Raw genomic sequence first — 72,089 nt, forward strand, 5'->3', positions numbered from 1 at the left:
GATGGGGGCTAGGGAGGTTGTTGCCAGAGAGCCCTCCTCATTCATCCTCTCACCAGTCACTGGCAGCTGTTTGAGGGCACATTTTGACTGATGATATGGCCACTTCTCTGAACTCAAGCTGCTAGAAGATCATACAACCTAAATAAGATGTTGTCTTTTTAGTTATTTATGGAAAAGGGTGGTGTGAAAGGCATTCTTTTTTATTTTCTCTCTCTCTCTCCATATATATATGTATATATATTTTCATATTTTACTTTTCTCTGATTAGCTCTGTGGCTGAAACCAATATGAATTCATCATTTTACTTGGTAAGCCTATTGGTCTATCAAGCTATAAAAAAAACTTTTCATATCTGATGTGTGTTAAAGTGTCTGTTTTAATTTAATTATGGGGCATTTGCTAGCCTACGGATGTTATTTTATTCTTCATCTCCTCGTGAATTTGAACCACGGCTGACCTTACAGCGTTCTCTTCTGCCTCCGTCTGATATGAGATGATGGGACCACGTGTTCGTGCGTGTTTTATCTCCCCTTACAGTTCAGACAGTGGCGGGACGTGAACGCTTTTGAGAAAACGTCTGGAAAACAGATGTTCGTAGGCAAAAAAATAAAAAATCTCATAAAAGGCCAGCTGGGTTGCTTTTGAGTTTGCCGTGACAGATGGAGATGTATCTGATATCTATTAGCACTCACGCCTCGCTTCTAAAAGGCCATAATTGATGTTGCGAGTTTCCTGAGGATGTGGCACACGTGCGTCGCGTGCTCACAGTCAACTGGTGCGTTGATGACGATAGCTGGTGCTCACTGCAGCTAAGGAAAAGAGAGGATGTTGTGATTGACCCTTTCGCCCAGGAAATGTATCATCCCACGTAATTAACCGATTAATGCCATGTAATGCCACAGACTGGAATATATTCTGGGATTCATCTGATAACATCAAGGAGTTCACCACATCAGTCACCGGCTCCATTAATAAGTGCATCTACGTTGTCATCCCACAGTGACCGTACATACATACCCCAACCAGAAGCTATGGATTACAGGCAACATCCACACTGAGCTAAAAGATAGAGCTGCCGCTTTCAAGGAGCGGGACACTATTCCAGATGCTTATAAGAAATCCAGCTATGACCTCCTGACGAGCCATCAAACAGGCAAAGCATCAATTACAGAACTAAGATCCAATCCTACTATGCTGACCTCTGACGCTCAACGAATGTGGTAGGGCTTGCACACTATCACGGAGTACAAAGGGAAACGCAGCCGCAAGATTCCCAGCAAGGCCGCAGGGCTAGACAGAATACCAGGACGCGTACATAGAGCATGCGTTGACCAGCTGACAAGTGTCTTCATTGACATTTTCAGTATATCCCTGACCTGGTCTGTAATACCAACTTGTTTCAAGCAGACCACCATAGTCCCCGTGCCCAAGAATGCCAAGCTAACCTGCCTAAATGACTACCGCCCAGTAACACTCTATAGCCATGAAATGCTTTGAAGGCTTGTCACGGCTCACATCACCCTGGACCCACTCCAATTCGCATACCACCCCAACAGATCCACAGGTGACCAGCCTTTCAAAGCATTTCATGGCTATACTAGATGTGAGTGCTACGGGTCGATAGTCATTTAGGCAGGTTAGTCCCCTCCAAGCTCATCACCAAGCTCAGGACTCTGGGACTGAACATCTCCCACTGCAACAGGATCGTTATCTTCCTGACGGGCCGCCCCCAGACGGTGAGGGTAAGCAACAGCACATCCGCCACGCTGACCATCAACTGGGGGCCCCTCAGGGGTGTGCGCTGCTTAGTCCCCTCCTGTAATACCTGTTCAGCCATGACTCCATGGCCGCGCACGACTCCAACACCATCATCAAGTTTGCTGACGACACGACGGTGGTAGGACTGATCACCAACGACGATGAGGCAGAGCTTCAAGTTCCTCGGTGTCCACATCACTAAGGAATTAACATGGTGCACACACACCCACACAGTCGTGAAGAGGGCACGACAGCGCCTCTCCCCCCTCTGAAAATATTTAGCATGGGCCCTCAGATCCTCAAAAAGTTTTACAGCTGCACCATTGAGAGTCTTGACTGGCTGCATCACCGCTTGGTACGGCAACTGCAAAGCACCCGACCACAAGGCTCTAAAAAGGATGGTGAGTACGACTTAGTACATCACTGTGGCCGAGCTCCCTGCCATCCAGGACCACTATACCAGGCGGTCAAAGACTCTAGCCATCCAAGCCATAGACTGTTCTCTCTGCTACCGCACAGCAAGCAATACCAGTGCACCAAGTCTGGAACCAACAGGACCCTGAACAGCTTCTACCGCCAAGCCATAAGACTACTAAACAAAATGCTAAATAGCTAACGAAATTGCTACCCGGACTACCTGCATTGACCCTTTTTTGCACTAACTCTCTTGCACTGACTCTACGCACACACACGGGACTCTACCCACGCATACTTAAACTGACACCCCAACACACACATAACATACACACACATAACATACACGCACATGCATACTGACGACACACACGCTGCAAGTAGTCTATTATCTATCCTGTTGCCAAGTCACTTTACTCTTACCTATATGTACATAGCTACCTCAATTACCTCGTACCCCTGCACATCGGCTCTGTACTGGTACTCCCTGTATATAGCCATGTGATTTTGACTCTTTAAAATGATTTGTTACTCACTGTGTATTTATTCCCGTGTCAATATTTGTATATTATTTTCAATTTTTTTTTGTATCTTTATCTTAAATTGTTTTGAGAAAGGACCTGTAGGTAAGCATTTCACTGTTAGTCTACATCTGTTGTTTACGAAGCACGTGACAAATAACATTTGATTTGATTCGAAATAAAAGCTTTGGCTACGGTACAGAGGAAAAGTGAACGATGCTATAAAAATGACGTTTCAATCTTTGTAGATAAATACAGATTACAATACGCCTATTATTGGACTATAAAAGGTTCTGAAATAACCTAGGCCTATATGGTTTTTCAATTATTATTAGCCTATGTTTATGGAAATTGTAACAAGCCTAATGGTAATGAACAAAACGTGATAGGCTATAAGTATAAGCCAACCTTACTACAAGGCACTAGTACTAGGCGATACACGACGAGATGGAAATATTCTGGTAATATTCCCAACTATTTGATTGGGTTTGGTTATGAGATTAAATGTCATGGTAGATTGTCAATCCCAATATTATGTGAATGATATCCCTATCAGTGACTTTTCAGTGGGGAGAGAGGAAATTACTCCACATGAAATGCTGCAAGGCTGTGATACGCCACTAGATGGGAGCAATGCCAAGGTTGGGGAAACTAATCCTTGGTGGGCAGTGTACGTAGACAGGTTTTATCATCAGGCCGATTATAATTATGAGCTGGCAATTTCATGCGTTCAATAAAGATTCATTCGTTTTTGTTGTCGTTAAAACTAATGAATGGACCACTGTAGCCTAACACAATTTATAGCTTACAGACCCTGTGAAGTGAACATGTTGCATTTGTCTTCACTATTACACATTTATATTCATATAGATACATTTTAAAACGCCAGACTGACAAGCGTTTTGAAGCGTATGTAGCCTATAATACCATTTTATATTTATAATGCAATTGTGCATATTATTTTAAAACGAAAATAGGCTAAACACGAAGGGCAGTAAAATTGCATTTAACATCGTAAACTAAAGATTTAGAGGGTTAATTCGATTTTTAGATGTGTAGGCTAAATAAATATAATCCGTTTCCTTTTCCTCCATCCTTATATGAAAGTTGCAGGTGCTCCTTGTACATTTGGACCAAGTGTTCATTTTAAGAGACCTATATGCCCTCTTGCCATCAAATTCGTTAAACATTATCATTTCAGAATCGAAATAATTCTTAAACCTATAATAATAATGTTTTCCAATTATATAATAGCGAACTAGTTCTACAAATTCTTAAATATAAAGCATCGCAATGTAAAATTGGCCTACAAGCAGCTTTGCATGCTATTCAATATCTTTACATATACTATAACATTCACCACAGACACATCTTCATTGTCTACGCTAAATTTCCATAATTACAGCCTACATTGAACAATTAAAACGATATTTAACACAGAATGATATGGAATACAGAAAGCTCCACCCTGCACCAGACACATCCAATCACATTTTGAGATGTAATATCTGAAACGCTTCATTGGCTCTTGATATGAAGGCGGGGATGTTGACGTCAGACACTGACGTCCAATCAAAACAGACACCACATCCCATGTCTCATGAATATTAACAACTAAGATTACCATTCAAAATATTCATTTCAAAAGACACTCGGGGCTACAGCCTTCACTGCTCACAGGAAGCCTTTTCGAGGAAACAAGAAAAAACATTGTGTCAAATTAGATATGATAAATATGGAACAAGAGACATTTTGACAACACAAAATACAAAAAAATATTGTTTAATTAGCTTGACAACAGGCAGACTCAAATTAGAAAACAGATGGCAATATAAATCAACAAAACAAACAATTATTAGCCTATCTTCCTATTTGGCGTTAAAATTAGGAAATATTCAAATAGTTTATTTGTCCATCACAGGCCAGTAACAAAATATATTTTATTCTTATGGTCTTAATGGTGTTCTCAGTGCTTTAGAAAAAAAACATACGCCTACCTAGCTATGCCAACTTCGTTTTATTATCAACACACAATCATTCTAAAATGAACATGGGGTAAACTGACTTTCAACTAGAAACTGAACTACTGTAACAATACACAGGCTATTGCCTTTTTTCTGTTAAACTTACAAAGCTTTAAAATGTAGTATAACACTAACATAACTCCCTAATCATTGAAGCCTAAGCAACAGTTTCCCTAGTTGTGTAGGCCTGCGCATATTAAAACAAAATTCTCTTGGTTTGGTTAAAACATTCTTTACAGAGTATTTTGTGTGGGTTAAGGGAAATTAACAAAATCATATGCTATAATCTAGCATAATTCTTCAGATTTTTATTGTAAATAAAATAAATTAAAACAGATTATTTCCAATATAATAAATACAAATGTCATCTTGCCGTAATAGGAAAAACGCTGTATTTGCCACTAATTACTAGAAATATAGCCTATTTAAGCATAAACGTTAAATACACCCCTTAATATTTACACTTAAATTCGTAGTGTCCATTACTGTAAGACATTTGACCTTCGGACAGGCAGTGTAGATCATTTGAGTATTGACCACTTTATTTGTTCTTTGGCAGACTGCATTATCTGGAGAGAAAAAAAAACAGAAAACACCTTTTCAGATTGAGTGTGGAGAAACAACATTATCACAGACCAATAATAGTAGCCTATTATAGTATACTGTAGTAGTTAGTGTTATATTTATTGCGACACAAGTCAACCAATAGGTGTCACTATTGTATTCATGTGAATGGAACTCCTCACACGTTCATATTTTACATGAAATATGAGCTCCATAAACTTCGTAAGTGTAACATCAAACTTGTGTATTTCGTGTAGTAGACACACAAAAAAGTGAGTCAGCTTCTCTGGGCAGACTTAAATGCATTTTCATTTAGCTTAGAAACACAATTAAATTATATTCAAGATCCGTAACGACCTGATCGGTAACGGCCTCGGTGATTTATAATCGTCACTCTCCCTGCTAAAATGAAATTCCACAAGAAAAAACGATTTTTTGGGGGCTGTTGAAACAGAGATACATAGCATAAAACTATGCACCAGGGGGCGCAAGGAACCCAGGTAAAATTATGAACTTGTGTCTAGTGTTTAGTGTCTACTTCTAGTAGTTTACTGTTAAGTTCAGTGTTTTAGGTTTATTGTCTAGGTCTAGTTTTTTTTTTTTATAGGCACCATGACAATTCCATGTCTCAGAGGCTTTTCAAGGTATTGTCATTTAAAGTTTGGTTCCAACTTGGGAGAGAAACTGTCACAAGGCAAATAGTTAATTAATAGCTTTGGATATGAACCCTTCCTTGCAACCAGGGTCTGACTCAGCAATACAGGGCAGTCTGAAAGTCACACAGAGATGACCAGTATAGAACAGTCATGATGTGTCCATTCTATATACTTCATCTCCATCTATCTATCAGGGGCGGCAGCGTTGGGCCAGTAACTAAAAGGTTGCTGGATCGAATCCCCGAGCTGACAAGGTAAAAATCTGTCATTCTGCCCCTGAACAAGGCAGTTAACCCACTGTTCCTAGGCCGTCATTGTAAATAAGAATTTGTTCTTAACCGACTTGCCCTAGTCAAATAAACGTTACATTTAAAAATATATATTATTATATCTGCAACATTCTGGTCTTCTGAACAAGCCCCAGGAGACTCAAAATGTCCCACGTCGGAGGGTGAGGAGTGAGAGGACTTACATTGGAGGTCATAGCCAATTTGTCCGTAATGTGCTGTGAGGGTTAAACCAAAGGGTTAGGAGAAGAAGGAAAGAGGAAGTAACAGGCAGAACATTGCATGAAGGTAAGAGCAATTCAGCAGCCATGCTGATCCTGCAATGTGAGCCATTCCATCATTGACTATGCAGGTGTGAGCATGGCATCAAATTCAGATGCAGGTTAGTACACGCTGGCAAAGCTGGTAATTCTCCTAAATGATATTGAACGCATTCTGTATGAATGCAGTGTGTTTGGCACTCATAAAGAATACATGATTCAAATGGATGAATCTATGACTAAATGCAGTGACTTTAGTCAAACGTAAATCCTATTGTAGTATTGATGACATGTCATGTAACTGGGCCCTATCATTTAAATCAACCAGGTATTATGAGTAGTAATATTTGATCATTTTAAAATTGAACAACACTGGGAGACAATTATCCATATATGGTTTACTGTGGCTTTATTCTAAATAGCATTTAGTATAGAAATTACGAAAATGGGTAGCTGGAAAGATAAGAATCAGGGTTGGGGCCAATTACATTTAAATCCCAGTCAATTCAAAAAGTTAACCAAATTCCATTTCAAAGCATTGAAGATAATTGGAATTTGAATTTTGGTGTACTTCCTGAATTGACTAGAATTCAAACAGAACTGACCCCAACCCTGATAAGAATCATGTTATAGTTCATATGCAATTAATATACTATATATGACAGTAGAACAGAAGGTTATGTCATCAGGTGTGAGCTGAAATTAAAACGGCTAAAGTTCTATCAATAGAAAAGATGATCATACTATACATGCAGGGTGACATTGCTTTGTGTGTGGGTGCACGTGTATGACCTCACCTGAGCCACGCTCTGCTCTGACAGTGGGTTCTCATCCGCCTGGAATAGATACAGTAAAAGAGGGGCCATGACGTCATAGCAATCAAGCACACACACACACCATTAGGGGCTGTGTGTGTGTACAGAGTCAAACACATAAAGCAAGCAACAACTGTTTAAGATAGCATAATGCCCTTAAAACAGCAATTTGATGCCTTGCATTGCGAATGTAAATTCACTCGGACACTGGTAAATATGTCAGTGACCACAATCCAATCAAAATGGCTGCCTCACACAAGGCATGCATTGTGCAAGGGAGTACAACAAATGGCCCTGCTGCTCTTAGTGTACCAACACCTATGGTATTTCCTAGAACCCCATACGGACTCCTTGAAACACTCTGGGCAACCTCAGGCTAACCACTGACAAACCACAGCAAGACACAGACTTAGTGAACAGTTGTTCCAACGTTGTGAGGTGGTTATCTGGAGGTTATCAGAACCTAAAGTGATATGCTCTCTCACCACGCAGTTACCTGCACTGGATATCCCTCACCCGCTATCCCTCACCCACTATCCCTCACCCACTATCCCTCACCCGTCATCTCTGGTTGTAGGGGCAGTCTGTTGCTATGCACACTGGCTTCTGTCCGTCTGTCCATCAATGTTACCAACGATGTAATCAAAGAGGTCGAAGCCGTAGGCTTGCTCTGAACCATCCAGCTGACAATGTGAGGGTGGGGTCGGGGGAGAGAGGACACATGAAAGAGGAAGATAGACTTGGGTGTTGAGGGGATGGTGGGGGGGGCTGAAGACTGGCATTTGGTGTTGTGACATCAAATAAGTTCATTAAATTTTCCTCAAACATACAGGTTATCAGATTCAACAACAATCCACTAGACACAATCCCTACATCTGTCGGTCTGAAAAGAATCACCATTTCCTATAGTCATCTGTGTCTTCGAGTATTGTCCCCATATCAGAATCCATGTAGTAATCCATACAGTAGACACAGTCAGTGACTGTAGCCATCTTACCCTGTAATTGACCTTCTGGATGACCTGTTGGGGGTCGCTTTCCAAGATCACCCTGGTAACACAACGGTAAGGTCAGTCATGAAGAGAACACAAGATGGTGTACCAGTAACTCCCATCTCCATCCCTCGAATGATACCTCAAATCAAAGTTTATTGGTCGCATACACAATTTAGCAGACGTTATAGCGGGTGCAGTGTTACTCTAGCTCCTAACAATGCAGTAAAATGTCAAACAAGGACACAAATAACCCGTTTTTTTTTTTTCAAAACAAGAAATCAAGAAATGTCGGAACGAATCCAATTATCAACCCAAACAGCAATGTAACAGTAATCCAAATGCAATCTATACGTTACCCCCCGTCAATAATTTCGTCCACTACTAAGAAGACTCCGTCCATGTTGTCCAATAGACACCTTCTCTCCACATTTTTCCTGTGAGTAAGAAAACTTCATTGACCGACTTGAATTGTAGTTAGTATGTGTGAGCCAATAGGGAATGAAGCCTGTGATTGGGTCTCATATGATTGCCTTGTGGACCAGAAATGTAGGGCTCATAACACCTCAGGCTATTCTGTACATTTCAAACACTGACTTAAATTAACTTCCTGTAGCACCAGTTGTCAAGGTTTGAAATGATACCGAACAGTTGGCATTTGAAAAAAAAACCAGGAGAAAACTGCATGAAAAGGAGTGGAGAGAGGAAGCAAATAGATTCACTCACTCCCTCTCCCTCTCTGCATTGCTACTGCATTGGTTACTATGGTAACGGCACCAGCCCCTGTCAAGCCGTTCCCCTTCACTGAGAGGCTAAGGGTGTGTCCCTGTCATCCCATCATATATATAAACCCAAGATAAACGATCACTAACTTAGTGCGGCCTTCAACTGATACGGTTCCCCATATTTTGAATGCATGAAGGAAACAATTACACCAGAGCTACTCAAATCAGAAATTAACTTCTTTCTAATTTTGCTGACCTGTCCCCATATTTGGGGCGGCAGGTAGCCTAGTGGCTAGAGCAGTAACCAAAAGGTTGCTAGAACGAATCCCCGAGCTGGTAAGGTAAGAATCTGTCATTCTGTCCCTGAACAAGGCAGTTAACCCACTGTTCCTAGGTCGTCATTGTAAATAAGAATTTGTTCTTAACTGACTTGCCTAGTTAAATAAAGGTTAACATGTTTTTTTATATTTACAAGAGATGTTCTCTAATAATTAACAAAACAATTTTGAATAATTGTTTCTTGCATTGCTGTTGACTTTGTTACATTTTTCTCCTCAATGTTTCTACAATCGTTAGCCCCTAAAGGTGACCGACATCCTCACACTTAAAAGGGAGGTTACTTCAACATAGACAAGACTTACCTTAGGATTTGACTGAGGGACTCAAACAGACAGTTCAGTACAGCCATGAGCATGAGCTATAGGAAGAGAGAGCAGGGCAGTGGATGAGGGGAGGATGAAAGGAAAACAAGAGAATTGAGAAGTATAGATTGAAGCCAGGCGAAGTAAACAGAGAAAGGTTGTGGGAAAGGGACAGAGAGAGGGAGAGAGAGTGAAAAGTCAGGTGTGGTTGAATCACACTGCTTGTAGAATATAAATGCCAATTTGCCATAAAGGGACTGGTCTTTCGCTAGCAACGTACATAGCAACAAGAAGTGCTGAAGAAAATCTAATTACCAGTCATTTATTCTCATGGGCATTTGCAATATATAGGGTCTCTAATGATGACGTCATGCCGACAAATGACCAGTGGCGTGTATTCATGGATGCCAAAGGAAGCCAGCCCCCCCCCCCCCCTCTTTTTTTTTTTTACATACAATAATTTATCTTTCGTCTCTCTGTGTTTCATAATTTTCCTTCAATTTGCAAAAGAGGCTGAATGTCTCTCACCGGAGAAGGCATCCGAGCGAGCAAAACAGCACCCCTCTGTTCCTCTACGTGTAGGCCATCTATCTGATACTGTCTGGTCCAAACGAGTATGACATTGTTGTTGCCCGTAGCACTGAATGCAAGTGAAGCCAACGAGCATTTGGCCTCCCTCAATTAAAAAAAGTATACAAAATTTGCCAATCAGCGTCAAAATTTGCCAGAGCTCAACTGTGAATGATCCTGGCGCACCAAAAAAAGTGTCAAAGGAAGCCAGTTTGGATTTTGGTATCACTCCTATCAAATTGCAATAAAAGCATATGTCATTGACAGAAACATCTCATTGTATTGTTGTCTTCCAGTGGTTAGCTGGCTAGCTCAAATTGGCACATCCTTAAATTAGCTGTGGATGGAAATAGGGATTTGGACTTGTGGTTGTAATTTATTTTCTGTACTGGCCATGGCGATTCTGATCCAACCATTAATTTATATATTGTTGTGCCCTTGGCCTGAGAGGATGGAAGTTCAAAATACGCTACAGGTCAAAAGTTTTAGAACACCTACTCATTCAAAGGTTTTTCTTTATTTTTACTATTTTCTACATTCTAGAAAAATAGTGAAGACATCAAAACTATGAAATAACACATGGAATCATGTAGTAACCCAAAGAGTGTTCAACAAATGAAAATGTTATATTTGAGATTGTTAAAATAGCCCCCCTTTGCCTTGATGACAGCTTTGCACACTCTTGGCATTCTCTCAACCACCTTCATGAGGTAGTCACCTGGAATGCATTTCAATTAACAGGTATGCCTTCTTAAAACTTAATTTGTGGAATGTATTTCCTTAATGCCTTTGAGCCAATCAGTTGTGTTGTGACAAGGTACGGGGGTATACAGAAGATAGCCCTATTTGGTAAAAGACCAAGTCCATATTATGGCAAGAACAGCTCAAATAAGCAAAGAGAAACAACAGTCCATAATTACTTTAAAACATGAAGGTCAGTCAATAAGGAACATTTCAAGAACTTTGAAAGTTTCTTCAAGTGCAGTCACAAAAACCATTAAGCGCTATGATGAAACCGGCTCTTATGAGGACCGCCACAGGAACAGAAGACCCAGAGTTAGCTCTGCTACATAGGATAAGTTCATCAGAGCTACCAGCCTCAGAAATTGCAGCCCAAATAAATGCTTCACAGAGTTCAAGTAACAGACACGTCTCAACATCAACTGTTCAGAGGAGACTGTATGAATCTGGCCTTCATGGTCAAATTGCTGCAAAGAAACCACTACTAAAGGACACCAATAAGAAGAAGAGAATTGCTTGGGTCAAGAAACACAAGCAATGGACATTAGAACAGTGGAAATTTGTCCTTTGGTCTGGAGTACAAATTGAAGATTTTTGGTTCCAACCGCCGTTTCTTTGTGAGACGTGGTGTGGTTGAACAGATGATCTCAGCATGTGTGGTTCCCACCGTAAAGCATGGAGGAGGAGGTGTAATGGTGTGGGGGTGCTTTGCTGGTGACACTGTCTGTGATTTATTTAAAATTCAAGCCAATCTTTTCCAGCATGGCTACCACAGCATTTTGCAGTGATACGCCATCCCATCTGGTTTGGGCTTAGTAGGACTACCATTTGTTTTTCAACAGGACAATGACCCAACACACCTCCAGGCTGTGTAAAGGCAATTTTACCAAGAAGGAGAGTGATGGAGTGCTGCATCAGATGATCTGGCCTCCACAATCCCCCAACCTCAACCAAATTGAGATGGTTTGGGATGAGGTGGACCGCAGAGTGAAGGAAAAGCAGCCAACAACTGCTTAGCATATGTGGGAACTCCTTTAAGACTGTCAGAAAAGCATTCCAGGTGAAGCTGGTTGAGAGAATGGCAAGAGTGTGCAAAGCTGTCATCAAAAATATCAAATATAAAACATATTTTGATTAGTTTAATTAATACTTTTCTGGTTACTGCATGATTCCCATATGTGTTATTTCATAGTTTTGATGTCTTCACTATTAAATAGTCAAAATAAAGAAAAACCCTTGAATGAGTAGGTGTTCTAAAACCTTTGACCGGTAGTGTATAGCTAGATGTACAAAGCTAATGTTAAATTGCTAACCTTGCCCATGAAAGGAAGTTAGGCTAGCTAGCAATCATTTTAGCAAGGTAGTCTGGGACAACAAAAGATAAAAGCGTGTACTGTATGACAGAGCGATTGACCATTTCGTCAACATGAGAGAGGAGGATGGTATTGGCGTTTCACTACAAGTAGGGTGAGTCAACATGATTTCCAACTTGCACGAATGCGTATGCACGCACGCACACACGCACACACAGAAATCAGACCATGGACAGGCACAACTTATTTAGCTTACGTTGACTGGATTCAATTGTTTTTGGTATCTTTTAGTTGTCACCGTATTAGACAAATCAGAGGAGATTTGATGATGATGAAATGTTGAAGTTGAAATGGTGCTGGAATAGTGAAAGCAGCGCTTTGTGGGCTTCACGGGACAGAGGTCGCTCTCCGGTTGTGTGATAAAACAAAAGGTGTGGTTGAATTTATTCTGCCACTGTGTCTTCTTATATCATGGTCGCAAGGCATATTAATTAACAGGTTAAAGGCGAAACAACGCAATTTTCACAACACATAGGTTGTAATGGGGGGGGGGGGGGGGCTTGGCTTCCCCAGTGAATTTACCCATGCACCGCTACTACAAATTACATGTTGCTTTCTGAGATCCGAATTCTAAATTGATATGTGAGCGCTTAACTCAGACTGTGTGAGTTATGCATTGATGTCAATGGAAGATTTGTGCAAAAAAAGGATCCAGGCCATAACGTATAGTCTTTGAAGCACCAGTCTAGCCTTGTACTCCCTCTGCATCACATTACCTACCTCATTCTCCTGTGCACTGCCCACCACGTAGAAGAATAGGTCGATGCTGCACTTATACACGATCGTCATCCCCTCCACGAAGGCAATCTCATCTGCTTGGGGGGGGAGGAGAGAAGAGAGAGAAAGAGAGATCAAGCCACCAAGTAAACATTAAAGCAAATCCACACCTTATTCACATTTACAGATATACCCAAGTGAGAGGTTTTATGGTTGTCTTCCAATTTAAATGTGAGTTTTGTCATATAAAAACGCTCAACTCCTGTGTGTGTGGGGAAGAAGGGATTGAGAGGAAGGAGGGATTTAGAGATAGAGAGTGGGCATCCTCCTTAGGGGCAGGTGGACCCCGGGGTCTCGGATGACTGCTGTGAATTTCATTGGAACAAAAGAGTGAGAGAGCTGTCTGTCGCTGAACTGGTTCCCTCCCCTTTTGTTCGATGTAACGTGAGCTTGGGAGGACTGAAGAACCCAGAGGAACCAATACTGTTTCTCATGTTTAGATAAACTGACCAATGAGGGTTGAGCCGCAGGCTAATGCTATACAGCTAACACTGTCTCTTGTTTTTCTATGGTGGAGGGTACACAAAAGGCGTGTGAACAACAGGTCCTGACTAAATCATTATTTACACAGTTTTCTATTAACGTGAAGCCAAAGAAGACTGGTACACATATGCATTGATTTATATTATGATACGGTTGATACTGATTTCACTGACGGTGCACATCTTCTCACCACATTGTTAGAAGCTTTATTTATTTTTTTTATCTTATTGGTTCATTAGAACTATAACATGGAATAGAATATCAGGCCTCAAGCTCAACCATCTACTTCAATAGTCTCCTGGGCAAAACTTACTGTCAGCTTTGTGTGTCTTGTTGAAAACGTTATTTTCAAAGTTCTTCTGCTCCTTCATGGAGGGGTAGAGCTCTGTGTCGTAGTACTAAAACGCATCAAAGACAAATGCATTAGTTATGGTAAATACGCCATCTACCACAGTGCTCATTTGGGGCAGATATTTGGGGAAGTTCTCACAATGTCTTGACTCCACAACAACAGCCAATGTGGGTCGCTATTTGGACAACTGTTATTAGCATACCTTTGATAGAAGTCTATGGCCATCGTTATCCAGAATGAAGACCGCTTTCACCGTGTACAGCGAGGGTTCCTGAAAGACAGTATGACCAACACGTTGACTAGAATAAAAGATAATTTGCATTTCCATAGGACCTAGGCATACTGAACACGTACCTAACAGTTATTAATAGAACAGTGATGATGAAGATGATGATATTGGTGGTGATAATAAAATCTAGTCCCGTTATTCAAAAACATGGAGGAATATGACAATATCAGAAAGAGATGCGAGTGTAGATGTCGATGGTTCCAGATCCTTCAGTACTTTCCATCCCACGGTGGCTTGGTTGAACCAGGCCAAAGTTCTGTTATGCACTGACTACCACAGACTCAGAGCCTAAGTGTATCACAGAACTTGGGCCAGGAACATCACATTCAGGACTTTAGACCTTGAATTGAGATGAACTGGAGGAAAGTGCAAATCAGTCATCCAGATGTCTGTGCCAATTAGAAACAGTCCATAAGTGGAACTAATTCCTTGAAAAGTTCAATGAGGTACAGGTGTCAGGTAACCAGCCCTATGGTCCTTTGTGCAACATTGTCTTATGCATTAAGCACAGTGAATATCAATATCAAGAGTGCATAACTTATGTCCACATCCTGACATTGTACTGTGCAGCCATGACTCTGCCTACTAACAGAAAACACTGCCAATTTACATTGAGCAATACATCAGATAAAATTATATCAGTAATTTTTATATATATTTATATTTATATATATATATATATATATATATATATATATATATATATATATATAGAGAGAGAGAGAGGTATTTTGAGGCCGAGGGTCAAGTACTACAGGTTGGTTAATCAACGAAAAGTAATTGCGGCCTTGTCCGGCGCTGCTTGATTTAGTCTAAATTTAAATTACAGTAAAAAAAAAACTAACACATAAACAATTTATCGTAGTGCAATGATCATCTGTCTAGAGTTTAGTTCAAAAGTGTAAAATTATTCTATGCATATTTAGTTGAAAAACCCACCTGTGGAATCAAGTTTTTGGTAAGCGTAAAATGCTGCGGAACGCAGCTCCTCCGGTTGAAACCAAATATCGTAGACGTGGCACACAATATATTCACTGTTCACCCTTCAATGCTTGGGCAGGCTGATGTCACAGTTATAATAAAAGTATAACGGATAGCCGACAACTCATGCCATTCATTTAAGTGTAAATCATAACAAATTAGGTTATAATCTCAGATATGTGACACGGGGTAGCTTTTTAGACAGTATGCCCCTCTCTCTGGGATAATTTGGCAACTGTTCGAGTTTGTACAACAGCAATTGCTCATTGACGAGGAAAAGTGCAACACATGTTGCAGCTGGTTGTGGAATTTCAGTACACTACACTCAAATAGCGCATAGACTACATTCAGATTACAACGATAGTCGCGCAGAATACAATACCTCCTAATGTCTGCTATCGTACCTGAAAATATTAGATCCAGCCAGTCAGAGACCTCAAAAAAATCACTTAGGCTGGGCATGATGCAAAAATACCGAATACAACATTTTACGCAGCAAATGGCTACAATGAACGCTATTCAAGCAATGGCCAACGAGGCCTAATCGTGCATTTGCAAGGTAATACTCGTTTAGAAATATATATAAAAGTTCCATATCCCTACCGATTGCTTACCAAAGACGCGATCTCCATAGTGGTTCTCTGGTGTTGACGTGGACAGGTTTGAGCTGTCATTCTAGTAGACCTCGCAAAATCCTCTGACTCATGGGTGGGCGGATCCTCTGCTGGCCTAGAGGCTCCGCAAAACCAAGCCCCTCAGTCGGCCATGTTGGCTCCCTCCAATTGGTGAATGATGTTAGGTCCTTGCTCTCTAGGAACCACAATGGCGTCAGTTTCTTATAGTGGTGTTTTTACGCGTTACTCCAAAATGAACACCGCTAAGGTTTCGATGACCACCCACTTCATATGGCCAAGTAGTGAATTATGGGACATTATGCATATACATCCTATCAGTAGTATCTTTAATCTAATGTGTATAGAATATGTCATAAATGAACTACTCTTGTTACAAGTGATAGCCTACTTTATTAAAAAATATATATGTGATTCAAACCATGTTGCGAGGCTCGTCTGGATTAGCCAGTGTGGATGTCTTTCTGTTCTAGTTCATTCTAGCACGGCAGATGGCAGCAATGCACATTGGGATGGACTGACAGACAGACAGTAGGATATTCTACTTTGGAGCCTGCGTGCGGTGTGGCTGTGTGTGTGCGTCTTCAGTTGATTTGGCAGGGTTGATATAGACTGGCGGTATAGCCTATAGGCGGGGTATGGTTTTTGACGCCGCGAAGTTATAGAAGAACAGAAAAGTGAAATGGTAGGCTTTACGTCATGTAGGGAGGGGACAGCGAACTGCTCCGTGAGCTGAGCAGGGTTTAAAATGCTTCCCTCTCTGATTTAGAGTCAGAATACAAAATCTTCCAAAAGGATTGGGCTTGCTGCGTTTCCACTGATGTGCCCATTTTTGACTTCTGTCTCCATAGTCCGGTAAGAGAGTCAAAACAGGAAACTAACATTATCGACACTTGTTTGTGTTATTTGGCAGTTATGTAGGCCTAATATGGGTGTTATTACTGTAAGTAAATATGGAAACAGGCTATACACATTGTATACCTTACATTGAGATGAAGTGGAGTTTATGGTACAGTTCATAACAGTTTTACATGGGATATTCAGTTGCTCGACCCATTTCTATTTGCCAATAAAAGTGGAACATTTCTGAAGAATGAGGGTGAACAATTACTGTCAACGGTTTTCAGATCCTTGACGTTCATACATAATTCCAGATATTTTCAAATGAACTTCTAATGATTTCGAGGGGTCGTTCAGTGCCCTTCGATGAAGAAGCCTACAGGTTAAATTATCAACGTTCTTCCTGTCAGACAGGTTCAAATTCAGTCATTTAAACCATCTTTGGTTGAACGGTCTCCTCACAAGACATGATGGTTCATGCAGGAACAACTGCAATAGACATGCCTATTAAAACCAGTTTATTTACATGGCGTAATACATTACAAACAGTTGCCTACAGTTACCGAAGTATTGCGTTGTCAAGTTATTCATTGATTGGCAGAATATGCTTGTTATTTCCCGGGTAACAGTGTGATTCACATAATGTGGTGTAACCTTCACCACTGTCTGTCTAGTACCCGCCCTGGCGCTAACTACTGTACCAAACAACTTCTAGAACGAATAGAAGGAAGTACGTGGAAGTGAAGTCACTGGTATCTGTTGATAACAAGAACACTCCCCTGTTTGTTATCTTTAGGATAAAAAAAAATAAAATCGCTTTGGGTCATACTCTTAAGTATACAATAATCATATATAGGGCACACTTAAGCCTTTTGGGGCCCCGAAGCAAGATTTGGTTGGGTGGCCCCCCACCTCACTCAAAACATTTTAGTGGCCCCCCTCTTGACAGTGGAGAGACATTTATTTGTTTTTAAGTTAATTTCCCGCAACTCTACACATTTTGCCATGGGGCATAGAAAAAAATCAGTTTTATAGCAAATTTCCTGCAATTCTACACATTTTGCCATGGGGTGGAGAGAAATTTCTGCAGTTTTAAAGCACATTCATGCAATTCTACACAGTTTGTAACGACTTAGGTATATTAATATAATTTCTGAGTGAGAATGACTAACAAAATCATTGTGGGCCCCATGGAGGTCAGGGCCCACGTGCCCAGTCAGTATTCGGCCATGATTACTACAAGTCTAGATAGCTGGCTAGACAAACTACCAATCAAAAAACATGTTATTTTTGGGTTATGGGCCCCCTAGCGGCCGTAGGCCCTAAGCGACCCTGATCTATGCCTGGAAGCGACCCTGATCTATTAGCATGGTGTTGAATTCAGCAGCCTTTTCCTCTGCTATTTCATCAATTACGTTGGATTCACTACTTTTTATTTTATGAATGGTCTTTTCAATGTGATATTCTTTTGAAATAACTAATCAATTAATTGTATTATCTAACTTTATTCTTTCATGTTGTGTTTGTCCGTATAGGATTTAACGATATTTGGAAGAGTGAAGAGGAGAGGATACATCACTTTTTTATCTCACCATAGTGTCTATTTTGGTGTATCCAAAATAGCTTTATTTTGCCTCTTTATTACATTGACTTGAAGCTATAGATAACCCATCAACAGTCTTCCGAGGCTTACACTTGGCATTTTTCCACCCACCACGTCTCCATTCCCTTTCCCTAATTTCTTGCACTCACCCTGTAAACTCTGAAGACAAGACATGGTGTGTCTGAAGAAATATTTCACAGAGGGCTTGATCCAAGTAGCCATCCTGCTCAGCCTGGTTGGCATCAGAGTAGATGTGGGCCCTTACTTTACCCCCTCGCACGAGATGATCCTGGGCCCCACCTGGGCCCTCACCCAGACCCAGTTCCACAACCAGCTGGACGGCCAGGACCTCCACCCCAAGAGTGTAGACCTGGACGGCTTCTTCACAGCCCGGAGGCTTCTAGGCTGGGTCCGCTCCCTGGACCGCCTCCGGGTGCCCAGCTCGGAGCTAGAAACCTGGCTGGTGCGGCGTGAACCTGATGCCCTGGTGGTGGGGGCTCCTGGCCAGCCAGCCCCCTTGGAGGGAGGTGCAGGTAGGTTGGAGGTTCATGCGGGTGACCAGGTGGGGTCGGTCATGAGGTCAAGCGTGGTGGCGGGGTCGCTGGAGTCGAATTACGGGCCAATCAGAGAGGACAATCTGGACACCATGGCGCCCCTTCTAAGAAGAAGCCATGAGGAGGAGGATAAGGATGAGGATCTCTATGAAGAGGTAAACTATGGTGAACTCTTCTACACTCTGTCAGTAAGACCAGTGGCAGCATAGAGTGGTGTTCAAGAGAATTGGCTGTGTCAGAGCTTATTCAATGTTCAAATACAATGCAGTGCCTTAAACAAATGAATACACAATAGTGAACTACATTACTGCAAATCAGTCCAAGACTCTGCCACTGGAGAAGTGTGTTCAATTAGGCAACTATCAAACTGTTGATTTACGGTAGGCAAGTGATACACCGGTCATATATCACTAGGGATCAAGGGCAGGATTTACCGGAGGCTGAGATCACTATAAAAGGAGGCTTAACTGGGAGAGAAGAACACCCTTGTATGAAAACAGCCTTTCAGTAAACAGAGTGGGGATTCCCACCCTCCTCGGATTCAAGCAAGCGAAAGCTTCCTGGTTGTATTTGCTGTGTCATGCTGTTCATTTCAAACCTGCATAACTAAGAGATTGCGATGCACACGAGGCAAGATATTTACTATTTATAACTCCCTTAATATACAGCATTAGGGAATGCATCTAAGATTGCAAGTCAAGAATGAAGTGTAGGTTACTTTTCAGAATAAGTGGCTGATAACTAATCCTCAAGGCCTGCAGACTGTACGATTTTAGCCGTCTTACGCCACAATTTTGCCGTCTCAGACAAAATGTTCACGTCGTGCGCAAATTCTTAGGTCGTCAACGATTGTCAGACGTCTTGGCTTATTCATTGTGACTAACATAACTTAGCAGGCGTAAAAGACATGCCTGAAATTAGATCCCCTACATACTGGTCTTGACGATAAGGGGGGGGAGATGTTGGGGGGAGGTTCCCTTCTGCACTGATCTAGTAAATGTGGAGGAGTTGTTAAGATGGAATGTAGCCTTGTTAACGTCTAAAAGAGGAAGTCTCGTCACAGGCTCTTTCCATTTCCCCTGAAAACCGGAACGTCCGGTTGTTGTCGCGACATGGTCTAGGTCTGCCGATGAAGTTCCACTATGTACGGTCGTAGGCTCTGACAAAGTGTCGAGCCTTTATCGTGTAGTGTGGCTGGTGTTACGAGCCAATCCCAGTGACTGACCAATAGGAACACAGCCGGCACGGAGTATACACACAATAATATGATTGAAGTGTCAGATGAATATAATAGTTTGATTTAAACGTTTACATGCTTTGCAAGAAGAACGATTTCTCTAATAATCTTTCATCTTTTACATGACATCAGAAAATCGGGCTACCTAATTGGATTTTGATAAATGCACAAAAATCGCAACTCAAAATAAATGTTTTACCACAGTGACCATGTTCTTTTTGGGACGCATATTTGATTCTGACAAAGTTTGTATGTGAAAACAATTAGTAGACACATACTTTCACTTCACTCGTGCAGAAGCGTAGAAAGAGGCTTGCACTGCTGGTGCCGGCACACGTGCTGATCAAATACACCGCTGCGGTTGGCCTAGCCTACGTTGGCTGACGTAAACCTCTCAAGCCAATCGCAGAAATGTGACGACAAAACTGAAGCAAATCATACAATCTGATTTGGTTAACTTCTCACAGTGTGACATGTAATAATCGTAAAAGACTGAATCCGACGTACAGGGTGGGAAGGCCTTAAAGTGACATTTCTTTCCTGTTCTAACATTTGTTTTATTATAGTAAAAAAGTTCCTAGGGATTGTATATTTGGCATGGTGTTTGGTGGGCTGCCCTCTTCAGATTTCAATAGCAGAATTATCATGACCAATATGACGAGGCAAACCATTTAGGTCATTAGTAGTCAATATTTCCTCTCTGAGGACTTGCTGAACTTGAAAACACGACATAAATCACTTTAAAGACAGGAAAAACATCAACAGTCTTGCTTTATCCAGTCTATTTTTGATAAGTGTGGATATACAACTGTATTGCAACAGTTACATTTCAGTAATTGTAAAAAAAAAAAAGACAATTAACCCAAGTCACAACCCCATCATTATGTTTTAGCATGTGCTCACTTTTGTTCGAGCCTGTGTTTTGGCACCCAAAACACTCATTGAGCAACAGTGTTGGGCATTGAATGACAGAATCACGGGGAGTTACTGCAGCAGCATGCCAAAAGCTTGGCTGGACATCCCCTTGTTTTTCCGACAGCTGAGGGAGAGCTGCTTGTTGACATGTTCCACTAACTGTGAGGGGCACGCTGGCCGGGGCCCGGCCACTCTGTCAGGGGAAAGTAGGCCAGAGACGGGTGTGTGACTAGAAATGTGTCCCACTTTAGCCACTGGCTGTTCAGTCTTGCCCCATACATACAGCTTTCCATGCCCATCACATCCCAGCAGATTTGGTGTAGGAATAAACTGTAAAAGTACACACATTCCATGTAGGGCAATTGTATTTGTACACCAATCATATTTAGAAGTGCAATCACAATAATACATTTATTTCCATAGTAAAATCAAGTATCTGAAGATACCTAAAATATTACAGTTAAAACATGTATTTATTCATTTACTCTCCATTTGTTGAATATTGCAAACACAGGGGACAGCTTTTTCTGCTCCAACCTAGACTTTGAAGGGGAATTCCCAAATCACTTTCATTTAGCACTGAGGTACAATATTAGTCACTTTGGGAGTGTAGGGAGTTTTCAGTCACTTCAGGGTCTAAACATATATCTGCTTGGCAACATGCCTGAGTATGCACCCTACACTAGACTCATCAACACTCCATAATGAGCTTGTTTTGGATTGGGAAATGTTTTGTTTTAGTCCTCTGTGTGTCATTGTCATCTCCTGGCTTTTGGTCTTTCGGGTTATTTGACTGCGTACCCAGTCTCAGCCACGATGACTGCAGACATCCACAGGCACTGGAGGCTTTAGTTTTAGACTCCCAAATCAGCTGCCACTCTCAGGGCAGAGAAAGTGGTGGCATTTGGCCTGTTCACTGTCACAGTTGACCAAGTACGCAGTTCAGACTGGACGTGTAGCCCGGGTTGGCTATTTCTGGACAGGTTGGCATGTTTTTTTGGCATTGCTAACTGGTACTCAGTTTAAAATGTACATGCCTCATGTTTTCCCACCAACCCCCCCCATGGATGCAGTCCTGTTGACAAATATTTTGTTTTGGAACATAGTTAAAAATATATATTCTTGAGGCTTTTCCTACCATAGATGGTTATGCTTTCTGGGTCAACCAAGATTCCAGTAAGTGATATTGAACTGAGCATCTGAGACCAAGTTAGGTGCTGCAATCGTGATGTAACGATTCACCCATACCGATACTCTTCGTTCCTTCCAAGGACCTAAGCGTCCCTGATAACGATCTTCACCCAGACTAACTCATCAGTGAAGCAGCAACCCTACCGAGACAGCTGGGCTGCATCATATTATGGCAGCAATATGTGGTACTGTCTGGGTCTGGGGCATGCCACCACATCTCCCCCTCTTATAGTTGTTGGTCTTGTTACAGGGCTAGGCTGGACATGTCTAACGTGCCAGACATCACCAGCCCTACAGTATTATGTGAGAGGAGAAAAGTCAACAACGCTTCCTCTGGGATAGTGCTCTGTGAACCCGTTGCCCTCCCCTCTCTCTGTGCATTCCTACAGAGGGGGGCCAAGGACCTCTCCTAAGGCCATGTGCTATAATTTGTCTTAACTTCCCAGACTTGTTATTCAGTTCTATTACAACTAATCTCTGCTCTATTACCTTGACTTGCTCAATGAAACACAAATGCTGCCAAGTTCATTTGACTGAGCATCTCAGGGCAGTAATATTGTGACATGTCAATATTGTGGAAGGTGGCAAACTGACAACATCAGTATTGACTCACCAGCTCTGCTGTAAACCACAGATGTTTGTCTTGGAAACTTGGACTCAGAGCTCAAATAGCACTCAGAGAGCTTTGTAGTTATGTTACAATCAGAACATGGCCCTGTGATCACAGCTTGTTTGTTTTGTAACACGAGTTGGCATCATTCCAGCATACAGTTATACCTTTGATTTCGCAACGCTTGTTTACCGACTTCGGCTAGTAGTATATGACCTCTTCAGACAGGTGCATGTATATGTATAGCCCTATACCCAGAGCCCTCTACACATAGCCCCATGGACCCAATCCACTGCCCAAATCTGTCCAGAGCTGCTGCCTTTGGCCTCACACCCCCCTTACCTAACACTTCTCATGTTGTGCTTATGCTTGAGGAAAACATGCTGTGCAATCCCTTCCAGTCACATTCAAGTACACATTGTCCCAAACCCAGAAGAGTGATGCCAGAGTAGCAGGACCACAGGCCTCAGGGAATGGTCAGAAGCAGGGATTGGAACCGGTTCAGGGAACAGAACAGAAAACCAGAGAAAAACATTTTGAGGAAGGGAAACAGAACCAGGAACCAAAGTGATCTCTATTCTTCAGGAACAGAACCGTTATTTTCTAACCTTGAGAACCAGTTAAAAATGTTATTTTCTGTTACCAAAATATTCCTAATGTGTAGTATATAATTTTGTTTCCAACCCCTGGTCAGACATCAAACATGTTGTCAAATACAGTTCAAGGGGTCACAAGATCAGAATGTTCCAAATCAGTCAAAGTGTCAAAGCCAAGGAGAGGCCAAAGACGGTTAGTCAGTTTCACTCAGGTCGCTGTACTGTAAGGTAGAATCGAGGCATCACAAAGGGCAACATCCCGAACTCCAGTTGTCCCTTTCAGTGGAGGGCGAGAGGACCAGCTGCAAATTTAGAACTGGTTTAGGGACATGACTGGAGCAGTTGGTATCACTAAGCTCCAACTTAAGGAAAAGGTTAAGTTTATTCATAGCCATCTCACTGTTTGTATGCAATGTCTACTAAATGTATGGGCCTTCATGGAAAAATTAAACTAAACTATAGTAGATAAAACGCAAGGTGGCTCCGATCCCCTCTTTTTGTCCCTGGCATGTGTCCCATCTAAAAATAGTACAGCGATAACTTAAATCAAACATACAAGGATACATAGGGCATTGTATGGATGATTGAATGTCAGTTATTATGCTTAATAAGGAGGTGCAGATAACAATGCTACGCCTAACATTTCAATTATTATTGTGTGTTCACAGGATACAGATACGCTTTGGCAGGATCACTCTGATCGTGGACGCCATCAGTGGCCTGAGGAGGGAGAGGAGGAGGAGCTGGTTGGGGACACCTGGAGCGAAATCTGGAGGGATGGTGGACGCTCTTACGACCGTGCGAATAGAGAACTTGCACAGGATTTATCTGATCAGGTGGGACTCAGTCCTGAGGCTTACAGTGGCAATAAAAAGTATGTGAACCCTTTGGAATTACCTGGATTTCTGCATAAATTGGTCATCAAATTTGATCTGATCTTCATCTAAGTCACAACAATAGACAAACAGTGTACCTAAACGAATAACACACAAATAATTGTATTTTTCTTGTCTATATTGAATACATCATTTAAAACATTCACAGTGTAGGTTGGAAAAAGTATGTGAACCTCTAGGCTAATGACTTCCCCAAAAGCTAATTGGAGTCAGGAGTCAGCTAACCTGGGGTCCAATCAATGAGACAAGATTGGAGATGTTGGCTAGAGCTGCCTTGCCCTATAAAAAACACTCACAAAATTTGAGTTCGCTATTCACAAGAAGCATTGCCTGATGTGAACCACGCCTCGAACAAAAGAGTTCTCAGAAGACCTAAGATTAGGAATGGTTGACTTGTATAAAGCTGGAAAGGTTTACAAAAGTATCTCTAAAAGCCTTGATGATCATCAGTCCACGGTAAGACAAATTGGTCTATAAATGGAGAAAGTTCAGCACTTTTGCTACTCTCCTTAGGGGTGGCCGTCCTGCAAAGATGACAGCAAGAGCACAGCGCAGAATGCTCAATGAGGTTAAGAAGAATCCTAGTGTCAGCTAGGGCAAGAAATCTCTGGAACATGCTAACATCTCTGTTGACAAGTCTACGATACGTAAAACACTAAACTAGAATGATGCTCATGGGAGGACACCAGGGAAGAAGCCACTGCTGTCCAAAAAAACCATTGCTGCACGTCTGAATTTTGCAAAAGTACACCTGGATGTTCCACAGCGCTACTGGCAAAAATATTCTGTGGACAGATGAAACTGCAGTTGAGTTGTTTGGAAGGAACAAACAACACTATGTGTGGAGAAAAAAAGGCACAGCACACCAATATCAAAACCTCATCACAACTGTAAAGCATGGTGGAGGGAGCATCATGGTTTGGGGCTGCTTTGCTGCCTCAGGGCCTGGACAGCTTGCTATCATCAACGGAAAAATGAATTCCCAAGTTTATTAAGACATTTTGCTGAAGAATGTTAGGCTATCTGTCCACCAATTGAAGCTCAACAGAAGTTGGGTGATGCAACAGGACAACGACCCAAAACACATAAGTAAATCAACAACAGAATGGCTTCAACAGAAGAAAATACACCTTCTGGAGTGGCCCAGTCAGAGTCCTGACCTCAGCCCGATTGAGATGCTGTGGCATGACTTCAAGAGAGCAGTTCACACCAGACATCCCAAGAATATTGCTGAACTGAAGCAGTTTTGTAAAGAGGAATGGTCCAAAATTCCTCCTGATCGTTGTGCAGGTCTGATACGCAACTACAGAAAACATTTGGTTGAGGTTAATTGCTACCAAAGGAGGGTCAACCAGTTATTAAATCCAAGGGTTCACATACTTTTTTCCCCACCCTGCACTGAAAACCTATAATTGTGTGGTTGTTATTAGTTTAAGCAGACTGTGTTTGTCTATTGTTGTGACCTAGATGAAGATCAGATCAAATTGTATGACGAATTTATGCAGAAATCCAGGTATTTCCAAAGGGTTCAAACTTTTTCTTGCCACTATAAAATGTCCATATGGCATATATACCTGTACACTTGGACATCCTGGTTCAATTATGTTATAAACGCACATGCTGAAATGTTAGACATGGCAAGACTGGCATTCAAGATGGAATAGGAGCCGCTTTCCCCAAACACTGGAAACTTTCCGCCTCAACTCACAGACCGAGTGAGAGGCCCTGACAGGTGCACTTTGAGAAAGCGTAACACTCTGGTTGCTTGAAACAAAATATGGGTTTTCTATCCTGGCTGTGCGTCGTGAAGCAGGATAGGGTGTTTGGGGTAGATGAGGTGGAGATAGGAAACAGTCTTCCCAAGTATGTAAAATAAGAACATAACCCAGAAACCTTCCCTTTTATAGGGCAGTTTCTAACCCCAATCTCTTGTACTCCTATGGGTTAGAAGAGACCTGAAACCCTTGCTAATCCGCTATACCTAATTTTGGGAACAGGGGCAGCCACATATAATTACAAAGGCATTTGCACTCCTCAGTGGTGTATAGCTGGAGCATGAGATTGCTTGACCTAAGGAGAAATACAGTATAGTGAAATGAAATTGACATTCGATACCACACTACAAAATTATTCAGATAAAGCCACGCTGTTCTGTTTAGTTTACCCTCTTGCCATAACATGTTTTGTAAAAGCCTAATCATCTCCACCATCTGGGTCAGTTCAGCCCAGAAGAAAGGAACCATTGTCACCATCCAGAACATCCAGGTAGCTCTCTGCTTACTCCTGTTCTCTTCTCCATCAGTTTGCCAGCTTGGAAGCTCAGTCCTCAATGTCCTTCCAGGAATGTCTACGGCTCTTGGAAGACACCTTCCCTTTTGAAGAGGAGATAGAGGTACAGTACAGTTGTTTTATTTGATGGTACTAGGGTAAGAGATGACCATTGATAGGTTTGTTGACCATTAGATGACCATTGTGATGTTTCTGTTTTTAGCCATCAGACCCAGTTGGCATAGATCTGAGGGAAGCCAGCGGAGAGGACCCAACCCCCGTCCGAGAGCTTCTTCTGTCCCCCCTGTCATCCCATGAGGATCCCTCTCTGGACTTGGAGCAGCAGTGGCATGATATTCTCGCCATAATGGAGCCAGAAGTAAGTCCTAAGTGGTTTCTGATTTTATCCCCGTCATCATTTATTTAAAATGTTGAAAAGTGTATAAACTTTGAAATACCCTTGCCCTGAAAGTAATTCAAAAGAAAATCTAATCTAACTTCTTGTACTATTTTGGAAGGATATGGACCTTGGCAGAGATGTAATGCAATCTGGATCTATTCAGAGTTCCAGCTTGATGGACCCCATTCACCAGGATGTCAGCCTTCAGCAGGCAATCCTGCCCAGAAGCAGCCAGGATAGTTACCCCTTCAACCCCAGCTTCGGGGGCAGTGTTCCCCTGGACGCCCCACTCCAGCTAGCCCTGCTCAGTCAGTCCTCCAGCGGACCTGACATTGACCTTAACTTGACCTTTGGCCCATCTGACCTGACAGATAGTGCCCTTCCATTGGCACTCAATGGCACAGTTGGCAACCCCATGCCTTCCATTCAGTCAAGTGTCTTTCTGGAGGAACCTGTCCTGCCTAGACCACTCAGCTCCCTCTTGGATGATGCCTTGCTGGATGAGCTTAGCTTCCTGGACCTGGCTCTGGAGGAAGGCTTCAACCCAACACAGGCCTCCCAACTTGAGGAGGAGCTAGACTCTGACTCTGGACTTTCTCTGAACTTCAGCCACAGCCCTGCATCCCCTAGCGGCTCGGAGGCATCCTATTCCTCTTCTTCGTCCTCTTCATCGTCTGACTCTTCTGTGTTTTCTGAAGAAGGGGCTGTGGGCTTCAGCTCTGACATGGAGGTTATTGTGGAGCGAGAGGAGGGTGCTGTGGGAGGCTACTCCCCAGAAGTCAGCAAGATGTGCAGCACAAGCTACCAGAAGCCTGGACGTTTCAACAACCTCCCTTGGCTGGAACAAGTGGGCCACGACCATACCTACAACCAGCCTAGGGCCACCTCTCCCAGGCAGGGAAAATCCCTCAAGCTACCAAAGTCGCGTTACAGCAAACCCTATGAGCATGACATTTCCGATAATCTTTGGGGCCGTGATGAGCGCCGGGCTCGCACCATGAAGATCCCCTTCTCCAACGATCTCATCGTCAACCTGCCCGTGGAAGAGTTCAACGAACTTCTGACCAAGCATTGTCTCAGTGAGGCCCAGCTCAACCTGATCCGAGACATTCGCAGGCGGGGCAAAAACAAGATGGCCGCTCAGAACTGCCGCCGGCGCAAGCTTGATGTCCTGTTTGGGCTTGAAGAGGGGGTAGAAGGATTATGCCGCCACAAGGCCCGCCTGTTGAAGGAAAAGGCAGAGAACCTTCGCTCCGTCCGGGAAATGAAGCAGCGGCTCAGTGGTCTGTACCAGGAGGTTTTTTCCCGTCTGCGGGATGAGCAAGGAAGACCCTTGCCTGCCACTGACTACACCCTCCAATTTGGCAATGATGGACAGGTCCTGCTTGCTACACGGAACGGTTCAGCCAGTGAGCATAACCGCAAGCCCCACAAGAAACAGAAGGACAGACAAAAGTAAAAAATTAGTTGGGTGTGTAGTTTGGAGTTGATTGACAAGGGGATGGCTGTAAAGTTTCAAGAATTTCTCACAATAAAGAGGGAACTGAAAAGATGCAAGAGGATGCTCTTCCTAAATCGGTTTAATCTGCTCTGATAGTTTATTTGCTGGAAAGGACATGTAGCACAAATATGATCATGCAAGAATCTTGTGAGCATCATGGAAAAACAAAGGGAAAACCGGTCTCAGGAGGAAAATAACTGTTGGGAGGACCCTGTCAGCCTTCCAAAGAAATACAGTACATAAAACACTAAAGGTGACAAGGCAGAAGGGCTAGCCTAAGGCCTTCAGCCAAAAGACACAAGACCGGGCCCTTACCGCAATGAGGGCACATTGCCGTTCCGGTTTTCCAGTGCCTATATGTTGAGAGGTTGGGCCTAGGTTCCTTGTAGTCATCACTCACTGGACAGTTTATTAGGTATACATCTAATACCGGCTCAGACCCCCCTTTGCCTCCAGAACAACACAAACTCTTCTGGGCATGGATTCTACAAGGTGTCGGAAACTTTTGTTGCTCAATTGGTATCAAGGGACCTAACGTGTGCCAGGAAAAACATTCCCCAGACCAGTACACAAACTAAAACCGCCTGTACCAGGCAGGATGGGTCCATGGATGCCAAGTCCTGACTCTGACATGAGCATGACGCAACAGGAACTGGGATTCAGCAGATCAGGCAATGTTTTTCCAGTCCTCAATTGTCCAGTGTTGGTGATGACATGCCCACTGGAGTGACTTGTTTTTAGCTAATACGAGTGGAACCCGGTATGTTGTCTGCTGCAATAGCCCATTCGTGACAAGGATAAAGAAGTTGTGCGTTCCGAGATGCCGTTCTGCACACCACTGTTGTACTGCAGCGTTACTTGTCTGTTTGTGGCCCAACTGTTAGCTTGCACGATTCATGCAAATCTCCTTTGACCTCTCTCATCAACAAGCTGTTTTTGCCCACAGGACTGCCACTGACTGGATGTTTTTTTTATTTGTCGCACCGTTCTCGGTAAACCCTAGACCCCGTTGTGTGTGAAAAGCTCAGGAGGGCGGACGTTTGAGATACAGGATCCGGCGAGCCTGGCACCGACGATCATGCCACGCTCAAAGTCACTTAGGACACTCGTTGCCCATTCTAACGTTCAAACAAAGAGTAACTGAATGCCTCGATGCCCGTCTGCCTGCTTTATATAGCAAGCCTCGGCCACAAGACTCACTGTCTGTAGGAGTGATCCATTTTAATGAAAGGGGTGGTGTACCTTAAATTGACCGGTGAGTGTATACCCAAGTAAAAAGGGTAAGACAGGGGAGCCTGGTTGAGAACAAAAGGGAATCAAAAAGGTTTGCTCCTGTCTAAAGCCTATCGAACACAAGTTGCCATTAACTGGCAGTGAAGGAGTTGAATAGTGCCTTTAGTAAAGCCTTAGTTACCCACACAGCTATCTGTGGTTCTCAGGGGATGTGACTGCATGACATGGTACAATGATATTCAGGAAATAGACTAGTTTAAAGTACCTGGAAATATTATCTACAATATTGTGTTAATGATACAGTTGTGGACTTTTATTTGTAACAAGTTGAAATTGAATGCCTCATCACCGGTATCATACTGGAAAACAACAACTGTTAAAGCTGCGTCAAATATCACAGCATTTTCATAAAATGTTAAAACGTTTTAAATGTATTAAATGCCACTACAAGTACTGTGATTGTGTCCTCACACTACTGTTATGCTTTGTCAAGCACTTTCCAAGTGTCCAATATCAGCAACAGAAAAGTATTTAACAAAAACACTGAATTAGAGGTGCTTTATTGTATTATTGGTTTGAAAAGAACAAGATTTTATTTTAGGAGGTGTTCTCACCACATTCTGTTTCATACTTTTGAATACTTGCTGGCAACCAAGGGATGTTACATTTGGGTGAATAAAACATTTTCAACCTACAGTTCTTTTTGATCCCTAATTCCTTGACGATATTTAGTGATATTACTAAGAATTCTAATACGTACTATAGAATTACAAGTTAACGTGTTTTGACAAATTATATGAAACACCATTGTTAACAAAAAAGATTTATTGTCCAAAAACGTTTAAACAAGTAAAAGTAACCACTGCAAATGGTGACTGATTGAAAGCAAGAAACATGCAACAAGAGATGTATCTTCAGTAGACACAAGAAAGAGCCAAAGACAAAATAACTAAAAGGTTACATATGAGCCACTTGACTAGGATATACTGTATATATAGAAATCTTCCGGTCTGGTATATTAGAAAAGATATGCAGCCCTCTTAGACTTGTCATGTTAAAATGAGCAGTAAAATACCAATTAAAAATCAATCCAAGGCAACAGGCTCTATACCAGGGCTGTAAAACCCCTGGTGTAATGGTGGTTGTTTTCAGTACCTAAAACATTTAAATGTTAAATCACCCTTAATCAGTTAAATCGATTAACAATTTTTCATACAAGCTATTGTTAGCTGTGATGAATCAATTAAATTCATTACTTAACAATTTAGGATTTAAAAGATGCCAGAAGAGGGATATTCAGACACAATAGAGCAGTGAACAATTCTTCAATTAATCCAGAGGTAGCAAAGCCCCACAAACCAAACTTGAGTATAACCCACCCACCTCTGTGAGGGTGTCAGTTCTTTAATTGGCAACTCATTTTAATCTAACAGATCCAGACACGGCGAGAATTAACATCAGAGCTCAAAGGTAAAGTCTGAAAGTAGAATTAACTTGGAGAGGTCGTCTTGATCTGGTCTTACAATTTCAGTTTGTCAGTTGTGTGAGATGAATAAGTTGCTAGATTGATCTATATTCCATGGCTGCCAACACCTTGGATAGATTTACTTTACACTATAAAACAGACCACCATAAAACCGTTGTATTTACTTTGAATCACAATATAGACTACCTAGGGACCCGTCGTCTGTATTTAAAACAGGGGTTTAGTAAAACAGAGGTGCATGTGCATAGACCAGGGCATTATAACCCTGTTCCTGGAAAGCTTCTGTCATGTACAGTTGAAGTGGGAAGTTTACATACACCTGAGCCAAATACATTTAAACTCCGTTTTTCACAAATTCTGACATTTAATCCCAGTAAATTCCCTGTTTAACGTCAGTTAGGATCACCACTTTATTTTATGAATGTGAAATGTCAGAATAATAGAAGAGAGAATGATTTATTTCAGCTTGTATTTCTTTCATCACATTCCCAGTGGGTCAGAAGTTTACATACACTCAATTAGTATTTGGTAGCATTGCCTTTACATTGTTTAACTTGGGTCAAACTTTTCAGGTAGCCTTCCACTAGCTTCCCACAATAAGTTGGGTGAATTTTGGCCCATTCCTCCTGACAGAGCTGGTGTAACTGAGTCAGGTTTGTAGGCCTCCTTGCTCACACAAATTTTCTATAGGATTGAGGTCAGGGCTTTGTGATGGCCACTCCAATACCTTGACTTGTTGTCCTTAAGCCATTTTGCCACAACTTTGGAAGTATGCTTGGGGTCATTGTCCATTTGGAAGACCCATTTGCACCCAAGCTTTAACTTCCTGACTGATGTCTTGAGATGTTGCTTCAATATATCCACATAATTTTCTTTCCTCATGATGCCATCTATTTTGTGAAGTGCACCAGTCCCTCCTGCAGCAAAGCACCCCCACAACATGATGCTGCCACCACCATGCTTCATGGTTGGGATGGTGTTCTTCGGCTTGCAAGCTTCCCTCTTATTCCTCCAAACATAACGATGGTCATTATGGCCAAAATTTTTTATTTTTGTTTCATCAGACCAGAGGACATTTCTCCAAAAAGTACAATCTTTGTCCCCATGTGCAGTTGCAAACCGTAGTCTGGCTTTTTTTTTTTTTTTAATGGAAGTTTTGGAGCAGTGGCTTCTTGCTGAGCGGCCTTTCATGTTATGTCGATATAGGACACTTTTTACTGTGGCTATACTTTTGTACCCGTTTCCTCCAGCATCTTTACAAGGTCCTTTGCTGTTATTCTGCGGATTTGCACTTTTTGCACCAAAGTACGTTCATCTCTAGGAGACATAACCCTTCTCCTTCCTGAGCAGTATGATGGCTGCGTGGTTCCATGGTGTTTATACTTGCGTACTATTGTTTGTACAGATGAACGTGGTACCTTCAGGCGTTTGGAAATTGCTCCCAAGGAGAGAACCAGACTTGTGGAGGTCTACAATTTTTTTTCTTAGGTCTTGGCTGATTTCTTTAGATTTTCCCATGATGTTAATCAAAGAGTCACTGAGTTTGCAGGTAAGCCTTGAAATACATCCACAGGTACACCTCCAATTGACTCAAATTATATCAAATAGCCGATCAGAAGCTTCTAAAGCCATGACATAATTTTCTGGAATTTCCCAAGCTGTTTAAAGGCACAGTCAACTTAGTGTATGTAAACTTCTGACCCACTGGAATTGTGATACAGTCAATTATAGGTGAAATAATCTGTCTGTAAACAATTGTTGGAAAAAATTACTTGTCTCATGCACAAAGTAGATGTCCAAACCGAGTTGCTAAAACTATAGCTTGTTAACAAGAAATTTGTGGAGTGGATGAAAAAATAGTTTTAATGACTCCAACTGTAGGTTCTCGTCAATCCCCGTTTTAAATTTACCTGATTCACTTTATCAACCAGATAATTATTAGAATCAGGTGCGCTAGATTAGGGTTGGAGCGAAAACCTAAAGGATGGTAGCTCTCCAGGAACAGGGTTGGAGAGCCCTGGCATAGACACTACATTTTCCACTGTGTATACCTCTTGGGATAGATTTGGTTGCATTGCAATAAAAATAAAAATGCCATTTGCTTTGTCCATCCCTCATCTTCGCAACCACATTAAAACCATGGGCCTTGACTGAGCATAACCCTTCCCACCATCTTAATCCAAATCCATGTATTTCCAGTGCAGTTTGACAACAATACCAAACCTCCTAAAATCACCTCAAGGAAGCCTGTGAATGGTGAGCATGTACTGCACATGGGAATAGCTCAACAAGAAATAAGGACAGAATATGTGGGTGTTATAGTAAATAAAGCTTTCCACCAAAGATTCATCTGAGTGAAAGCCTATCTTTCGCATCTTCATCTCTAGCTTCTTACTTGGTGCCTGTTTTCTGAGGGTGTGTTATCTGGCAGGAAAGTAGATCACACCAATCAAGTCGTTTTAGCCATGGGTACGAGACCACAAACAACTCAGGTTACATAGGTCATACTGGTGCTCCACAACAAAGTTAGTAGCTCCATACCAGGGTTTCTGTTAGCCGGTAATAGACGGTTTATGGCCGATAAAAAATTTGAAAAGCTGATAAATAAAATTGCCGCCAGCGAATTGTCTGGGAGAAAGAAAAAAAAATCCCATTGCAAAATAATGCTCTTTTGCATATTCATTGATGGAAATACCAGTCAATGCAAATACATTTGACCGGTCAAGCTTATCGGTCTATAGGTTAATTTGCATAATTTTGTGGAATTAAATTGCTGCATGTGTATTTCCGTTAGTCTTTATGCATCTTATTTATCACAGGCACACAGCATAGAGATGCAGAGGCTAATTTGAGCGGTACATTTTTTTTCATAAAAATCGGTCAGACAATGGGAGGAGCTGCTGGTAAAGCTTCTCAAACCGCCTGTTTGTTGCTGCTAGAGTGAAACGTGCTTTAATAAGACCAATCATTGCGCAACAATTGTAAACGCAATCGCTTGTTAAAAATGTTGATGGCCACCATTAAAATTAGCAACTATTTGTATTTCTTAACTGGTAATTGAAGCGTGCTTATTTTAAGTGCCTAGGCAACAGTATGCAGGCTTCAGTGCGCCACACACCACTTTGCAATTAAATGGAGGCAGTATGCATTTAGCAAACATTTGTAATTGTTTGAAACCTGAATGTTTTACTTCATATGAGACTTGCCTTCCCTTGCTTCAAAGTAGCCTAGCCAACATCCAACCATAGAAACGTAAAGGCAGTTTTAAAGTTCCATATGCCATTGAAACCAGTAGCCTATTTTTCTCATGTTCTATTGGTTTTCAAATCAACTCTTTCATTTTCCAGTAATCAAAGGCACAATCCTAGTCATATTAGCAACCCATGCTAGTTGTTGCATTTTTAGATTAAGAGGGGAGATCTAATGGACATTTTCATCTCATGAAACCGCTCGCATGTGCAGTGCGCATTTCACAAGTGTTTTCCTGCTAATTGCATTATGGAACGAACATTCACGCGGAGCTTACTGCCTTGTGTGCATTGCTGCACATACAGTGGCTTGCGAAAGTATTCACACCCCCATAGCATTTTTCCTATCTTGTTGCCTTACAACCAGTAATTAAAATAGATTTTTTGGGGTTTGTATCATTTGATTTACACAACATGCTTACCACCTCGAAGATCCAAAATATTATTTGGTGAAACAAACAAGAAATAAGACCAAAAACTGAAAATTTGAGCGTGCATAACTATTTAAAGTCAATACTTTGTAGAGCCACCTTTTGAAGCAATTACAGCTGCAAGTCTCTTGGGGTATGTCTCTATTAGCTTGCCACTGAGATTCTTGGCCATTCTTCAAGGCAAAACTGCTCTAGCTCCTTCAAGTTGGATGGGTTCCACTATGACTTACAGCAAACTTTAAGTCATACCACAGATTCTCAATTGGATTGAGGTCTGGGCTTTGACTAGGTCATTCCAAGACATTTAGATGTTTCCCCTTAATCCACTCGAGTGTTGCTTTAGCAGTATGCTTAGGGTCATTGTCCTGCTGGAAGGTGAACCTCCGTCCCAGTCTCAAATCTCTGGAAGACAAACAGGTTTCCCTCAAGAATTTCCCTGTATTAAGCGCCATCCATCATTCCTTCAATTCTCACCAGTTTCCCAGTCCCTGCCGATGAAAAACATCCCCACAGCATGTTGCTGCCACCATCATGCTTCACTGTGGGACTGGTCTTCTCAGGGTGATGGGAGGTGTTGGGTTTGCGCCAGACATAGCATTTTTCCTTGATGGCCAAAAAGCTCAATTTTAGTCTCATCTGACCAGAGAACCTTTTTCCGTATGTTTGGGGACTCTCCCACATGCCTTTTGGCGAACACCAAACATGTTTGCTTATTTTTTTCTTTAAGCAATGGCTTTTTTTCTGGCCACTCTTCCGTAAAGCCCAGCTCTGTGGAGTGTACGGCTTAAACTGGTCCTATGGACAGATGCTCCAATCTCCGCTGTGGAGCTTTGCAGCTCCTTCAGGGTTATCTTTGGTCTCTTTGTTGCCTCGGATTAATGCCCTCCTTGCCTGGTCCGTGAGTTTTGGTGGGTGGCCCTCTTGGCAGGTTTTTTTGTGGTGCTATATTCTTTCCATTGTTTTATAATGGATTTAATGGTGCTCTGTGGGATGTGTTTTATAACCCAACCCTGATCTGTACTTCTCCACAAATTTGTCCCTGATCTGTTTGGAGAGCGCCTTGGTCTTCATGGTGCCGTTTGCTTGGTGGTGCCCCTTGCTTAGTGGTGTTGCAGACTCTGGGGCCGTTAAGAACAGGTGTATATATACACACACTCAGATCATGTGACAGATCATGTGACAGATCATGTGACACTTAAAGTCCGCCTGTGTGCAATCTAACTAATTATGTGACTTCTGAAGGTAATTGGTTGCACCAGATCTTATTTAGGGGCTTCATAGCAAAGGGGGTGAATACATATGCACGCACAACCTTTCAGTTTTTTGTTGTTTGAATTTTTTGAAACAAGTAATTTTTTAAATTTCACTTCGCGAATTTGGACTATTTTGTGTATGTCCATTACATGAAATAATAAAAAAAAATATTTTAATTACAGGTTGCAATGCAACAAAATAGGAAAAACGGCAAGGGGGATTAGTACTTTTGCAAGGCACTGTATGTGAAGAAATAATAGTTTCATCAACATTATAAGCTAAATGTTCTGATCGGTTGCATCAGCTTCATTGCTTGAAGGTTATTTTTATAAAAAAAATTATGTAGCCTAGGCCTACTGGTTATATGCATTTGGGATGTTGTCCCAGAGTCTGTCTGGAGTAGGCCATTTCTTTCTCGCACAGAACGACAAGCTGACCAATAAATAGGTCAAATGTTCTACTATGGGGAAGAGTATATTGACATAGGCTAGGGATTTTTCTGTTCGTTACTCGTCTTGTTGGCTGAGGAAAAGTAAATGTGGACAGTTATTCTAACATCTTCAAAGTGCGCATCGGAATTCGGTAAGGATGCACGCTGTTGCATCCTGGATTTGCATGTTCTTTTAAAACGAATTACCATAATCTAAAATGTGATCTGTCATTCTGAGCACCGTGGCTGTACACCCTAATCAGGTTACGCACACAATGCATATGGGTCGGGAAAATGTCTCAAATGTCTGGTAAATTAAAATGCTGCCAGTCAAATATCCAGCACCACGTTTTCCTAATGGAAACCCTGCTCCATACCATTGTTCACAACTCTATACACCTATGCATAACACTTAAAGACCAGAATCTAGGTTAACTCTAGTCTGAACATCCAAAAAACTCAAATAAAATCCTTCTTAGATCGCTCTCATAACCAATTAAAACTAACCAAATATAACCACAACTATTTACACATTATATGATAATGATATGGCAAGGGAAGGCAGGTGCCAACACTTAAAACAGGTTTCTTAAAAAGTAGAAAGACTAACAAAAAGCACTGCAAGTTGCTCGATGAGGGATGTGTAGGTACAAGATAACGTTCTGACAAGAAATCAACTTCAACATTTCACGCAAGAAAACTGGAGATTAAGATTGGCTATTTCAATTGAATTAGCTGAGAACTTTTGCTGGATCATGTTTTGGAATCTGACCATTCCATTTTGTAAACTCAGCTGCTGTAGTGATACCTCGCCAACTCAAAAGTGTATCTTGACAAAAGCTTTTCTGAGGCGAAACTACAGTAAGAGGAGCTGATGATTTTGAAGCAATTCAGTGCTCAGGGACTGAAAACTACTTATCCCATGATTCTAGCTGATGAGACCCAAAAGTGAGGCCTGATAAAGTGATCTTGAGACTTAGGAGTTCTATTTACCCATGCGCCCCCCCCCCCCCAACCCACCTCCTTGACAAGTCTTATCATCCCTACCCATCTGTCAACCTCTGCTTTAGTTTTAACAGTCCGGGTTTGCAGAAAGGTTTTGAGACAAATCAGCTTCTCTGTCCCACACCCTCCCCCCCGCCCTCTGTACTCCCTTCCCCTTCATCCTGGACCTGTGGCTAGTTCTTATCATCCTTCTTCTCTTCCTCCTCGGTGGGGTAGGAGTGCCATGTCAGACGCTCCTCGTAGAAGGAGATGACCACCTGTGGACATTTAATGTTGGCCTCCTTGGCCGGCACCAGGTCAGCCTCATCACTATTCTTCCTGTGGAGAAATAATTTAAGGGTGAAGCCACTTCAATCAGTTATGTCCCACTTTTTTTGGAGGGGATAACTAGTATTTGACAAATCTTCCACTCTCCTAGTACCGTATAGCGAAAAGTGTCAAAATTTCCAATGCAGCCCAGAACTCACCACTTCATGAGGAACATCAGCTCTCCACTGGAGTCTGTGGCTCCAATGATCCGTTCGGGGTCAAGACCACGAGCAAAGCCTCTGGGCTTCTCTGCCTGAAAGAGTGATGGATAAGGAGAGAAGGTTCAGTACAGGGCTACATTCACGGTCTATAGTATCAGGCATGTTCTTTAATATTGAAACCAAGTACAGGCTCTCACCTCATCTTTCCTCTTCTTGGGCCTGCCTTCTTCACCCCCTGCCTCTGTGTCAGACTCGCCAGCTTTCCTCTTGCCACCAGACTCTTTCTTGAAACTTTCTTTTTTGTTATGATGATTCTGCATGTACTCCGCAATCAGGTCAGGGCAATCCAGGTTGTCCTGCGGTTCCCATGTATTGTCCTCACTGTGGTAAACAAATACAGGTTCATTAAAAAGGCTACAACAGCTTGAATTTCCAAAATAAGACACTACCTGTAAAAGGACAATTTATACCTGGGCTACAACCATCAGATTCGGTTCCAAACCCCCCAGAACCAACTGATTGAAAATTCCCCAGCCCATGGACCAACTAACAATTGAGATCATTCCGATGTGGTCGTAATAGCACATGAAAAAAAAGGGGGCAAGGCCCGAGGTGGCAGGACTACCACCGCAACACTGGAAGACTAAGTAGTAAGACAGACGGATGCCAAATGTACAGCAGCTGAAGACCAACCAAGTCCATCTCTGTCTCACCATGGACCAGAGAAAGATGGAAATGTTTGTAATGGCTATTGACTTTTTGTAGAACGACGAGAGCAACAACAACCAACCAAAGGAAAGAAGAAGAAAGAAAAATTAAAAAAAGAACTTGACCCAAGGTTTAGTTTTGTGATTTCACTCAATGGTTCAAATAATCCTAGAATTAGGTAGCAGGCCTTGGGCAGACGTTTTCATTTTATTTAAGTCAGTTAAGAATGAATTATTATTTACAATGACGGCCTACCCCGGCCAAACCCTAAACCAGACGACGCTGGGCCAATTGTGCGCAGTGCTATGGGACTCCCAATCACGGCCGGTTGTGATACAGCCTGGAATCGAACCAGGGTCTGTAGTGAGGCCTTTAGCACTGATATGCAGTGCCTTAGACCACTGCGCCACTCGGGAGCCCACTGATGCAGTGCCAAGCCCAAAGAGTAGGGCCCTATAAAATCTGCGATATGGAGAAGCAGGACAGAATCACAGAATCCAGATATTAAAATGGAATTCAACAATATTCAAACATGTATTGAACTTTGTTGATGTCCTATCATTTAGAAAATGTATTTTCCCAAGATTATAATATGATGAACTAAAAGCATAAGGGATTCATATTTTCCTTTAACTTTGAAGAGGCAATGGTCCGGGAATGCCCCTGTGTCTACCACATAGCCATTAGCGGTGATGCTAACTACAACGGATAGATGGAAAGGCTTTCCCAAAAACCTTCTCAATTAAATGTTTACTACAAAGTAGTCTATGCCTACCTGGAAGAATTATTATTTGCATCAATCCAGTGGTGATTTGTTTAACAAATCTAAAATCATGTGTGCTACAGGTCTCTTGCTGGTGCCAGCCTGCACACGTGAATATAATAAAGGGTATCTACACCCAAAAATGACAATTTTTCCCAGACCTCAAAGGGGTCTGCGGGTGTGGTTTAAGCACTGTTGTGGACTTACAACATCCAATTTTGTTCTATATAAAAATTGGGGGAAAAACTAACTGAATTAGGCAATTTTATAGGGCCCTAAAGGAGCATAAGCAAACTTGTGTAGGGAGCTGGAATTGGGTGATGTACCCCAGTTCCATAATCTTTCCCGGAACAATTCCGTAAGCTAGTGGAGTTGGTGGCCCCTCTAAATCAGGACGCAAGACACAAATTTCAAGGACAGCATTTCTGCGATTCCTGGCAACTGGTGAGCAATAGCTAACCTATTTTTTCAATGTTGATATTAGATGGTCATCATGACAATGAGACAACCATGAAGACAAGTAAGGGAAGACCCCCATGAAATGGACAAAAATGAATGGCATCTTACTGGCGTTGGGCGAACCATATACACAATCGCAAATACCACAAATAAACGGCAGTTCTTCAAAAACATATTGCAAGCGGAACATGGCATATGCCAAGTGTCATACTCCAAAAATCCCAAATGTGGCGAGTGCGCTCCACCGTAGATTTTCCATATGGGAAATGGTCACAAAGTCAGGTCCCAATGGTGACATTTTCAAAATCTCAAAATAAATTCAAACTTTTAAAACCTCATAGCTCTTTCAGAACTGTTTTTCACCCCCCCCAAAAAAAATATTTTGATTAATTATACATATGTAGTAACTTTCTGGAAATACATTTGTCTTATTTTATTGAGTTGTTCCATAAGGCCCATGTTTTGTCCATTTGCCATATATGATCATAGGAAGTTGGATTCCGAACCCAAAAGTTAGTGAACCATGTCCAAATGGCATAAGAAATGTCCAAATGGCATACATACTGACCAAATGATAGATCATTATGTTAAGCCCTGAATCAACCAGAAGGTCCATTTGTCATGTTTGATCATAGGAGGTAAGAATTTCTCGATGTCGATTCAGCATGTCCGTGGGAAGTCCTTATGAATGTGCAATGGACACTGTCAACTTGCAGAAGAGCATGGTCACACTGACAATATAGCATATGTGTAATGGACACTGTCCAATCGCTCGTTGGTGTTGATTTCAGCCTGTCCATTTGGTGATATTAAATCCCTCATTTGTACATTTCCAATTGTACCATCACGAATTGGACATGCTGCAGAAATGCCCAATTGACTGGCTTGTTGAATTAGGGATGGCCGAGCAGTGATAGTGGTTCCTCTCCATCGCTCGTTGGTGTTGATTTCTGCCTGTCCATTTGGTGATGGTAAATCCCTCAGTAAATCCCTCATTAAGATGGCGTGGCAGTCTGAAGTGCGTTTTGTCTTGTCACATCATGTCCCGTTGTAAATATAGTTTTCCTTGTATTTTTTCATATATATTTTAATCTCACTTCCCATCTACAGACTGAATATACTCTCCTGCAACCCACCTCACCCAATGTGGTACAGTTCTGCTATTTTTAGACTTTAGAACCGGAATCCCCATCAGAGGCTAGCCAGCTAACTAGCTACAAGCTAGTAGTAAGTTAGCCACTGCTAGCGGACTTCACCGTTAACTCAGACAACAGCCAGCCTCAGCTCGGTCAATACCTGCCAGTCTGCACAGCGCAATATCAACCCAGAGCATATCGGACTGCTTTTCTCTACCACATCTCCAGATTCCTACCGCAAGCTCTGGACCATTACACTGGATCTTCGCAGCTAGCTAACTGCAATCCGAGTGGCTACTCCTGGCTAACGTCTCTGTCCCGAAGAAAGCACCAGTTAGCCTTGAGCTAGCCTCTAGCTAGTCCCAACTAGCCCCCAGCCCTGCCCAATATGCCTTAGATAGCCCTTTTGTCCCACCCCCCACACATGCAGTGACCTCACCTGGCTTAACAGGTGCCTCTAGAGACAAAATCCACTCTCTAATCGTCACTCAATGCCTAGGTTTACCTCCACTGTACTCACATCCTACCATACCCTTATCTGTACATTAAATCTATTCTTCTGTGCCCAGAAATCTGCTCATTTTACTCTCTGTTCCGAACGCACTAGACGACCAGTTCTTATAGCCTTTAGCGGTACCCTTATCCTACTCCTCCTCTGTTCCTCTGGTAATGTAGAGGTTAATCCAGGCCCTGCAGCCCCCAGCACCACTCCCATTCCCCAGGTGCTCTCATTTGTTGACTTCTGTAATCGTAAAAGCCTTGGTTTCATGCATGTTAACATTAGAAGCATCCTCCCTAAGTTTGTTTTATTCACTGCTTTAGCACACTCTGCCAACCCTGATGTCCTAGCCGTGTCTGAATCCTGGCTTAGGAAGCCCACCAAAAATCCTGACATTTCCATCCCCAACGACAACATTTTCCAACAAAATAGAACTGCCAAAGGGGGCAGAGTTGCAATCTACTGCAGAGTTCTGTCATTACTATCCAGGTCTGTGCCCAAACAATTCGAGCTTCTACTTTTAAAAATCCACCATTCCAGAAACAAGTCTCTCACTGTTGCCGCTTGTTATAGACCCCCCTCAGCCCCCAGCTGTGCCCTGGACAGCATATGTGAATTGATTGCCCCACCATCTATCTTTAGAGTTCGTACTGTTAGGTGACATAAACTGGGATATGCTTAACACCCCGGCCGTCCTTCAACCTAAGCAAGATGCCCTCAATCTCACACAAATGATCAAGGAACCTACCAGGTACAGCCCTAAATCCGTAACCATGGGAACCCTCATAGATATCATCTTGCCCAACTTGCCCTCTAAATACATCTCTGCCATCTTCAACCAGGATCTCAGCAATCACTGCCTGCGTCCGTAATGGGTCCGCAGTCAAACGACCACCCCTCAGCACTGTCAAACGCTCACTAAAACACTTCAGCAAGAAGGCCTTTCTAAATCGACCTGGCCTGGGTATCCTGGAAGGATATTGACCTCATCCCGTCAGTTGAGGATGCCTGGTTGCTCTTCAAAAGTGCTTTCCTCACCATCTTAAATAAGCATGCGCCATTCAAAAAATGTAGAACTAAGAACAGATATAGCCCTCGGTTCACCTCAGACTTGACTGCCCTTGACCAGCACAAAAACATCCTGTGGCATTCTGCATTAGCATCGAATTGGCCCCGCGACATGCAACTTTTCAGGGAAGTCAGGAACCAATATAAACAGTCAGTTAGGAACGCCAAGGATAGCTTTTTCAAACAGGAATTTGCATCCTGTAGCACTAATTCCAGAAAGTTTTGGAACACTGAAGTCCATTGGGAATAAGAGCACCTCCTCCCAGCTGCCCACTACACTGAGGCTAGGAAACACTGTCACCACCGATAAATCTATGATTATCGATAATTGCAATAAGCATTTTTCTACGGCTGGCCATGCTTTCCACCTGGCTACCCCTATCCTGGCCAATAGCTCTAAACCCCCCTGCAGCAACTTGTCCAAGCCCCACCACACGTAAATCGGCAGGGGCGGCAGGGTAGCCTAGTGCTTAGAGCATTGGACTAGTAACCGAAAGGTTGCAAGTTCGAATCCCCGAGTTGACAAGGTGCAAATCTGTCGTTCTGCCCCTGAACAAGGCAGTTAACTTCTTTGGGATAGTTGACAGTATTTTCACGGCCGGATAAAAAACGTACCCGATTTAATCTGGTTACTACTCCTGCCCAGAAACTAGAATATGCATATAATTAGTAGATTTGGATTGAAAACACTCTAAAGTTTCTAAAACTGCTTGAATGGTGTCTGTGAGTATAACAGAACTCAGATGGCAGGCCAAAACCTGAGAAGATTCCATACAAGAAGTGCCCTGTCTGACAATTTGTTGTCCTTCTGTTGCATCTCTAGCGAAAATACAGCATCTGTGCTGTAACGTGACATTTTCTAAGGCTTCCATTGGCTCTCCAAAGCCGCCAGAAAGTGGAATGGGGTGTCTGCTGTCTCTGGGCGAAGAACAGCAGGAGAATTTGTGAGTGGTCAGCCTGGGGACAGTCAGCCTGGGGACAGTTGTATTCATTCAGCCTTTGAATGAATACAACGTTGCCCGGTTGGAATATTATTGCTATTTTACGAGAAAAATAGCATAAAAATTGATTTTAAACAGCGTTTGACATGCTTCTACGTATGGTAATGGCATATTTTGAATTTTTTTGTCACGAAATGTGCTCACGCGTCACCCTTCGGATAGTGACCTGAACGCAAAAACAAAACGGAGGATATTTGAACATAACTATGGATTATGTTTAACCAAAACAACATTTGTGGTTGAAGTAGAAGTCCTGGGAGTGCATTCTGACGAAGAACAGCAAAGGTAATCCAATTTTTCTACTAGTAATTCTGAGTTTACTGAGCCTCGATGTTGGCGAGTGTCTGTTTAGCTAGCCTTGATGGCCGAGCTATCTACTCAGAATATTGCAAAATGTGCTTTTGCTGAAAAGCTATTTTAAAAACTGACACCGCGATTGCATAAAGGAGTTCTGTATCTATAATTCTTTATATAATTGTTATGTATTTTGTAAACGTTTATCAAGAGTCATTTAGTAAATTCACCGGAAGTTTTTGGTGTATATGCTAGTTCTGAACGTCACGTGCTAATGTAAAAAGCTGGTTTTTGATATAAATATGAACTTGATTGAACAAAACATGCATGTATTGTATAACATAATGTCCTAGGAGTGTCATCTGATGAAGATCATCAAAGGTTAGTGCTGCATTTAGCTGTGTTTTGGGTATTTATGGCATATATGCTAGCTTGAAAAATGGCTGTGATTATTTCTGGCTGGGTACTCTCCTAACATAATCTAATGTTTTGCTTTCGCTGTAAAGCCTTTTTGAAATCGGACAATGTGGTTGGATTAACGAGAGTCTTATCTTTCAAATGGTGTAAAATAGTCATATGTTTGAGAAATTGAAGTTATAGCATTTTTAAGGTTTTTGTATTTCGCGCCACTCGATTCCACTGGCTGTTGACTAGGTGGGACGATTTTGTCCCACATACCCGAGAGAGGTTAAGTTAGTTTTGCCAATTTAATTAATATTCAAATGTATTGTACCCACAATTCGGCATGTTGCTGCCACTTGTACAATATTCTGTTGAAAAATAGTCAACAACCATTCTCTCTCAGGTACATGTTTCTATATGTGGACATTGGCTGTAATGGTATGGTCTCTGATGTATTTTAGCAAATGTATTAAAAATAAAAAACAGATATACCTTATTTACATAAATAATCAGACCCTTTGCTATGAGACTTGAAATTGAGCTCAGGTGCATCCTGTTTCCTTTGATCGTCCTTGAGATGTTTCTACAACTTGGAGTTCACCAGTGGTAAATGCAATTGATTGGACATGATTTGGAAAGGCACACACCTGTCTATATAATGAATGTCAAAGCAGAAACCAAGCCATGAGATCGAAGGAATTGTCCATAGAGCTCCGAGACAGGATTGTGTTGAGGCACAGATCTGGGGAAGGGTACCAAAACATTTCTGCAGCATTGAAGGTCCCCAAGAGCATCCTTAAATGGAATCAGTTTGGAACCACCAAGATTTTTCCCAGGGCTGGCCGCCTGGCCAAACTGAGCAATTGGGAGAGAAGGGCCTTGGTCAGGGAGGTGACCAAGAACCCGATGGTCACACTGACTTAGCTCTAGTGTTCCTCTGTGGAGATGGGAGAGCATTCTAGAAGGACAAGCATCTCTGCAGCACTCCACCAATTAGGCCTTTATGATAGAGTGGCCAGACGGAAGGCAACCCTCAGTAAAAGACACGACAGCCAGCTTGGAGTTTGCCAAAAGGCAACTAAAGACTCTCAGACCATGAGAAAAAAGATTCTCTGGTCTGATGAAACCAAGATGTAACTTTTTGGCCTGAAAGCCAATCATCACATCTGGAGGAAAACTGGCACCATCCCTATGGTGAAGCATGGTCGTAGCAGCATCATGCTGTGGGGATGTTTTTCAGCAGCAGGGACTGGGAGACTAGTAAGGACCGAGGGAAAGATGAACGGAGCAAGGTACAGAGAGATCCTTGATGAAAACCTGCTACAGAGTGCTCAGGCCCTCAGACTGGAGTGGAGGTTCACCTTCTAACAGGACAACAACCCTAAGCACACAGCCAAGACAATGCACGTATGGCTTCGGGGCAAGTCTCTGAATGTCCTTGAGTGGCCCAGCAAGAACTTGGACTTGAACATCTCTTGAGAGACCTGAAAATGGTGCATGAGGAGATGGCTTACGCTTTACGGTCTCCTAAGGAATGGTGCTTTTAAGTGTGTTTTTCGCATTATTTGTAACTTATTTTGTACGTAATGTTTCTGCCACTCTCTCTTATGACCGAAAAGAGCTTCTGGATATCTGGACAGCGATTACTCACCTCGTACTGGAAGAACATTTTCTCTTTAACGAGTCGACACAAAGGATTTACTTCAGACACCCGACAAGGCCCTCATCCTAATCATTCGCAGGAGAAAGAGACGGAGATATCAGTGACGTAGTTCGGGGTGCCTTGTAAGGATCCGACGGCGAGTGAGTAATCTGCCTTTACCATCAGTCCTACTAGCCAACGTTCAGTCATTGGATAATAAAATAGACGAACTACGATCACGTATATTCTACGAAGGAGACATTAAAAACTGCAATGTCCTAAGTTTCACTGAGTCGTGGCTGAACGACAACATGAATAACATACAGCTGGCAGGTTTTACGCTGCATCGGCAAGATTTAACAGCCACCTCTGGTAAGGCAAGGGGTGGCGGTCTATGTATATTTTAAACAACAGCTGGTGCACGAAATCTAATAGTAAGGAAGTCTTGAGGTTTTGCTCACCTGAGGTAGAGTATCTCATGATAAGCAGTAGCCCACACTATCTACCAAGAGAGTTCTCATCTATATTCTTCGTAGCTGTCTATTCACCACCACAAACCAATGCTGGCACCAAGACCACACTCAATGAGCTGTATAAGGCCATAAAGCAAACAGGAAAACGCTCATCCAGAGGCGGCGCTCCTAGTGGCCGGGGACTTTAATGCAGGGAAACTTAAATCAATTTTACCAGCATGCAAAATGTGCAACCAGAGGGAAAACATTTCTAAACCACCTTTACTCCACACACAGAGACGCATATAAAGCTCTCACTCGCCGTCCATTTGTCAAATCTGACCATAATTCTACCCTCCTGATTCCTGCTTTCAAGCAAAAACAAAAAAGCAGGAAGCACCAGTGACTCAGTCAATAAAAAAAGTGGTCAGATCAAGCAGATGCTAAGTTACAGGACTATTTTGCTTGCACAGACTTGAATATGTTCCGGGATTCTTCCTATGCTATTGAGGACATCAGTCACCACATCAGTCACTGGCTTCATCAATAAGTCCGTCGAAGACGTCGTCCCCACAGTGACTGTACGTACATACCCCAACCAGAAGTCATGGATTACAGGCAACATCCGCACTAAGCTAAAGGGTAGAGCTGCCGCTTTCAAGGAGCGGGACTCTAACCTGGAAACTTATAAGAAATCCCGCTATGCCATCCTACAAAACCATCAAACAGGCAAAAGCATCAATACAGAACTAAGATTGAATGGTACCACACCGGCTCCGATGCTTTCCGGATGTGGCAGGACACGCAAACTATTACAAACTAAAAAAGGGAAGTACAGCCGCAAGCTGCCCAGTGACACAAGCCTACCAGACGAGCTAAATGACTTCTATGCTCGCTTTGAGGCAAGCAAAACTGAAACATGCATGAGAGCATCAGCTGTTTTGGACAACTGTGTGATCACGCTCTCCGTAGCCGATGTGAGTAAGACCTTTAAACGGGTCAACATTCACAAGGGCGCAGGGCCAGACAGGTTATGGATACGTGTACCCAGAGCATGCACTGACCAACTGGCAAGTGTTTTCACTGACATTTTCAACCTGTCCCTGACCGAGTCTATAATATCAACATGTTTCAAGCAGACCACATTTTTACATTTACATTTTAGTCATTTAGCAGATGCTCTTATCCAGAGCAACTTACAGTAGTGAATGCATACATTTCATATTTTCTCCGTACTGGTCCCCGTGGGAATCGAACCCACAGCCCTGGCGTTGCAAACACCATGCTCTACCAACTGAGCCACATGGGACCATAGTCCCTGTGCCCAAGGACACTAAGGGAACCTGCCTATATTACTACTGACCCATAGCATTCACGTCTGTAGCCATGGAGTGCTTTGAAAGGCTGGTCATGGCTCACAACACCATTATCCCAGAAACCCTAGACCCACCACAACTTGCATACCGCCACAACAGATCCACAGATGATGCAATGTCTATTGCACTCCACACTGCCCTTACCCACCTGGACAAGTGCAACACCTATGTGAGAATGCTATTCATTGAGCAGCAGCTGAAAAATGAGCTCCTACAAATTTTGAAATTTACATGGTTTTTAGAGTGAAGTACATCGGAAAAAAGCAAAAGAAAACTGCAAGACTGAATAGGAGAAAAAACAAGCAACAAACAAAGAAGATACTTTTTTCAAAAGCCTAACTATTTTTCATACAATTGTAGTTATCTTAGCTAGCTGAATTGTTTACCAGTTGCTAAGCAGTTGCTAGGGACTCTTTTGGAAGAAGCTAGCTAGCTAACGAAGAATAACAAAGAATATCTAGTTAACAGAAGAAAAGAAAGAGAAAATCAGGACAGAAGAAAAAGGATATCAAAGTGAAACAGTTCTCTAAAGACACAAGAGACAATAATACAAGAAACAACACTTCTGTAGCTTGTCAACTATGTGTCTGTCTATCCCTGTTCTCTCCCCTCTACACAGGCCATACAAACGCTTCACACCGCGTGGCCGCTGCCACTCTATCCTGGTGGTCCCAGCGCGCACGACCCACGTGGAGTTCCAGGTCTCCTGCTCAAACCTTCTCCAACCTATCTCCTGATTCTGCCTCCTCAACCCTCCTCTCCTCCCTTTCTGCATCCTTTGATTTTCTCTGTCCCCTATCCTCCAGGCCGGCTCGGTCCTCCCCTCCTGCTCCGTGGCTCGACGACTCACTGCGAGCTCACAGAACAGGGCTCCGGGCAGCCGAGCGGAAATGGAGGAAAACTCGCCTCCCTGCGGACCTGGCATCCTTTCACTCCCTCCTCTCTACATTCTCCTCTTCTGTCTCTGCTGCTAAAGCCACTTTCTACCACTCTAAATTCCAAGCATCTGCCTCTAACCCTAGGAAGCTCTTTGCTACCTTCTCCTCCCTCCTGAATCCTCCTCCCCCTTCCCCCCCTCCTCCCTCTCTGTGGATGACTTCGTCAACCATTTTGAAAAGAAGGTTGACGATATCCGATCCTCGTTTGCTAAGTCAAACGACACCGCTGGTCCTGCTCACACTGCCCTACCCTGTGCTTTGACCTCATTCTCCCCTCTCTCTCCAGATGAAATCTCGCGTCTTGTGACGGCCGGCCGCCCAACAACCTGCCCACTTGACCCTATCCCCTCCTCTCTTCTCCAGACCATTTCCGGAGAACTTCTCCCCTACCTCACCTCGCTCATCAACTCATCCTTGACCACTGGCTACGTCCCTTCCGTCTTCAAGAGAGCGAGAGTTGCACCCCTTCTGAAAAAACCTACACTCGATCCCTCCGATGTCAACAACTACAGACCAGTATCCCTTCTTTCTTTTCTCTCCAAAACTCTTGAACGTGCCGTCCTTGGCCAGCTCTCCCTCTCTCAGAATGACCTTCTTGATCCTAATCAGTCAGGTTTCAAGACTGGGCATTCAACTGAGACTGCTCTTCTCTGTGTCACGGAGGCTCTCCGCACTGCTAAAGCTAACTCTCTCTCCTCTGTTCTCATCCTTCTAGACCTATCTGCTGCCTTTGATACTGTGAACCATCAGATCCTCCTCTCCACCCTCTCCGAGTTGGGCATCTCCGGCGCGGCCCACGCTTGAATTGCGTCCTACCTGACAGGTCGCTCCTACCAGGTGGCGTGGCGAGAATCTGTCTCCGCACCACGCGCTCTCACCACTGGTGTCCCCCAGGGCTCTGTTCTAGGCCCTCTCCTATTCTCGCTATACACCAAGTCACTTGGCTCTGTCATATCCTCACATGGTCTCTCCTATCATTGCTATGCAGACGACACACAATTAATCTTCTCCTTTCCCCCTTCTGATAACCAGGCGGCGAATCGCATCTCTGCATGTCTGGCAGACATATCAGTGTGGATGCCGGATCACCAACTCAAGCTGAACCTCGGCAAGACGGAGCTGCTCTTCCTCCCGGGGAAGGACTGCCCGTTCCATGATCTCGCCATCACGGTTGACAACTCCCTTGTGTCCTCCTCCCAGAGTGCTAAGAACCTTGGCGTGATCCTGGACAACACCCTGTCGTTCTCCACTAACATCAAGGCGGTGACCCGATCCTGTAGGTTCATGCTCTACAACATTCGCAGAGTACGACCCTGCCTCACACAGGAAGCGGCGCAGGTCCTAATCCAGGCACTTGTCATCTCCCGTCTGGATTACTGCAACTCGCTGTTGGCTGGGCTCCCTGCCTGTGCCATTAAACCCCTACAACTCATCCAGAACGCCGCAGCCCGTCTGGTGTTCAACCTTCCCAAGTTCTCTCACGTCACCCCGCTCCTCCGCTCTCTCCACTGGCTTCCAGTTGAAGCTCGCATCCGCTACAAGACCATAGTGCTTGCCTACGGAGCTGTGAGGGGAATGGCACCTCCATACCTTCAGGCTCTGATCAGGCCCTACACCCAAACAAGGGCACTGCGTTCATCCACCTCTGGCCTGCTGGCCCCCCTACCTCTGAGGAAGCACAGTTCCCGCTCAGCCCAGTCAAAACTGTTCGCTGCTCTGGCACCCCAATGGTGGAACAAGCTCCCTCACGACGCCAGGACAGCGAAGTCAATCACCACCTTCCGGAGACACCTGAAACCCCACCTCTTTAAGGAATACCTGGGATAGGATAAAGTAATCCTTCTAACCCCCCCCCCTTAAAAGATTTAGATGCACTATTGTAAAGTGGTTGTTCCACTGGATATCATAAGGTGAATGCACCAATTTGTAAGTCGCTCTGGATAAGAGCGTCTGCTAAATGACTTAAATGTAAATGACTACAGCTCAGCATTCAACACCATAGTGCCCTCAAAGCTCATCACAAAGCTAAGGACCCTGGGACTAAACACCTGTCTCTGCAACTGGATCCTGGACTTCCTGACAGGCCGCCCCCAGGTGGGAAGGGTAGGTAAAAACACATACTCTAAGCTGATCCTCAACACAGGGGCCCCTCAGTGGTGCGTGCTCAGTCCCCACCTGTAGTCCCTGTTCACTCATGACTGCACAGCCAGGCACGAATCCAACACCATCATTAAGTTTGCCGATGACACAACAGGCGTAGGCCTGATCACCGACAACGATGAGACAGCCTATAGGGAGGAGGTCAGAGACCTGTCCATGTGGTGCCAGGACAAAACCTCTCCCTCAACGTGATCAAGACAAAGGAGATGATTGTGGACTACAGGAAAAGGAGGACCGAGCACACATTCTCATCGACGGAGCTGTAGTGGAGCAGGTTGAGAGCTTCAAGTTCCTTGGTGTCCACATCACCAAACTATCATGGTCCAAACACACCAAGACAGTCGTGAAGTGGGCACGACAAAGCCTATTCCCCCTCAGGAGACTAAAAAGACTTGGCATGGGTCCTCAGATCTTCAAAAAGTTATACAGCTGCCCCATCGAGAACATCCTGACTGGTATGACAACTGCTCGGCCTCGACCGCAAGGCACTACAGAGAGGGTAGTGCGAACAGCTCAGTATACAACTGGGGCCAAGCTTCCTACCATCCAGGACCTCTATACCAGGCGGTGTCAGAGGAAGACCCTAAAAATTGTCAAAGACTCCAGCCACCCTAGTCATAGACTTCTCTCTGCTACCACACCAAGAGGTACCGGAGCACCAAGTCTAGGTCCAAAAGGATTAACAGCTTCTACACCCAAGCCATAGGACTCCTGAACAGCTAATCAAATGGCTACCCAGACTATTTGCATTGCCCCCCCCCTCCCCATCTTTAACACTGCTGCTACTCTGTTTATTATCTATGCATAGTCATTTTAACTCTACCTACATGTACATATTACCTCAACTAACCGGTACCCCTACATATAGCCCCGCTACTGTTAATTTACCGCTGCTCTTTAATTATTTGTTACTTCACACTTATTTTTCTTAAAACTGCATTGTTGGTTAAGGGCTTGGTAGGCATTTCACTGTGTTGTATTCGGCGCATGACAAATAACATTTGTTTTGAAATAGCTGTGCAGCAACACTCCCCATCTAACCTGACAGAGCTTGAGAGGATCTGCAGAGAAGAATGGGAGAAACTCTCCAAATACAGGTGTGCCAAGTTTGTAGCGTCATACCCAAGAAGACTTGAGGCTCTAAACGCAGCCAAAGGCGCTTCAACAAAGTACTGAGTAAAGCATTTGAATACTTATGTAAATGTGACATCAGTTTTTTATAAAATGTGCAAAATAAAAAAGTGCTTTGTCATTATGAGGTATGATGTGCAGATTGATGTGGGACATTTTTTTAAATCCATTTTAGAGTAAGGCTGTAACGTAACAAAATGTGGAAAAAGTCAAAGGTTCTGAATACTTTCCAAATGCACTGTACTTGCCAACCACTGGCAAGTGTTCCACACCACCACTTGTCTCAAGCTAGAGAGATTGGAGACCATTGTAGACCTTGAACAACATGCTCTGTGAGGAAAATGGCGACAACTCCTGTTGCATGGCAACAAGACCCCCAGCTACCCCAAGCGCCACTACCCCATAGGTACCAATAAAGAGATGCAAAATTATAATAAAATATGTAGGCAGGATTGTATGTAATGTATGATAATTTAATTTCTGTGACTGTAGCATTACAAGCATTAAGTCTTCACTCACTCTGAGAAGCCTTTCCATTTGAGCAGAAACTCCACGCGTCCCTTTACCACCCGTCGGTCCAGCACCTTCTCCACCACATATTCCTCCTCCTCTTCCTCTACCACCTCCTCCACTTTCTTCTTGGTCTGCTTCTTCCCTGCTGTTGCCGCCAACTTGACCTCTTCCTTGGGGGGCTCTGGTGAAGGGAAGGAGTGCAGAACAGTTTGGTTAGACTCCAAAGACTTTGTTCACGGCTATAAGCACCAATTATTATGGGCACACTTCACTATGGTCAGATTACACAGATGGGATTCGTCCCAAAATGTAGGATTCAAGTCCAAATCATCTGTTGGACTTGATTTGCCAATCAAAATACAAATGGTGGTCTTTTTTGCAATTAAGCAGCAGTGCCAGCATGGCAACCTTTGTACCTTTTTATCATCAACCCTGTTTGCCAACCCTTTCTTCATTACGGCTCATGGAAATGTATGCTGAGACAGGCTCTCTGATGTAGGTGTCAGTGTGCCTCAAGATCTCTGGCTCTGAATCACTAGCATCTGGCTGATCCACTTTCAAATTGGGTTTTTGTAACTCTGTAAATGTAACCAAACCATGGCAATGGGTTTCTGTATTCAAAGAGAGATCCTCCAACTGACCCTCATGGAACTGTTTTTAGAGGGAGTTAGATGAGCTTGGTATGCTCCTGGGGTAGTTTTAAAAGGTCCGGTATGGGGGACTGGACCCAAGGATTTAACATTTCAAGGACATACACTACTGTTCAAAAGTTTGGGGTCACTTAGAAATGTCCTTATTTTCCATGAAAATATACATGAAATTAGTTGCAAAATCAATAGGAAATATAGTCAAGACGTTGACAAGGTTATATATAATGATTTTTAATTGAAACAGTGTCCTTCAAACTTTGCTTTCATCAAAGAATCCTCCATTTGCAGCAATTGCAGCCTTGCAGAACTTTGGCATTCTAGTTGTCAATTAGTTGAGGTAATCTGTCGAGAATTCACCAGATGCACCTTCCACAAGTTGGATCGGCTTGATTTATTTTATTTTACCTTTATTTAACTAGGCAAGTCAGTTAAGAACAAATTCTTATTTTCAATGACGGCCTAGGAACTGCCTTGTTCAGGGGCAGAACGACAGATTTGTACCTTGTCAGCTCGGGGATTTGAACTTGCAACCTTTCGGTTACAAGTCCAACGCTCTAACCACTAGGCTACCCTGCTGCCCAGGTGGGCACTTCTTACGTACCATATGGTCAAGCTGCTCCCACAACAGTTCAACAGAGTTGAGATCCGGTGACTATGCTGGCCACTACATCATAGACAGAATACCAGCTGACTGCATCTTCTCTAAATAGTTCTTGCATAGTTTGGAGCTGTGCTTTGGGTCATTGTTCAGTTGTAGGAGGAAAATGGCTCCAATTAAGCGCCGTCCACAGGGCAAAATGGAGTGATAGCCTTCCTTCTTCAAGATCCCTTTAACCATGAACCATTCTCCCACTTTACAACCACCAAAGCACCCCCAGACCATCACATTTACTCCACCATGCTTGACAGATAGCGTCAAGCATCTTTTCATTTTTTCCACGTCTCATGAATGTTCTTCTTTGTGATCCGAACACCTCAAACTTAGATTTGTCTCTCCACAACACTTTTTTCCAATCGCCCTCTGTCAAGTGTCTGTTCTTTTACCCATCTTAAACTTATTTTTATTGGCCAGTCTGAGATATGGCTTTTTCTTTGCAACTATGCCTAGAAGACCAGCATCCCGGAGTCGCCTCTTCACTGTTGACGTTGAGACTGGTGTTCTGCGGGTACTATTTAATGAAGCTGCCAGCTGAGGACTTGTGAGGCATCTGTTTCTCAAACTAGACACTCTAATGTACTTATCCTCTACCTCGGTTGTGCTCCGGGGTCTCCCACTCCTCTTTCTATTCTGGTTAGAGCTAGTTTGCGCTGTTCTGTGAAGGGAGTAGTACACAGCGCTGTACGAGATCTTCCGTGTCTTGGCAATTTCTCGCATGGGATAGCCTTCGTTTCTCAGAACAAGAATAGACTGACGAGTTTCAGAATAAAATTCTTTGTTTCTGGCCATTTTGAGCCTGTAATCGAAACCAAATGCTGATGCTCCAGATACACAACTAGTCGAAAGAAGGCCAGTTTTATTGCTTCCTTAATCAACACAACAGTTTTCAGCTGTGCTAACATAATTGCAAAAGGGTTTTCTAATGATCAATTAGACTTTTAAAATGATAAACTTGGATTAGCTAACAGAATGTGCCATTGGAACACAGGCGTGATGGTTGCTGACAATGGGCATCTGTACTGCTATGTAGATATTCCATAAAAGAAAAACAGCTGTTTCCAGCTACAATAGTCATTTAGAACATTAACAATGTCTACAAAGTATTTCTGATCAATTTGATGTTATTTTAAATGGACAAAATGTTTTGCTTTTCTTTCAAAAACAAGGACATTTCTAAGTGACCCCAAACTTTTGAACGGTAGTGTACATACACTGCCACGGAGAGGGATGCACTATCATTGCTGATTTGAAGCCCAAATAGACATACAGGTTGGGCAATGGATAAGAGGTGTCACACAGCCAATGAAAGGTTTCGGTCACACTTTATTTGGATATTATCTGTGGAGCACCTACAGACGAACTATCAACAAACTACCTGTTGATAAGCAACTGCTTGGTAAGGTTAGGTTTAGAATAAGGGTTAGGGTAAAGGCTAGGTTTAGAGTTAGGATAAAGGTTTGGCAGGTAATTAGTTGAAATGTTACTGATAGTCTGTAGAGCATCTACAATTAGACTAGCCAAAAAAAAAGTGTTACCAATTTTTTGGAAACTATGGTCCACCTCTAGCTTGGACCATAGCATCAAAGAGCGGGTCTGCACCCTTGAAAAAGTAAAGGGCATGACCTATAAGATTCTTGGATATCTGAAAGAAGATGGACAAGATGGTGTTAAGGATGACGATCAAAGCAAACAGTCACAGATGAGTGCATAGTTGACGAATGCGTGCGTGTGTGTGTGTGTGTGTGTGTGTAGAGGGTGGACACAGTGCATATTACATATTAGGCTTGGGCACTATACCGTATACTGGGGTACTTGGAAAAAGCTATGGGATGGTTTTTCCAATACCGTCAATACTGTTTAAACTATTTATTTGAAATGTTTTAATAAATTGGAATATTTGTAGCTACTTAAGTAAATACCTGCAGTCAACTTCTGCAATACGTTAGATTTCAGCTGTCATATTATTATGAAGCTTACGTTAGGTCACAGTCATGTGATTTGTTTACAAGCACACAAAGAGAAGAGAGCGGAGCCTTGAGTCACTCACTGTTGTGCAGCATGCGCCAGGTGATCCAATTACAGTATGGAATTCACAGTTAAATGTTTGCCAGCTGGATATCTTATAACTATTAAGTTACCTGTCTAAATGTGCTAAATGCTCTGCAGTTGTGCATTTAGTTTGCTAATTTAGTAGCTAGTTCGCTATCTAGCTAAGTGGTTAGCTTCTTCCAAAATCAAGCATTCGCTTGGTAACAGCAGAGAACCCCCTCCGGGATCAAGAGCCTTGCTGGCTAATATTTGTTATTCGCGTGCAGCAAACTGAGTATCATTTTTGAGTTACTTGTAATAGTTTAGGTCAGAAACTATACAAAATGTTTGCAATGCCCTTGTTAGCATTTAGTTAGCATTCTCTATGGAATTTTAGATGTACTTTTTAGCATTGCTAACCTTCAGATTACCGAGTATCAGAGGTGTTTGAAAACATGGCCCCTTGTGTTCAGTGCCAGTATTATATCCCGGTATGGCACAAGGTCTGTATGAAGGTATGACAATCTGGATACCGCCCAAGCCTAGTACATATCCCCCTAATCTGGTGAAGGTGGGCAGCCAAGTAAGAGAGAATCCTCTGGAGGCCCCACAAAAAGATATTTGGAGGTAAATCCTCTTCTAGAGCGGAAAAGCTTGTTTAGGTTCCACCTCTGAAGAATGATGCAAGCAACGTTACATATTCACGAATTGGAGGTGAGAAGGAACGTAGAGGGAATAATCTCAATTGCATAACCCTCACGTCCTCATCTCCTTCTCAAAATCCTTCCCCTCTGACCTTATCCTCCAATGGGTTTTGAGAAGGAGACGAGGAGAGAGGACACGAGGATTATGCAATTGAGATCTTCCAGAGGGGATTTCCACGTGGAGTGGAAAAACATGACTGAAAAGTATTAGCACGTCATCTCATAGGGGAAACACACGGCATTGACACGGAAAATATCTGAAGTTATCACTTCAAGCCCAAATATATCATACTTTGACTAAAGCGACTGGCTTAAATCCTTCTGCAACATCATGGGTAAGCTACGGCATCGTCTTTTACCCCCCCCCCCCAAAAATGATTTCCGCTCGCGGGCATTTAAGTTCTGCCAAAGTTGGCCAGTCCACCCCCCACCCCTATGGCATTCATAAGACAGAAACAATAGATTACCGTTTGCATTAGTAGAAAGTTGGTCTACACCTTCAGTGGTAACACCAGTAGTAACACTGGGGGTCACATCGCTAGGGGGTTCTGTAGCGGTAGGCTCACTCATTTTCAGGCTGGGAGAAGGCAGTGGAACCAGCGGGTTCCTTGTCAACAGAGCTAAACAGGTTGAGAGGGGAGGGGGATTACATTAGGAAGGAGAGAATGGCATTGGTAAGGACAACACACGGCATCATCTCTCACAGTCAAATCGATTACTAACGTGTAATGCATGCATACCACTACAGCACAGATAGAACAATGAGACAGATGTTTCAGCGGATGTATACATGTGAAGCATCCAGTTGGCATTTCCACTCACCACCAAATATGGTGACCAGAGGAAGACCAGTGGTCGGCAGTGGGAGAAGATGGAGCGAGATGGATTTTGGCCGACATTCTGCTTATTTTCTCATCTATAAAACATTTGATCTCAATACAGTTCTGTGACCAAAACTACAATCTGTTACAAACAGAATGGACTAAGCTTTGTAAACTTTATCCTTCGCCAAAGTTTTAAATTCTGATCAGGACAAAATGTGTTATTGCATGCGCACTTCAGAGTAGGCGTTCCCTAACAGAAACATGCAAATACATGCTAGAACGCGCCAATAGGATCTCACTAGCTCGTGCTTGGCTCTACCCACCTCCTTGCTTGTTCTGCCTACTATGAATCATTTGCGCCTATTGGAAATAGGCTGTGGTCCATCTTGGGTTAGTTATAAAATAATCTTTGACTACAGTTCCTACTACAGGGTCAGTACTAAAACGCATGGAGTGGCGACATATTATGTTCCTATTAAAAAAGCTGGCATGCATTGATTGTACTGCATGTCTGCAACTAACGCAAACAAATACACAGAAAAACACGTATGACTAGAAGCCCTCTAGGTTTGTCATCACTACTTCCAGAAATATGTATGACTAGACAGTCTAAATGATGGTATACTGTTGGTGTGATTCCCAGAGGAGAGCCCTGGGGGTTGGTACCCGTCTAGAATACATGATCTAGGCAGGGGGTAGGGACTATACGAGTTCTTGAACATTCCACTGAGCTGTAGCCTTGATGTGGTGTAGACCAATGCACACCTACTAATATGTTTGGAAAGTTTAAAAATGTCAGAAGCATAATCATATCAATCAGACCAGCAATCACGCCGTCAAGTACATACAATTCCATGAGATTCAGCATGAAGGGGTCAAGCTTCAAATCTAGACATCAATGGACAGTTTTGCCACATACAGACAAATCAACTTGGGCACACAATCACTACAAACCACTGGTAAAAAACAAACATGGTGAGAACAAGAGAATGTCAGGAGGAGGAGGGGAGCACACAGACACCCTGATTCTTACCCTATGGAACACACAACACCAAGAAAACGCTTACCCCCACCCCTTCCTAACTCAACATTGGGGTAAGCAGGGGTAAAGCATCACTATCACACAAACACAAATGTATTAAAAACATAATTAAATAAGACATATCGTTTTTCAGTATCATCAAATATTGTGTAGGCTAAACAACGCATTTGAGTGCCAGCTTTGACGTGCAATTCAACAGTTTGTTTCAAAATGTAAGTAATTTCAAGAAGGTGATGATTTCTGATTCCATTGGGGTAGCATTAATTTTAGGTGCACGCTGCAGTTCAATGATGCGAATTTAGCCACTTGTAAATCGAAGCAAATATATTTGTCTCATAAGCAGTCCTTTCTTTGCTACAGCACGTTTCCTCTCTTTCATGAATAGCCAATTCGATGAGCCACATTCCTGCCTGAAAGGGGGTAATGAAATGTAGCAACCTAATCGTTTTCCTACTTCAATAATAACGGGCAATCACGCAGTGCAACAACGTAAAAGGGTCAAATACACGGGAAATGTAAAGGGCTACACACAATTGCAATGTATTTAACCAACCCGTTCACTATGCCATCAGACGTTCCCGTTTCACATGATGGTGCTAGGGGTTTTTCCCCCCCAGAGCACCTCGAAATGGAATGACTAGTCGTCCATGTTGACCTGAATCATAGCATGAGCAACCTACACGAACTTTGCGCGGAAAAACAATACAATTGAATACTCAAAACAGAATCCGCACGCAACAATGTAGCAAGATGCACATTGCCGTGTCAATATATTGGCCTATCGAGATATGTTTATCACACATTGTGCATTATAGGAGGTTAACACTGGGGGGACCGCTAAAGAGCAGAAGGCGATGGTGAAGTAACTAGCCACTTACCTTCACAGAGATTTGACTCCAATGAATGAATTGTCGGAAATCGAGATAATTTTATCAAATGAAAACTAGTATTATACCAATGGTTTATCTAAAAAAGAAAATGTATGTTGTGCTTATCTTATGTAAAGATCAGCTTGTAATATATTTTAAAAGGACACTCTTCTCGTTTTTGCGTAAAGCTATAGACAATAGCTATCCAGTGCCTCCCTCGTACCCGCCAACTCCGGCAAAGCGTGGCTACGCAACGTGTTATTGTATGGCACCATGGGAGATGAAGTCTTTAATAAACATGTTATTTTTCTTTCTTTCTTTTCTCTATTATAAACATATTATTCAGAGATGTTTGAGGATCTTTATTTTCCATGTTTAGTTATTGGTCAAGCATGCCAATGGGTAGAGCAATTACTTTACTTACAATGTCTTGTACTTGGTTCTATACTCTAGAATTTCAGGATTGATTCATGAATTTACCATAAAAAATGTATAATTTTAGAAAGACAGTAGTAATTCAAAATCCTATGATCAGTTGTGGAAGCCTGAACTCGTCTCCCCCCACCTTGCTCTCTATTCCTTTTGGCTGGTTAGCCTTCACTGACTTCAGCCAGTGAAAGAAAGGCGACTGACAGACTTTCCCTTCTTCTCCATTGCCAGATTTTTTTTTAACTGACTGCACTGACACTTGCATCATACATATTCTGAAGGTATAGCATCTTTGATGTCCTGACTGACAAACTGCTGTATGTGAAAACCCTCAGACCTCTGATGAAGATGTCACCCATGAGAGCTGCCATCTTCACCCTCTCTGTGTCCTCTGGGATATCATTAGAAGCATCCTGTTAATTTTTGTTGTTGTTGATTAATCATAATAGTTTACAGTCAATAGCCCAGACAAACAATGCTTCCAAAATGTGCATTCATTATGTTGTCATGTAAATCAAAAGGAACAGATGAAAAAACACAAAAGTAATGTTTAAAGGATTTAGAGCATGGCAGTGATGCGTACTAACAAAAGATCAGTAAAAAGCTTGCATTACCTGCACATGCACCAGTCAAAGTTTTGTTAAAAACAAGACTAGACTGCTGCAGAGCTTGTCCTTGAGGCTGACACTGTATCCAACGTGTTTGTGTGTGTGTGTGTGTGTGTGTGTGTGTGTGTGTGTGTGTGTGTGTGTGTGTGTGTGTGTGTGTGTGTGTGTGTGTGTGTGTGTGTGTGTGTGTGTGTGTGTTTGTGTGTGTGTGTGTGATATTATGATTTGTATCTCGAATGCACGAATCAAAGCCATTAAACAGGATCTTCTGCTCTCCCACATCTACAGTATGTGATCTTGTCAAAGCACATAGGGTCATATCCTCTTTGTTCCTTTGACACTGAAAATAAAGAGGTGTCCAACCATACCTGTACTTTTGGAATGGAAATGCAAATGCCTCTCCATTTCCCATCAAAACCATGAATTGAATCAATTGGATAGGATTGCATTAGAGGAGAAGGCATGAACTCACAGGTCTATAAGGGCAGGTGGACAGTATAATGTTTATTTGTTTATGTAGATCCCTAATTGATTTGACTGTGTGGCGAAGCGTTAAGTGTCAGGCAGGATGACAAGTGGTGTGATCATGTCCCCTGTCTCCTGAGGCTGAGTAACATATGTGTTCTTCAAACACATGAATACACACAACACACACACACACACATGCATGCAAACACACCTATTCCCCCTCCAAACACACATCTGCACCCCTACCCCCTTTTGCATGTACACAAACACATGCACACATACGGTGTCTGCATTAGGGGGGTCCCGAGTGGCTCACTTGGTAGAGCATGGTGTTTGCAACGCCAGGGTTGTGGGTTTGATTCCCACGGGGGACCAGTACGGGGGGAAAAGAAATGTATGAAATGTATGCATTCACTACTGTAAGTCGCTCTGGGTAAGAGCGTCTGTTAAATGACTAAAATGTAAATGTAAAATGTATTAGAAGTATGAGTAAGTGGGAAGAGGAAGGAGATGCAGAGGGAGAGAGGAGGGAGATGGGTAGGGGGAGGAGGACAGGGCAAACAACATGTTCAGCTTCATTAGCCAATAGCAACCCCTTTTAACAGGAAGCCCATTATTCACACAGGATCCCAAGTCAATTACAAGTAGGAAGGAGTTGACTTTCGTGGGAACTTTCAACAAACCCTAACTCTCATGGTACATGAAAAAAAATGATATAGTGGTCAAAGAACTGCTCCAATTGTCTGGTCCATGTCCTTAGTCTATGTAGTTGATGATTGTGTTTTAGTTAGTATTGCCAATTTTATATTCAAATGTAAGTTGCACTCACAAATCAGCATGTTGCTGCCACTTGCCACAATGTTCTGTCGAAAAACAGTAGAAAAGATAATATTCTCTATCTCTCTTCAACCAGCAATCTCAGTTCACAATAGAGGAAAGAAGTGAACAAAAATTGAAATAAGTTGTCAACAAACTGGGAGGAAACGATGACAAGGAAAAGTTTGAGCTCTTACTGAAAGAGGAGAGGATAACCGAGGTTGAGAGGGGTGAAGTCTACCCAAGTAGGATGAAAGAGGGTATAGAGAGAGAAGGGGTGAAGGGAGAGGTGGAAGAGGTGGGGAAGGAGGGAGGTGGATAAGGGGTGAGAGGGTCTCTCTCAGGTAATGTTGAGGAAAGAAACCTGATTGGGTTTTAGCGGAGAACAAAAGAGGAGAGCACACAGAATTCATCTTCTGTCTCTGCAGCATGATTGCTCTAATTACCCCATTACTCACTAGGACCAGTGGCCCTGTGGTATGGGGGGGGGGGGGCAGAGACAAAGAAGGGTAGATATAGAGAAACAGAGTAATAGGAAAAGAGAGAGTCAGATGAAGAGAGAAAAATAAAGACAGAGAAAGTGATGTGTTGTAGAAAAAAAAGTGTCTACAATCTACATACAGTGATAACAGCATGAGATCAACCTTTCAAGAGATGATGTGCTACCATTGGAATGATTATTATAATTAAGCAATAAGGACCGAGGGGGTGTGGTATGTTGCCAATATACCACAGCTAAATTCTTATGCGCGAAGTGGAGTGCCTGTATACAGCCCTTTGCCGTGTATATTGGCCATATACCACAAACCTCAGAGGTGCCTTATCGCTATATAAACTGGTTACCAACATAAATAGAACAGTAAACAAGTATTTTTGAATAGCAGTGGTATATTGTCCGATATACACACGGCTGAAATGCTGTTTCAGCATCAGAATGCTGAATCAAGGACCCATCTGTCACATGCTTCATAAACAATAGGTGTAGACTAACAGTGAAATGCTTACTTTCCAACAATGCATAGTTATATATATATATATATATATATATATATATATATAGAGAGAGAGAGAGAGAGAGAGAGAGAGAGAGAGAGAGAGAGAGAGAGAGAGAGAGAGAGAGAGAGAGAGAGAGAGAGAAATAGTAACATGAGGAATAAATACACAGTGAATACGGGGGACCAGTAAAAAGAAAAAAAATAAAGAAAAAAAATGTATGAAATGTATGCATTCACTACTGTAAGTCGCTCTGGATAAGAGCGTCTGCTAAATGACTAAAATGTAAATGTAAAAATGATTAATAATAACAAGTAAAAATAACATGGGTAATACAGGGTCGATGTGCAGGGGTATAAGGTAATTGAGGTAGCTACATTATATATACAAAAGTATGTGGACACCCCTTCAAATTAGTGGATTCGGCTATTTCAGCCCCATCCGTTGCTGACAAGTGTATAAAATCGAGCACACAGACATGCAATCTCCATAGACAAAAATTTAAGAGCTCCGTGACTTTCAACTTGGCATCGTCATAGGATGCCACCTGTCCAACAAATCAGTTTGTAAAATTTCTGCCCTGCTAGAGCTTCCCCGGTCAACTGTAAGTGCAGTTATTGGGAATTGGAAACATCTAGGAGCAACCATGGCTCAGCCATGAAGTGGTAGGCCACACAATCTCACAGAAAGGACCTCCAAGAGCTGAAACCAGTAGTGCGTGAAAATAGTCTGTCCTCGGTTGCAACATTCACTACCGAGTTCCAAACTGCCTCTGGAAGTAACGTCAGCAAAATAACTGTTCGTCGGGAGTTTCATGAAATGGGTTTCCATGGCCGAGCAGCTGCACACAAGCCTAAGATCACCATGCGCAATGCCAAGCGTCGGCTGGAGTGGTGTAAAGCTCACCGCCATTGGACTCTGGAGGAGGGGAAAAGCGTTTTCTGGAGTGATGAATCATGCTTCACCATCTGGCAGTCTGACAGGCGACTCTGGGTTTGGCGAATGCCAGGTGAACACTACCTGCCCCAATGCATAGTGCCAACTGTAAAGTTTGGTGGAGGAGGAATAATGGTTTGGGGCTGTCATGTTTCGGGCTAGGCCCCTTAGTTCCAGTGAAAGGAAATCTTAAGGCCATTCTAGACAATTCTGTGCTTCTAACTTTGTTGCAACAGTTTGGAGAAGGCCCTTTCCTGTTTCAGCATGACAATGCTCCTGTGCACAAAGCGAGGTCCATACAGAAATGTCTTGTCGAGATCAGTGTGGAAGAACTTGCCTGGCCTGCACAGAGCCCTGACCTCAACTCCATTGAACACCTTTTGGATGAATTGGAACGTCGACTGTGAGCCAGGCCTAATCGCCCAACCTCACTAATGCTCTTGTGGCTGAATGGAAGCAAGTCCCTGCAGCAATGTTCCAGCATCGAGTTGAAAGCCTTCCCAGAAGAGTGGATGCTTTTATTGCGGGAAAGGGGGGACCAACACCAAATTAATGCCCATGATTTTGGATTGAGATTTTCGACACGTAGTTGGTCATGTAGTGCATGCATGGTGCCAAATTCAATTCAAAAGTCGAACGGGGTGGGATGGTGCTCACACGAAAGATGAAACATCATTGGGCTCCTGAGTGGCGCAGCGGTCTAAGGCACTGCATCTCAGTGCTAGAGGTATCACTACAGACACCATGGTTCCTGTATCACAACCGGCCGTGATTGGGAGTTCCATAGGGCGGCGCACAATTGGCCCAGCGTCGTCCGGGTTTGGCAGGTGTAGGCCGTCATTGTAAATAAGAATTTGTTCCTTACTTACCTAGTTAAATAAATACAATTGCGCGAACAAACACCGGAGTAGCGAGAGAATAAATGTTGTCGAGCGAACAGAGTACGGGACTGGAGAACGCAGGCCTGCGTGGTGCGCAAATTAAACTTGAGAGCTTGCGAATACAACTGCATTTCTGCATGCAGTAAAATAATAACAGAGCAGATATTTTTGTTTCCCTGAAGAAATAGCTACATGTCAAGACTCAGAAATGACTGCACTCAGAAATACGCCGCGTCCCTACACGGATGTCTTTTCTCCCTTTCACACCAATTTTCCAGTTTGCTCTCCAAAATCCATTTAGCTCTTGCTACTGCTTAACATCATTTTATAACAGGTGGAAATTCTAGCCAATGAACAGGGTGGGTATAATTTGTGGAACAAACTATGATTTCAATATTGAAATTGAAGTAAGTAGTTATTTGGTCTTCTGTTATTAAAGCAGGTAACGTTAGCTAACTGTTAGCTAGCTAGCTCTCTAGTTAACGTTTAATTAATCATGTGGTTTAGTTTAATATACCATCTCTGGTTTAACTAAGAGCATTGTACCTAAATTGAGTAGGGGTTTAGTAAAGGAGGACTTGGAAGACCAGCAGGACGGGGTGGCAGAAGCGTGGTGAGAGGAAGGGTGAGAACCGACAGGGGAAGAGGTCAGTGATTGAGGATGGGTAGCCAAGTTAGGTCAGGCTCTTAATCAAATAATAGCCATTATTGGAAACTGCTAACTGCATAATTTGAGATATACAATCTGATTGAAATACTTTTTTTGTGCAGTTGCAGTAAATGAGATTGACCTTAAACCATTTCTCTCTCTCCATCCCTCTTTCCATGTAGGTCCACTGTCACCAAAATGTAGTGGTAAAGTTGTTCTCAGCTCAGCTGACAGATGGGAGATACAGGAGCCCATTCTGTTCCAAGTTGGTTACCTTGGCTCTCCTGTATGCAGAGCACTCTGGAGACTTCCTGCAGGGAACCATGACATCCACCAATCACCCATTTAACTTAATCATTAGTGGTACTGAGAGTTCATCAAATTTCTTTGATGCTGTATGAAGCCATTGTGCATAGGACATTTGTCACGTGGAGAGGATGATGACCAGCTGCTGTCTATTGGTTAGGAAAATGATTCTATACTGAATGTATGTGATAGCCATTGCTAAACAATAGCTTTCCACGAGGTGACAGCAGGCTGTTCAATACTGAGCCATGCTGACTGACAAGTGGTGTGGATTGGTACAGGAAAATTCCACAGTTTCAGAGTGTTTGTATTTATTATGGATCCCCATTAGCTGCTACCAATGCAGCAACTCTTCCTGGGGCCTAGCAAAATGAAGACAGTTTATACATTTTTAAAAACATTATGATACATTCATAGATTTCACAACACACTGTGTGCCCTCAGGCCCCTACTCCACCACTACCACATTTTATTTTATAAATATTTTTTTATTTAACCTTTCATTTAACTAGGCAAGTCAGTTTGCAATGACGGCCTACCGGGGAACAGTGGGTTAACTGCCTTGTTCAGGGGCAGAACAACAGATTTTTACCACATATCTACAGTACAAAATCCATGTCTACGTGTGTGTATAATATGCATGTTATCGTGTATGCATATGCATGTGTTTGTGTTGCTTCACAGTCCCCGCTGTTCCATAAGGTGTATTTTTGATCCGTTTTTTTTTTTTATGTAATATTACTGCTTGCATCAGTTACTAGATGTGGAATAGAGTTCCATGTAGTCATGGCTCTATGTAGTACTGTGAGCCTCCCATAGTCTGTTCTGGACTTGAGGACTGTGAAGAGACCTCTTGTGGCATGTCTTGTGGGGTATACATGGCTGTCCGAGCTGTGCGCCAGTAGTTCAAACAGACAGCTCGGTGCATTCAACATGTCAATACCTCTCATAAATACAAATAGTGATGAAGTCAATCTCTCCTCCACCTTGAGCCAGGAGAGATTAACATGCATATTATTAATATTAGCTCTGTGTACATCCAAGGGCCAACCGTGCTGCCCTGTTCTGAGCCAAATGCAATTTTCCTAAATCCCTTTTTCTGGCATCTGACCACACGAGTGAACAGTAGTTCAGGTGCGACAAAACCAGGGCCTGTAGGATCTGCCTTGTTGATAGTGCTGTTAAGAAGGTAGAGCAGCGCTTTATTATGGACAGACTTCTCCTCATCTTAGCTACTGTTGTATCAATATGTTTTGACCATTACAGTTCATGATCCGGGGTTAATCCAAGCAGTTTAGTCACGTCAACTAGCTCAATTTTCACATTATTTCTTACAAGATTTAGTTGAGGTTTAGTGAATGATTTGTCCTAAATACAATGCTTTTAGTTTTAGAAATATTTAAGACTAACTTATTCCTTGCCACCCACTCTGAAACTAACTGCAGCTCTTTGATAAGTGTTGCAGTGATTTCACTCACTGTAGTAGCTGACATGTATAGTGTTGAGTCATCCGCATACATAGACACACTGGCTTTACTCAAAGCCAGTGGCATGTCATTAGTAAAGATTTGAAAAAAGTAATTGGCCTAGACAGATGACCTGGGGAATTCCTGATTCTACCTGGATTATGTTTGAGTGGCTTCCATTAAAGAACACGTTCTGTTAGACAGGTAACTCTTTATCCACAATATAGCAGGGGGTGTAAAGCCATAACACATACGTTTTTCCAGCAGCAGACTATGATCGATAATGTGAAAAGCCACACTGAAGTCTAACAAAACAGCCCCACAATCTTTTTATCATCAATTTCTCTCAGCGAGTCATCAGTCCTTTGTGTAAGTGCTGTGCTTGTTGAATGTCCTTCCCTATAAGCATGCTGAAGTTTGTCAATTTGTTCACTGTGAAATAGCATTGTATTTTTTTAGATTCCGTCTCTCACAGTTGAAGTGTACCTATGATAAAAATTATAGACTTCTACATGCTTTGTAAGTGGGAAAACCTGCAAAATTGGCAGTGTATCAAATACTTGTTCTCCCCACTGTAACTTGTGCTCTTTCCACAGATGGCTCTGGCTTGCTGATAACATCTGATCTGAGACTCCCTATGCAATTTGACTCCTGTAATATATTCAATAAAACTTGTGTAATACCCTTGTTTGAACCAGGTATTGAGTTTATTTGTTATAATTAATTGGTTATATATTTAAAAGATAATTGAATTACTCCTAACCTGTAATGTTGTTAATGCATTATGCTTTTGAAGAAATATTTATTTAATGTATAAGTGAATAGTTTGTTTTACTTTGAATTGTAAGTTTTGACCAATAAGGTCGCTCGTTAAGTTGTGGCCAATGGGAATTTGACCTGGTTAACGGGAGGCCTGGGAAAAAAAAGAGGGAAAAAGACGTTGATGAAAAGGATGGACGTTTTTACCTTAGGACGGTTGGTAAATTAATTATAAAAGAAGACGACAGAACTAGAACAAAACCCATACCTACTAGGATATGAAGGGAAATACATGTTTTATTTTATAAAAGAGTTGTTATAATTTTGTTAAAACTCAGTAAAGACTGAAGCTACCGTCTCGTCGTGGAGGTATTTGTCAGCATTGAGGTTAGCCTAGCATCGTGTGACACTGGGAGATAATTGCCTGGGAAGCTTAACGAGTTCGTGTTCCCATGGGATATCGGTTACGGCTAAGGAGTACTGTCTGCATGGGTAGCTGTGCTTGCCTTGGACTTTGTGAGGAAACCTGCATGGAATTGCCATACTTCGCTGAGGGAATATCTACCAAGCAGTGAGTAACCACCACGTGAGGTGCTTCAGGATATTTTTGGGTGTCATCATTTTTTGAGCTCCAACGCGCGCCAACGGTTTATTTAAGCGAACTTGAAATAATTTGGACTCATTGGGGTTTATTATTTTCTATTTCTTTTGTTGTGTCTGAAAATGTATTTGTGTTTGACAATGTTCTAATACACATATGGAACGTTATGTATATTGAGTTGGTGGAGTCATTGATTGTCTCAATTTAATTTAATGCATGGGATGGTCTATCCTGATTCAATAACAAAAACCTATAATCATTTATTCTGAAGTTAATACCCTATTGTCATAACCCTAGATAGTTTACAATAGGAATTCTTATTGGAGATGTCCTTCTCACCTAACATCCCATGCTGCTGAGATACTCTGCATAAGTTAATATTGTGAGAGTCATATTCGAGCCTGGTGAGAGGGTTACATTTTTGGGGGCTCGTCCGGGATTTCTGTTATTGTTGATGGATATTTTCAGAAATGACTCTGGTGTAGATTTCTTTGTCCACTGTTTTCACTGCTGACATCTATGCTAAGATTCTACACTGACTCACCATTTGAATGTTTTAATTGAAATTTAGAATTTCTATCTAACATTGCTGTATAGGTATAAACTTACAACATGGATGCTGAAGAGATTGTTACCTGGTGTAGAGAGAAACAACTAGCTATTAATCGTGCATTTGTCCTTAGCAATGTGACAGAGGATGTGTCTGATGAGGTTCTGCTGGAAACACTGACTTATGTTAAGGCTTTTGGTAAAATTAGACTGCATGGTCGTTGTTCTTATTCAGCTGATAAAAAGCAGTATGTTTTGGTGGAGATATCAAACAACCTTAACGAAATAGCTGTGCCAAGTGTGGTTGGGATACCTGGAGAGTTGGGTCCCTGGCCTGTACATGTAGTTTCACAAGTCACATCTCCTGTTGAGAGAGAGGGTGAAGATTTTCAGGCGAAGCTATTATCCTTTCTAAGACATGAAGGGAAGACTGTAGCTGATGTTAAAGGCCTGGTAAGTCCCTCTGGTGCTGACCTCAACACTGAACTGGTTATTGCCATAAGTTCACTGGTAGAGAAATGCAACAATGTGCCATCTGAGACTCAGAGTTACCGTAAGCTGCGTATGTTCTCAGGTGTGAAACCCACTCCTAGTGGAGAGGAAGAGTATGATGCATGGGCTGAACAAACCACCCATTTTCTAGAGGAATGGCAGTGCGCCGACAATGTGAAAAAACAGAGAATAATAGAAAGTCTTAAAGGGCCTGCTGCTGACATTGTGAGGTTCTTCAAGACAGGAAACCCCCATGCTACAGCGATCGAATACATGAAGGCTCTAGAAACGGCATTCGGTACCACCGAAAGTGCACCTGATCTCATGGTAAGGTTCAGAAACACATTCCAAAATGAAGGAGAGAAGCTTTCAGCTTACCTGTTGAGACTTGACAAATTGCTGCATGCTGTTTATCGAAAAGGAGGCATTGAGCTGTCAGAAATGAATCGCACACGCATTGGTCAAATAGTGAGAGGTGCCTCCTCACATGACATGGTTGCGCTTCGTATTCGCATGACCTATAAACTGCGTGAACCACCAACCTTTACTGAACTAATGCAAGAAGTAAGGGAGGAGGAGGACATGATTCAAGACAGGAACACAACAAAGAGTGTTGTGAAGTCATCAGCTGTTGCTCCTGTTGCCACAGTTTGCAAAGAAGCTAATTCTGAGATAGAAGTGCTGAGGAAAGAGCTGAATGGTTTAAAAACTGAAATGACACGTCTCATGTCTGCTAACGTCACAGCAGCTCAATCTGACATACAAAGGTCAGATGTGGCATTTAAAAGCAAAAAGAAGAGAATTAATCCATCACAAGAACAGACACAAGCCGACAGCAACCCCGGAGTGTTCTGTTATAGATGTGGAGAAGATGGCCATTTCAAGAGAAACTGTGAAGGTGAGGAGAACTTGAGGAAAGTCAACACACGCCTAATCAAACAAAAGCGGTCTATGGGAAACTACAGAGGGACCCAGTAAAGGAGCGGCCTGACGTCCCGGTGAAGATACGTTCCACCAAGTGCCACAAGTATGAAGACATGAAAGACATGCTACCTACAGGTTTAGTTGGTCCAAGTTCTGTCGTTCCTGTACAGATTGAAGGTATCTATGCTAAAGCTTTACTAGATAGTGGTTCTCAGATTACTCTACTGTACAGATCCTTTTATGACAAGTACTTGACGCATTTGCCATTGATTCCTATAGGAAACTTAGAGATATGGGGCCTTAGCTCTGATCAGTATCCATATGATGGCTATTTGTCACTCAAGCTTGAGTTCTCAGGATCGGTTGTGGGTGTAGCAGAGACCATGGAAGCACTTGTGTTGGTATGTCCAGATCTGACCATGAAAGGTGACGTTTCTATTCTGGTCGGCACCAATACATCTGTAGTGAGGAGACTTATGACTGCTTGCAAAGAAAAGGAAGGTGAAGGTTTCCTTAGCACACTACAAGTTCATCCTGCTATCAAAGAGGCATATGAGAGGCTGATAGAAAGCTCAACTGATGACGAAGAGAAAAGAGGAACGGTCTGGTTCGCACAGACAAAACCTGTCACCCTGCCACCTGGTGGGCAGATGAGAGTTACTGGAATTCCAAAGTTTCCTGGGATACCTTCTACTCAAGCCATTCTGGTAGAGAGGCCTGAAGAACCCCGGTTCCCCGACGAACTTCTAGTGAGGCCTGAAATCCAGACGGTTGCAGTTGTGTCATCTAGAAGAATCACTCTTACTGTCAGGAATGTCTCGACAAAGGAGATCACCCTGAAACGAGGTACGCCTATTGCTCATCTGTTTCCTGTAGATGTTGCTCCGGGTGTCCCATTGAAAAGTAAGCAGGATTCATCTGAGAGACTGACGTCTTCTTCATTCAACTTTGGAGATTCTTCAGTGCCTGAAGGATGGAAGAAGAGGTTATGTGAAAAGATGATGGAACGGAAAGAAGTGTTCTCAACACATGAGTTTGATGTGGGTTGTTCAAAGAGTACTCACCACACCATCAGAGTTACTGAAGACAAACCGTTTAGGGAGAGATCTCGCCGCTTGGCCCCAGCTGACGTTGAAGATGTGAGGAAGCACCTTAATAACTTGAAAAGTTCTGGGATCATATCTGAGTCGAGAAGCCCCTATGCGTCTCCTATTGTGGTGGTGAGGGAAAAAAATGGCACCATACGTATGTGTGTTGATTATAGGACTCTCAACAAGCGCACTGTTCCAGATCAGTACACAGTCCCACGTGTGGAGGACGCTCTGACATGTTTGAGTGGAAGCAAATGGTTCAGTGTGTTAGATCTCAGAAGTGGATACTATCAGATTCCGATGGGCGATACAGATAAAGAGAAGACTGCATTTATCTGTCCAGTTGGATTTTACCAATTTGAGAGGATGCCACAGGGTGTGTCCGGAGCACCTGCAACATTTCAACGTGTCATGGAAAAGACAGTTGGAGACATGAACCTACTCGAAGTTCTTGTGTACCTCGATGACTTAATCGTGTTTGGAAGGACGCTAGAGGAACACGAGCAGAGGTTACTGAAGGTGTTAGACCGCTTGAAAAGTGAAGGTCTAAAACTGTCCCTTGACAAGTGTCAGTTTAGCCGCACATCTGTCAACTATGTTGGACATATCATATCCCAGAATGGAGTGGCTACAGACCCCTCAAAGATTGAAGCTGTCACCACGTGGCCAAAGCCTGAAACTGTGACTGCTCTGCGTTCTTTCCTAGGATTCTGTGGATATTACAGAAGATTTGTGAAAGACTATTCTAAAGTCAGTTACCCCCTGAATCAGCTCTTATGTGG

General features: G+C 42.7%; 3 protein-coding genes across 12 annotated transcripts; 1 reads left to right on the top strand and 2 right to left on the bottom strand.

Annotated features, from left to right (window-relative positions):
* Positions 1-4,459: 4,459 nt before the first annotated feature.
* LOC115196891 (coatomer subunit zeta-1) lies at positions 4,460-15,944 on the bottom strand. Of its 9 annotated transcripts, XR_003878927.1 has the most exons (11): positions 15,837-15,944; positions 14,155-14,223; positions 13,914-13,998; positions 13,061-13,155; positions 9,657-9,712; positions 8,650-8,727; positions 8,297-8,348; positions 7,858-7,982; positions 7,282-7,320; positions 6,410-6,442; positions 5,269-5,286 (listed from the first exon to the last, which is right to left on the bottom strand). XR_003878927.1 is itself a non-coding variant. In XM_029757897.1 (10 exons), the coding sequence occupies exons 1-10, from the start codon at positions 15,894-15,896 to the stop codon at positions 5,239-5,241; spliced, it is 612 nt and encodes a 203-aa protein (XP_029613757.1). In that variant the 5' UTR covers positions 15,897-15,944; the 3' UTR covers positions 4,460-5,238. The 9 variants fall into 9 exon arrangements, 6 of the variants coding, with proteins under 6 accessions (XP_029613757.1, XP_029613747.1, XP_029613783.1 ...); XM_029757897.1 differs by lacking the exon at positions 7,858-7,982 and having other exon boundaries at positions 4,460-5,286; positions 13,061-13,152; XM_029757887.1 differs by lacking the exon at positions 7,858-7,982 and having other exon boundaries at positions 4,460-5,286.
* A 389-nt stretch (positions 15,945-16,333) lies between these two features.
* LOC115196887 (endoplasmic reticulum membrane sensor NFE2L1-like) lies at positions 16,334-30,394 on the top strand. Its single transcript, XM_029757873.1, has 6 exons — positions 16,334-16,709; positions 18,230-19,006; positions 24,069-24,236; positions 26,599-26,688; positions 26,788-26,943; positions 27,083-30,394. The coding sequence occupies exons 2-6, from the start codon at positions 18,470-18,472 to the stop codon at positions 28,421-28,423; spliced, it is 2,292 nt and encodes a 763-aa protein (XP_029613733.1). The 5' UTR covers positions 16,334-16,709; positions 18,230-18,469; the 3' UTR covers positions 28,424-30,394.
* A 6,932-nt stretch (positions 30,395-37,326) lies between these two features.
* Positions 37,327-59,564, bottom strand: LOC115196923 (chromobox protein homolog 1). Of its 2 annotated transcripts, none has more exons than XM_029757952.1 (6): positions 59,349-59,564; positions 57,072-57,224; positions 52,571-52,745; positions 38,220-38,403; positions 38,020-38,114; positions 37,327-37,870 (listed from the first exon to the last, which is right to left on the bottom strand). In XM_029757952.1, exons 2-6 carry the CDS (start codon positions 57,172-57,174, stop codon positions 37,726-37,728), a joined length of 702 nt encoding a protein of 233 aa, XP_029613812.1. In that variant the 5' UTR covers positions 57,175-57,224; positions 59,349-59,564; the 3' UTR covers positions 37,327-37,725. The 2 variants fall into 2 exon arrangements, with proteins under 2 accessions (XP_029613812.1, XP_029613823.1); XM_029757963.1 differs by lacking the exon at positions 59,349-59,564 and adding an exon at positions 57,427-57,443.
* Between the last annotated feature and the right edge of the window lie 12,525 nt (positions 59,565-72,089).

Source organism: Salmo trutta, chromosome 1 (genome assembly GCF_901001165.1).
Source record: "Salmo trutta chromosome 1, fSalTru1.1, whole genome shotgun sequence".
Classification (NCBI taxonomy): Eukaryota; Metazoa; Chordata; class Actinopteri; order Salmoniformes; family Salmonidae; genus Salmo; species Salmo trutta.

Excerpts from the sequence above, each read along its gene's own strand:
- LOC115196891 (XM_029757887.1), bottom strand. The coding sequence starts at position 15,896 with ATGACAGCTCAAACCTGTCCACGTCAACACCAGAGAACCACTATGGAG. Across the intron at positions 9,713-13,060 it reads GCAGTGCACAGGAGAATGAG|CTCATGCTCATGGCTGTACT; the intron begins GTAGGTAATGTG and ends CTCTTCCTATAG. Across the intron at positions 8,349-8,649 it reads GACGAAATTATTGACGGGGG|GGTGATCTTGGAAAGCGACC; the intron begins GTAACGTATAGA and ends TTGTGTTACCAG.
- LOC115196887 (XM_029757873.1), top strand. The coding sequence starts at position 18,470 with ATGGTGTGTCTGAAGAAATATTTCACAGAGGGCTTGATCCAAGTAGCC. Across the intron at positions 19,007-24,068 it reads ATGAGGATCTCTATGAAGAG|GATACAGATACGCTTTGGCA; the intron begins GTAAACTATGGT and ends GTGTGTTCACAG. Across the intron at positions 24,237-26,598 it reads CACAGGATTTATCTGATCAG|TTTGCCAGCTTGGAAGCTCA; the intron begins GTGGGACTCAGT and ends CTTCTCCATCAG.
- LOC115196923 (XM_029757952.1), bottom strand. The coding sequence starts at position 57,174 with ATGAGTGAGCCTACCGCTACAGAACCCCCTAGCGATGTGACCCCCAGT. Across the intron at positions 52,746-57,071 it reads ACTTTCTACTAATGCAAACG|AGCCCCCCAAGGAAGAGGTC; the intron begins GTAATCTATTGT and ends TCCCTTCACCAG. Across the intron at positions 38,115-38,219 it reads CCAAGAAGAGGAAAGATGAG|GCAGAGAAGCCCAGAGGCTT; the intron begins GTGAGAGCCTGT and ends TCACTCTTTCAG.